Genomic DNA, 72,089 nt, shown 5'->3' on the forward strand with positions numbered 1-72,089 from the left:
CGTCCATTATCAGGAGTTTGCCTAACCGGGACGCCGTCCATAGGAGGCGGGTGAATATCCGGTTGGTATATCCTTCCGGATCGGGTGAGATTGTCGACCTCGGGCTCCTGAGGGGTGGTGTCAATGAGAGCATACCCGGGCCAAGTTTCAGTGAAGAGGTCCTGGCCCGAGACTTGAGATAGGTAAATATCTTCAGCATCATCGTTCCACACACCGCACACTTCCCTCTCGATTCGATCCATAGGGACCACAGCGAGTGGTGCACTTTGAGGTGTAATATACACCGTGGGGTCAAAATTCTCTGGTTGGTCGAGAGAGATGTGACAAGAGCCGAGTGGGCTCTTGTTGTTGTTGGGTTTGCCAACGTTAGGGAGAGGTATTACTTCATCCTCTATCATGTCCTGGATCGTATGTTTTAGAGTCCAGCAGTTTTCAGTGTCATGCCCATTTCCTTGATGGAATTTGCAGTAAGTACCTTCGACCCTATATTTGTTTTTGACAGGAGGGTCACGAGTGGGGCCTATAGGTCTCAACTTTCCTTGATTGGTTAGTCTTTCAAAGGCTTGTACCAAAGTTGACCCGAGTGGGGCAAACTTTCGGTCTCGAACCCATCTTACAGGGTTTCTTCGGGCGGGAGCCTCTTCTACAGCATGGACTTCTTGGGCTTGGGATGTGTTACCCCGATTATAGGTGTTGGTCTTATATGTGGGTTTGCTCTGTATGGTTTTGGCGAGGTCGTCCTCGATCTTTATTCCCATATCATAAACTCTTTTGAAAGTGTCGAGTCCCAGGTACCTAAGGTGTTGTCTGTAAGCCGGGTCCAGGTTGTCAATGAATTTTTGGACCAATTCTGTTTCGGGAGGTCTATTGATTAGCTGGGCCGCCTGGTCCCTCCATCTAGCAAAGTAGGTTGTGAAACCCTCATTTTTCTTTTGGAAGAGAACTTCCAGCTCGCGCATGGTGACTTGGAAATCCATGTTCGACGAGTATTGCTTGATGAAGACATTGACAAAGTCTTCCCAAGTGGGGAAGAGCTTAGGGTCCTGGTGATAGTACCATTTGAGCGGCACAAGTTCCAAGGACAAAGGAAAGACAGGTAAGTACATGGACTTGTCCACGCCTTTCAAGTTCATGGTATTCACAAAGCTCAGTAGATGATCACGGGGGTTGTCCGTGGCCTTGAACTTTGGTAAGTCAGATGAACTGAACTTTTCTGGTAATTTGCCAGGAAAAGGTTCAGGCTCGAGGGAGAAGTATTTGCTCCCCATGGTTTGCTGTAGGACCATTTTTTCAATCCTCTTCTCGTTTTTGAGGTCATTTTTGGCTTGCGCAGCCGCTAAGGCTTCGTTTTCCATTTTCAGTTGGCACATAAGTTGGGTCATTTGGACCATCTGGTCTCGCAAATCTTCGATGGACATGTTTGGAGGTGCGAATCGAGGTTGGGGAAGCGGAGATCCTTGAAATGAGGGACGACGGACGGAGCTTGGAGTTACTAAACCTGGTGTTGGTGATGTATCTTCGAGACGCACTAGCCGTTGATTCCCTGATCGGCACCAAGTGGCAGGACCAGTCCTAGGCATAAGATAAGCTAAAGTTTAGGTTCCCAAAGTTTCAAGCATTACTTAGTCTAGACTTCGACTCTCTAAATTGGTTTCTTTTTTTTTCGCTCTTTCTTCTGTCGGTACACTTTTTGGTTGTTTTTTTTATTTTGGTCATTCTTTGAATTTTTGAAACACTTGCCCGTGTGACATTCATAGTTGTCAGCATGTTCGGTTTCGATGCCGAGCATTGCCGTCGTAGGAGGCCCAACAACGACACAAAGAGTTATTAATTTTTCACGAGTCGCTTTTTGAAATCGAGTGCTTTTCTTACGCCCTCGTAGCAATTCTTTTGATGAACATTTTTTTTTGCGCTACGTATTTTCCTTTCGCTCGGGCACCGAGGCTGCTGTGCCTGACCAGAAGGCCAAGCAGCAACTTCAGCGCCCAGCTAGGGGCGTGAGAAATTCTGGCGCCCAGCCAGGGGCGTTGAAAATGCGTCCCTGGCTGGTTCTCGCTTTCTGTCTTCTATTTGTGCGACTTCGACTTGCGTTCTTGCCTAATAACGTCCTTTATGCGTAACAGCGTTTGTGGGATTCGTTACAGGCCATCCCGAGCGTCGCTTATTTTGTGGCGATCATTCGGGTTTGCGGAACACGTGTTTCGATATAACTCTTTGGTAAATTAGTCTATGAACGTTTGGGCAGTTTTAAAGGTCGTTGGTTTTCTAGGATAGTTTGTCACACACAATCACATATTTCGCTACACATAACTACATTACAAACATGGATTTGAAAATTAAATATGCCATGTAGTTTATGATAGGCTTCTATGGGTAGTTTATTTGTGCCTGGCTTGGTACCGCTTCTATCGTAGATCCAACACATGCCCCGGTCGAGGTAGTGTCTTCAACAGACGAATTTCGCTCAAGAGGCCAACCCGCAAGTGCAAGCCAAGGGGGCATGCAGGTGAGAGGGACCTAATGGGCGAGCGATTGGGTTCGGGATAGGTGTACTACCTGCACAAGTACCGAGTGGGAAACATGCGCGGCGTATGCACCTCCCTATTGGCGAAAAAAGGTATCCTTAGTCCCAACTCCCGAGGGAGCCGAGATTCGTTATGCGGTTCTGCCCGTTCACATTAATATGCTGATTTTCAGGTCGTCCCAACTTGATGGGGAAATAAACGCGGGGTAGGATCGTTTCACCCTTCGGCTATTTTGATTACCTACAAGCACGAGTATTTCCTTCACTATCCCCGGTGGAGTCGCCACTGTGAGGGGGTCGAAAAAGCACGAGGCTAATGCGTGACCTTGTCCCTCGTGGGTGTGACGATTCTTTTTATTCAATCAAGTGTAATTGGATTTCCTGTGAGTATACACCCAATTGACTAGTAATATAGGAGTCGCCATTCAGTTTTTAACGACAATGAGAAAAACTGACAAAACCCGGTTATCGTGACATAAAGGGAGTGCAATTATGTTTGACCACGACGGCCGTAGGTTCCCTTGTGATCCCTGGTGTGGGGATCTCTCAATATACACCCGCAAGGTAGAGATTGAGGGTTCGGGGGACTGTAACTACCGAGAGGAGTACTTCGCTCGTCGATAACTCCAGAGGCAGGATATCCTTACTAGCTCAGCATAAATAATTGAAGGGGCATGCGTTAACTATTAAACTAATCTGAGTTGATTTTAGTAATATGCAACATATAATACTAATTCGATCGTGATTATCTGATTTAAGTAGTATTAAGGGACCTAGCATGATAATCCGATTTCCCCAAAAATATTATATTTGTTAGGCGTGATAGAACAATCAGATTAGGTTAGTTTAACAGTTCATAAAAAGGGCGAGGAAAGCAGTTAAATCATCGAAAAGGGACACATTAAGACGCACCCTTGAGAGGTGCGTCACGGTTCTCAGAAAACTAACCACTTTGACTTTGCTATTTCTCCTTTTTATTTAACGAATCTCAATTATGGGACAGGATACGTTCTGTTCGATTTATGGATCGATTGCGACAGAACGCGTGAACAGTTTCGCAGCGAGAGGCTTAGGCTAAGGGTTGGAGTCAATACTCTGAATATAATTGTGTGTTGTTGTGTGTTCTTTCACGTCGAAACTAGGGGCTTATTTATAGGGAAGAGTTCGTGGAAAGATAGAATTGCAGAGTTCTAATCCACAAAGAATTAGGAAAAGAGACGTATCCAGGTATTTTCAGCGCCCAGGCCTGGGCGCCGAAGATTTCGGCGCCCAGAGCCAGGCGTTGAAAATAGGGTCTGGGCAGTTTTTTTTAGTCAGATTCGGATTCCTAAAATCCGTAGAGTTTGAGATTAATTCGAGTCTTTTAGCGCGTATCAATTTTATGACGGAATGCGTCTGGGCCCGTTACGAACTCTAGGCTCGTTAGGATTTTAATTAATACGTAACTCTTATTTCCGAATCCTATTAGGAATAGGATTCTCGCGGTTTTCTATCTCATTTAGGATTTATGTTGGAATGCAACACCGAATTCTGACAGGTTTCTATCCTTTATGATTTGCCACTTTTAGAAGCTACCTTTTACGGCAGTTACTATTTTTAGCAGGTTTCCATAAATAGCAGGTTTCGGGTGAAATGAAATTGGGAATCGAGATTCGTTTATTTTATAGGAGATGCGTTGTCAAGTGGAGTTTTTATGCTTTCATCATCGAACCTTTCCCTTGCGGGAATGGGGACAAAAGTAGGTGTCTACAACGGGCTTCTACATTTTCTTCCATAGAGAGCTTCATAAGGAGGCATTCCTATACTTGCATGGTAGCTATTATTATAGGAAAATTCTACTAAATCCAATTGCTCTTCCCATGAACCTTTGAAATCAATAGCACAAGCTCTAAGCATGTCTTCTAAGGTCTGAATGGTCCTCTCAGTCTGACCGTCTGTTGCTGGGTGAAATGCAGTACTATACTTCAATTGCGTTCCAAACGCCAAATGCACCTTCTCCCAAAAGTTCGAAAGAAATCTCGCATCTCTATCAGAAACAATGCTTTCAGGTACACCATGGTGCTTCACAATATTCTTTACATACGCAACTGCCATTTGCTCCATCGACCATGTATCTTTCATTGGAATAAACCTAGCAGTCTTGGTCAAACGATCTACTACGACCCAAATAGTGTTCTTTCCGGATTTAGTCAGAGGTAAGGCCGTCACAAAATCCATAGATATCGAATCCCACTTCCATTTTGGAACATCTAAAGGCTGAAGTAATCCCTTAGGTTTGCTTCTCTCAGCTTTTACCTTCTGGCATGTCATACATCTAGAGACAAATTCAGCGACTTCCCTCTTCATTCTAGGCCACCAGAAATGTTGCTTGAGATCCTTATAAAGCTTGTCGCCTCCGGGGTGTACCGAATAGGGCGTGAAGTGTCCTTCTTTCATCAACTGATTCTTTATTTCTTCACACTTCATTGGAACACACCACCGACCCTCATAGCGAATGCTACCATCATCATGCATCTTAAAAGGTCCTATTTTACCGTTCTCCATTTTAGATATCACCCTTTTTAGCTTGACATCACCAGGTTGACCACTCCTAATCTTCTCAAATATGGTAGGGGTAATAGTCATTGAATATAGTTTTGTTTCAGATTCCACCTCTCCATGCTCCTTAATCTCCAAGTTCAACCTCGAGAATTCCTCACACAACTTATCTGGGAGTACCCACATAGAATTGACTGAATGACTGGATTTCCTGCTCAAAGCATCCGCCACTACATTGGCTTTTCCCTCATGGTATTGGATCTCAAGATCGTAATCTTTGATAAGTTCTAGCCATCTCCTTTGCCTCATATTTAGCTCTTTCTATGTGAAAATATACTTAAGGCTCTTACGGTCTGTGAATATCTTGCAGGTTACTCCATACAAATAGTGTCTCCATATCTTGAGTGCGAAAACAACTGCAGCTAGCTCCAGGTCATGAGTAGGGTAGTTTTCCTCAAACGGTTTCAATTGTCTAGAAGCATAAGCCACAACTTTACCATTTTGCATAAGAACACACCCTAAACCTTTCTTTGAAGCATCACTATAAACATCAAATCCTTCATCTCCAGATGGCAACGTCAGTACCGGGGCTGTGGTTAACCTTGTTTTCAACTCTTTAAAAGATCCTTCACATTTATCATCCCATTGAAACTTCACAGTTTTCTTCATAAGGTTGGTAAGGGGTCTCGCAATCCTCGAAAAGTCTTTCACAAATCTACGGTAATAACCAGCTAAACCCAAAAAGCAACGAATCTCCGTCACATTTGTAGGTTTTGGCCAACTCATTAAAGCTTGAACCTTTGAGGGGTCTACGGAAACTCCTTCCTTTGAGATGATATGACCTAAGAAAGCTACCTCCTTTCTCCAAAAATCGCACTTAGACAATTTTGCATATAATCTTTTCTCTCTCAAGGTCTCTAAAATCACACGCAGGTGTAGTTTGTGATCTTCAGGGGTCTTAGAGTATATCAAGATATCATCAATGAACACTACTACAAATTGGTCAAGGTAGGGTCTAAAGACACGATTCATGAGGTCCATAAAAACGGCTGGAGCATTGGTTAACCCAAATGGCATAACTGTGAACTCATAATGGCCATACCTTGTTCTAAAAGCAGTCTTTGCCACGTCTTTTTCTGCAATTTTCAATTGATGGTACCCAGATCTCAAGTCAATCTTAGAGAAGGTTCCAGCACCCTTCAACTGGTCAAAAAGGTCATCTATACGAGGCAATGGATACTTGTTTTTTATCGTGACTTGATTTAGCTCCCTATAATCTATACATAACCTCAAGCTTCTATCCTTATTCTTCACGAAGAGCACAGGGGCTCCCCACGGTGACACGCTTGGCCTAATATATCCCTTATTCAACAAATCTTCTATCTGATCCTTCAATTCCATCATCTCAGCAGGGGCCATGCGATAAGGTGCTTTAGAAATTGGTGCAGTTCCTGGAATCAACTCTATGGTGAACTCAACCTCTCTATCCGAGGGCATATCTGGAATATCCTCAGGAAATACATCAGGAAACTCCTTAACAACAAGAATATCACTTAATTCACTATCTTCCCTCCCCAAATCTTGAATCTGACACGGGTAGGCTTCTTGTCCTTTTCTAAGGTACTTATGCATAGCTAAGGCTGATATGATCTTCACCCCAGGTTTGGTTACAATGCCCTGGTAGGATATTCTATTCCCATTTGGACCTTTCAGAATAACCTTTTGATCATGACACTCTATTCGAGCTCTATATTTTCCCAACCAATCCATTCCCAATATGACATCCAAATCATCCAGATTGAACTCTATAAGGTCTCCTGGTAGTATAGTCCCGCTAATGTTTATTGAAACATCCTTATAAACTTTTCTACATGACACTACCTCTCCAGTTGGAATAGAAATTTGAGCAGAAATATGAGAAGAAGGTTCCAGACCTAATTTCTTAACTAGGGCAGGTGATATGAATGAATGTGAAGCTCCAGAATCAAAAAGTACACATGCAGGAATATAGCTTATAAGAAAAGTACCAGTCACCACATTAGCCTCTCCATTAGCCTGAGCTTGGTTCATCACAAATATCCTCCCCTTGTTGCCACCATTCACATTCCCATTGCTGCTATTCGGGGTAGACAAGGTCTTGTTAGGGCCATTTTGAGCAGATTGGCTCCCTGAAGGGTTACCTTGATTGCTGTTATTCCTGAAATTTTTCTGCCTCCCTTGTTGTTGTTGACCCCCATTTTGCTTAGCATAGCACTCAAACTCACGATGTCCCATCTTCTTGCAACCAAAGCACTGCACAGCATTCCCCTTACAATCAACCCCTGGGTGGTCCTTACTACACTGCTTGCAATAGTAGTGTCTCTCATTTCTTTTTCCGTTCCCATTTCCATACTTCTGGTTCTGCCCTTGGTTTTGGGGTTTTCCTCCATTGTTTCCTCGATAATTGTTGTTATTTCCATGGTATCCTCTACCCGAACTCTGATCACCATTGTTGTACCTAGGCCTCTTATCCCCATAGCCTCCAGAATTTCCCCCATGCTGATTGTTGTTCCTCGAGTCTCCCTCCTTTCTTTTGCCCCTAGACTTGATTTCCTCCTCTAGTTTCTCAACTCTGTAGTGACTCGCTGCGCTAACATAAGCTTCTTGCAAGGTTCGGCATCCCAAAACAATCACAACCTTCTGGGTGTCAAAGTTCAAACCTCGAATGAATTTGTTGGCCTTAGCTCTCTCATCAGGGACCATAGTAGGTGCAAACCTAGCTAGCTCTAGGAACTTAGAATGATACTCTTGGACAGACATGTTTCTCTGCCTAAGGTCAGCAAACTCATCGAATTTTTGCATTTTCACATGTTTAAACTTTCCGAAAATATTAAAAGAGACTAACTAAAAACGGAAATAATAACATTTTTACTATAAAATATATTTTACCAAATTATAAAATATTGGGATATTACAATCTATCCCCCTTAAAAGAAGGTTCGTCCCGAAACTTAAAGTTATAAAAATACAGGGTATTACAATAATGCGGGTTATTACAAAAGCAAGCAGACGCGACGAGTGAGCGGGCTGCGCGCAGCGCGGCCTGGGCTTGCTACGTTGCGTGTGGCCTACTCGCGTGGTGCTGTACGATCAGTCGAGGGGCGATGCTGCCTCGTGCACTCGACGGGGCTTGGGCGCAAGCCCAAGTGCCTCGTCTTGTTACGATTGATGCGTTCTAATTTTCATTTTTAAATTTCAGTTCGGAAACGTTTTTTAATTAATTTTAAAATTCGTAATTTAAATTGTTTTCTCGGAATTTAATTTTGAATAATCTAATTATTATAAATTTTATTTATACTAATTATTTTACTAAAATTAAAACCTTGAATTAATTCAAATTCATTTTAATTCAACTGAAAATAAATTAAATAGAATCAATTATAAATTTATATGAGCTTTAAATTTTAATTAAATTTGTATGTTTCCGGTTAGACTAGAAATACATTTTTATGTTTAAAATTAGTAAAGCATGTGAATTTATTGGTTTAAGTGGGAGCATTTTAGTCATAAACTCTTGATTAGGTCTACATTCCTTTAAGGTTAAACAACTTGATTAGAATTAATAAGGACTGAATAATTGGTAGATTATTGGTGCCCTTGATTAATTGCTGCAAATATTTATGTGATGCATAACATGTTCTACTAACCAGCTATGTGGGCCATTCATGATAATGAATGGGTGAATGGTATATATTGTATATGTACTGTTTTGCAGGTCATTGAAAAGTGACTAGTATGGCCAAAATAGGATAGAAAATATGGTCTGCGTACCATCAATTTGAATGTAATATTGGTCTAAAGTACCAAATTTTATTGCTTTTAAATATGGTCTGCGTGTTAGGTTATGATACATATGACAATTCATAAATCATGCGGAAAAACCATAAAGCCAGGAAAGCATATTATTTACACATAATCATTTAGCATAGTTTAGATGCATACTCTTTGTTGCGTGCCTTCCCTAGCTGCGCCCGAACCGAACAAGAACAAGTCTTTAGGACTCCAAGCGTCGTCCCTCCGTAGATAGTCCATAGCACGTCCGGATCCGCCTTAAGCTTGACCAACTAGGATCGCCCTTAAGGTACTTAGAATTTTCGGCACTTATAGGCAATTGTGTGACTGAATTTATATTTCAAAAACTTACCCTTTGAATACTTCAATCGTCTGTATAAATTATGACCCTAGGCCCTTATTTATAGAGGTTTGGAAAGGAACTGGAATCCTAGTAGGATACGATTTAATTAAACTTAGAATCCTACAAGGACTCTATTTAATTAAATAATCCTAATAGGAATAGGAATTTAATCATACATCAAATCCTAATAGTTTTAGGAATTATGCATGGACACAAACACACACACGAGCATGACCCGCAAGCATGCAGGCCATGCCCGCGCACAGCCCACACGCCCACGAAGCCCATGCGAGCTACCGCAGCCCACGAGGCTGCCATGGCCTAAGCTGCGCGCTGGGCCTGCCTTGCGGTAGGCCTGCCGCAGCCTTGGGCTGTGTTGTGGCGCGCCATTGCTTGCTGGGCGATGGCCTGGCTTCGTGCTGGGCCTTCGTCCGGCAGGCCTCGTCCAATGCTTATTCGTACGATACGCTTCCGATAAAATTCCCGGTTTTCGGAATTCATTTCCGATACGAACAATATTTAATATTTCCGATTCCGGAATTAATTTCCGTTTCGAACAAATATTTAATATTTCCGTTTCCGGAATTATTTTCCGATTCCGATAATATTTCCGATTCTGACAATATTTCCGTTTCCGGCAATATTTCCGATTCCGGCAATATTTCCATTTCCGATAATATTTTCCGATACGTACCATGTTTCTGTTTCCGGTAACATCTACGACTTGGATAATATTTATATTTCCGATACGATCCATATTTCCGTTTCCGGCAATATCATCGTTTCCGGAGTATTCATTTCTTGCTTGTGACGATCTCAGCTCCCACTGAAACCAAGATCCGTCGATTCCGAATATCCATAGATAGAGTATTTAATGCCATTAAATACTTGATCCGTTTACGTACTATTTGTGTGACCCTACGGGTTCAGTCAAGAGTAAGCTGTGGATTAATATCATTAATTCCACTTGAACTGAAGAGGCCTCTAGCTAGGCATTCAGCTCACTTGATCTCACTGAATTATTAACTTGTCAATTAATACTGAACCGCATTTATTAGACTTAACATTGAATGCATACTTGGACCAAGGGCATTATTTCCTTCAGTCTCCCACTTGTCCTTAGGGACAAGTGTGCATTTCCTAATTCCTTTGTCGCTCGATGCTTGCTCTTGAACATAAGGTAAGAGTTGTCATCCTTATTATGTCTAGAGGTGTTCCTCGGTTTCAGAGTTCAACTGATCAAATAAACAGATAATCATAGCCTATGATTCATCCGAGCACGGCCATGCATTTCACAGTTTCTAGCTCTCCGAGTGGCCTTGTACAACTTTTAAGCATCTCATCCCGATTTATGGGAGGACAATCCCAATCTTGCGATCTTGAGATTAGACTTCGTTTGATAGGTGATTACCTGAGCGTTGCCTTTATAGCCTCCTTTTACGGTGCGACGGTTGGTCAACGTCAAAGCAACTAGTTCTCAAACAAGTAATCTCAAATCATTCAGGTATTGAGGATTTATTGTCTAATAATTTTAATGAAATTTACTTATGACAGATTTTCATCTCTTACAGTAAAGTTTCATAGGTCTTGTCCGATACTAGTCTTCCCAAAGTAAGTATCTATGCAAATGATTATGACATTGCCATGTCCACATAGTTCAAGAAACAGAACTACTAGTCATCTTGCATTCTAGTCGTCTAATGTTTTCTATGCGTCCAATTTTATAGAAAACTCCGACTAGGGACCATTTTCAACCTTTGACATTCAAGTTCACTTGATAGACATTTCTTAGTCACAGGACTGGTCCTGACAGTCTATCTTGAATATATATCGTCAAATTTGAAGGGACTCATCATTTAATACTAAACCAAGATTAAATGGAATATGAAAATACATTTCATATATGATAAATGTTCAACCCCAATGTTTTACAACCATGGGCCTCAAACCCATCTTTAAAACAGTTCATGGAATTCAAAGCTATGCTTGATTTCCAGTGCTACAACGTGAGTGTTGCTTCTCACTTGTTGCATAGGTTTAGTTATCACGCTTTGCCAATCTTAACATCCTTTTCATCGAATGTTCTTCGAGATATGATGATAAGAACTTTTGAGTATGTTTATTTTGTGATCTAGTCTTTCTTGCTACATTAGTGGTTCTACGCATTTTGCAATGAAGAACCATTAAGTCAACAGACATGTGATCTTCCCAAGTTCAATGAAGAACTCATATAAACAACTCTATTTTATTGCTTCTTAGGCAATAATTACTTTTACTTCAATTGTTTAGGTTGCTAGTGATGCTTTGTTTGGATTTGCTTATCCAAGCAGTTCACAGATATGTGGAAGACTTTCCAGCTGTATCTTAGAACATAGAAATTAATATTTTAATTTCCCACGCAACAACTTATGGTCTTCAATCCATGTTGCCATTTCAAAACACGATGCTCTTTAGCTCGTCCTTGTCAATGGTTAACTCCAAAGGGTCTTGCTTGATCCTTTGCCAGTGTTTATGCGTGTAGCATCAATATTTAGCATATCTTTATTTCCTTGAATCAAGAACTATCCCTATGTACCTTTTCAAGTACCATAAGTGTTCTTGATCTCAATCTAGTTGATCTTCACTTAGATCAATAGAGATTGGTATATGTTCGTCATGCCTAAAGTCATACGATACGTTTTTGGCGATCCTCATATTATATCATACATGATAAATTCTTTTGTATAATAATTCCCAATTGAATTCTATTCATGTAACTTTAGCTCATCTAGTTTCGGTAGATACTAAATCCAGCTAAATTCTTTGACATATAATATAGGTTAAGAATCTTACTCAGATTCTTTGATGTTTAACTTAGTAAATGCTTATACATAGTTCAAACATCCTTTACTTATATTTATTCATATGGGTCGAATATCTCCAATGGAGTCTTTCGTGTTTGATTTAGTAAATGTCATTACTTAATCCAAAACAATATCATAAGATCTTTGTAAATAGATCTTAATACCCAGTATGTACTAAGTTTCTCCTTGGTCCATCATTGATGAATAATTCCAAATCTAAGTCATTAGTATTTGAATGTTATTTCACAATAGAGAGATATGTGTGATACACATAGGACCAATTAAGTTTTACGTACTCCCACTAAACTTCTTATATATCTATAAGAATCACGTACATTTTATGAAACTAAAATGCTTATTAGCTTCACTAAAATACAGTTCCAATTCCCAATTGCTTGCTTAAATCTGTACTTAGATTTTATAAGCTAGCTTTCACTTTTCAAGCATTTATTTGGATCCACAAATCCTATGACATACCATGTACATAGTTTATTCCAACATTTTATTGAGGAATTATTTTGTCATCCAATTGCCATATGTACCAATATGCAATCATTGCTTGATTTATAGACTTGAGCATTACGATTATGCATGAGGTTTCAACACAATCCATGCCATGAATTTGCTTGTAACCTTTAGCAACTAATCTAGCTTTGTGTGTGAACACAATTCCATGTTTGATGGTTTTTATCCTTAAAACAAACTTGCAACCAATAGGTGTGAAACTATTCTTGCAAATCAACAAATTTTCAATTTTGTCATCAAAACATTGGTTATGTTTTATGGCCTTTAACCATCTAAAACATTTGAGTCTATATATGGCCTCTAACCATTTTAGGGAATCTGGGTTTCGTCATAGCTTTCTTACAGGTCACAAACTCATTAATCTTCATGATAATAGTTTGACTGTAAGTTGTAGGTTTCTTCACTATCTAATAGAAGAATGGCATAGTTTCGGTGACTTGAACTCTATGCCTACCTGGGTATGGAACATCAAACAATAGAATATCAATAGCCACTTGAAAGTCCTTTGAATATTCTGTTCTCCTTGAAGCACTTGTAAAGTCTTCTAAGAGATGTCTATTCTTTAAAAGCCATTTCTAAAGTCCTTAAAGAATACGTGTTCGGATTTTCTAAAGAACTTCGAAAAGCCTCCGGAATGTCCGTTTATGTTTGTTGTTCGCCTCGAAGACTTTCGAGGTCTATTTTCTCCCACTTGTCATTTTGGAAACGAATCTCCAAAAGGACATTATTTCGAGCAAACAAACATTATGTTCTCAAAAATTCGTGGTAGACACAATACCCTTGTGTCTCATTTGAATAAATCATAATGAAACATATATCTATACTTGGGCCTTAGTTTGTCGAATGACAAACACTAAGCTCCCACTGAGTTTTGCAACTTTCTAGATATATTTTATGAAAAGTTATTCTGAAATTACTTTTCAATAGCTTTGACGAATTTGGTTTAGTTTGGTGGTAGTTGAGCATTTTGTTTTAGAAATTATAGGAAAAGTCTTTATGATTCATCATTAATCGAATCAAGTACTAATTGACTTCGATTATTCCAACTAAGATATGCCATATCTTATGGACCTAGATTGTGAAATTACAACACACAATCATTGATGATCATATTTGGTCTCAAGTAATCATTAACATGATCTAACCTAGATCTTTATGATTTCTTGCCAAGTGGATTTTATACTTCTGAATCTTTGAACTAGCCAAACATATTCAACTTATATCACATTTGAGTAAATAAACCTATATTCACTCAAATCCATGTGAAATAATAAAGTCATAAAATCTTTCTTTAGCTTTGAACTCTATTGTCTAGGCGTTCTAACAATAGTTCATATCTTTTGTTACTTTCAACAAGTAAGACTAGTTGTCTTAAAATGATCTAGAAATCAATCAATTTTCAAAAGTCCATCAAAATAGAGCTTTTGAATGTTAACTTGTTGATATGGTCTAAGCAACAATGCCAAAGATTAGTGGAACTCAAATCAAGGGGTTGATTTGAACCTAGTAAAGTTCTTTAAAGAGTTGTTTGTTTTAATCAAGCATATTGACTCAACCTTTAATTGACCATTTCATTCAAATAAACAAACAAACATTGTTTTTGTTTTTCTTGAATGTGAGTCTTTCTGTGTTTGAAAACAGAAATTTAGGTATGTTGATTATGGAACAAAATAGCCATTAAGTTCCAGCCTTTGAAAGGACTTAAAACAAACTAGATGACCCTACAACTAATGTAGCATTGCCATGCTTCATTTCCCACTTGTAGGTCATTAGTGTAGCCTAGCTTCCATTGTTTGAGTTATTACCGAAGTAAGAACCTCAATCGGTATATGATACCAAGGAAGTTTGATTGCTAGGTCACTTTTCTTTAAACATAAACTTATAGGTAGAAACGGAATCGTAAACTCCTTTCATTTGTTCCTTGTTTTCCTATTTCTTGTACCCTTTCTTATAGTCTTAAGAATTGAATTCTTTAGTGTTGACTTTTATACTTTGTTAGACATGTCCAATGTCACCAACAAGGTTCTTTACCATTTTAATTTATGTTGAATATTTTGTTTCAACTAGATGATCTTACCAGAAGCTTCTAAAGTTCTCTAAACATCGATCTATTCGAATGTCTAGGGACTAGACTCATTCGAGAATTAAATGGAAAAAAGATTTTAGGTTGTTAACCATTGGTAAAGCTGAGCGTTTAAACTCAATGCTTTATGATCTCAAAACTACATTGTATTTTGAATTCACAAGCATCAATTGGTTTGCCATTCGATTTTGATATTCGAAAACAACCATAAAAGTCGCGAAAAGAAACGTACATTTTAAATTGCTCATTTTCTCTCATTTCCGTGAATCGCTCTTGGATTCACTACCAATCGAGGAAATTTAATGTTACCATTCTAAAAGGATTTACTGCAGTGCAAGATATTTAATTATAAACAATAATTAAAACATACATTGAAGCATGCAAAGTCTAAACATTTATCATGAGTAATAACTTGAAAAGCAATCATGCAATTTAAACAAGTTATTAGCATTTTATTCGAATTTATTGTTCCGGCAGGTGTGAATAAAATGATTCCAAGATCCTAAAACCATTGAAGAATTAAGCACAGTTTGTCGACTCAATTCTAAAACATTTTAGGTAAGCAAAAGTCTTTTGCTAATAGTCTAGAAACTACTCTTGGTTGATAGGTACGTCTAAGAACTTATTAGGTAAACCTATCGATTTTGCCACGACATAAAAGGACTCCTTACTTATATCGTTGAGTTTCACCAAAACTAACATGTACTCACAATTATTTGTGTACCTTGCCCCTTTAGGACCAATAAGTAACACCTCGCTGAGCGAAAACTATTACTAGATTGATGTAAAGGATATCCAAGCAAGTGTATATTTTGGCATGGCACCTTTTAACTCAATTTTTAAGTTTGGAACTTAAGGCTCTTACTATGTTGGTTAGATTTTAAGTGAACTAAAATCCTTAATCATGCAACATAATCAAGCTTTTGATCTCATGCATTTTAAGACATATTTAAAAGCAATAAATAACTTAAAACATGCATAAGATAAATGTGATCTAGTATGGCCCGACTTCATCTTGAAGCTTTAACTTCAAAGTCCGTCTTGAAAATCTCCGTGGGAGGCACCATTTTCTTCAAATAGAATAAGCTATAATTAAAACTAATTACAACTATTTGATGGTACGCAGACCATATTTGAATTGAAAAACAACTTTGGTACTTTAGACCAATTACATTCAAATTAATGGTACGCAGACCATATTTTCTATCCTATTTGGGTCATACTAGTCACTTCATAACCTGCAAAACAGTACATATACAATATATACCATTCACCCATTCATTATCATGAATGGCCCACATAGCTGGTTAGTAAAACACATTATGCATTACATAAACATTTGCAGCAATTAATCAAGGGCACCAATAATCTACAAATTATTCAGTCCTTATTAATTCTAATCAAGTTGTTTTAACCTTAAGAATTTGTAGACCTAATCAAGAGTATATGACCAAAAAAAGGGCTCCCACTTAAACTAATAAATTCATATGCTTTACTAATTTTAAACATAAAAATGTATTTCTAGTCTAACCGGAAACATACAAATTTAATTAAAATTTAAAGCTCATATAAATTTATAATTGAATCCAAAAGGTTTAATTTAATTTCAGTCGTATTTAAATTAATTCATGATTTTAATTTTAGTAAAATAATTAGAATAAATAAAATTTATTATAATTACAATATTCAAAATTAAAATCCAAGAAAATAAATTAAATTATTAATTTTAAAATTAATTAAAATTACGTAAACTGAAAATTTCAAATTAAAATTTCAAAACGATCTAATCGCAACGCAACAACTCCACGCATCGCACGCCCATGGGCCACACGCACACAGCCATCGCTGGCCATGTGCGCGCAGCCCATGCGCTGCCTCGCATCGCTGCTGCTCACCATCGCAAGGCATCACGCGAGCTGGTGCTCGCTGCGCGCGCCAGCACTCGACGCACGAGCATGCTGCCGCAGCCCATCGCTGGGCGCAGCGCTCGTCGCACGTCGCAACACGCACCCGCATGCCATCGCTGGGCGCAGCGCTCGTCGCATGCACAACAAGCACTCGCACGCCATTGCTGGGCGCAGCGCTCGTCGCACGCACAACAAGCACTTGCTGCGCGCGAGCGATCGATGCTTGGCGCAGCACTTGTGGCACGCGAGCTTACGCTCGCTGCGCGCGAGGCTCCGCACGCTTGCGCGAGGCAGTGCGCGCTGTGGCGCAGCTCGCTTGCTGCCCACACGCGACTGCTCGTGCCTTGCTCTCGCCCTCGCCCATTCGCCCATTGCACACAGCCCACGACACAAGGCAGGGTTGCTGCCTTGTGCTCGTGCACCATGGCCTTGCTCATTGCATTCGTACCGCATGGGTGACGAGCTCCCTTGCTCGTCGTCGCATGCCCGCACTATACAACACCCCTTAAGGGTAACACGTAGCGTCCATTGCTTTGTGCGTTCAAGTTATATCAGCGAGTCGCATAAAATTAAAAATTTATATTCAAAATTAATGACAAATTAATATATAATATTAATTTCATAATTTTAGGGCGAAAAATCGAAAATTTATTATTTAATTGATTTCCGATTAACATGGATTCAAGTCTAGGTCATAAAAATTTAAAATTTAACATAAATTTACAATTTTTATGGTGGTTTTTAATCATAGGTATCTAATTAAATAATAACTAATTATGAAAATCAAATTAATTCTAAATTATTCCAATTTTCAACAAATTAATCATAATTACAAATTAGATTGCATAATTAACAAGGCTAGGCATTCAAACTTGTTAAACATATACAGTAGGTCAATCAAAAATTCAAGATTTATCAACAAGAATCGCAAATATTTAATTTAACATCTTGAATTTACGAAATTTTGCATTCGAAAAACTAAAACCTCCAAAAAGTCATAGTTAGGCTTCGAATTTGAGAATTCTGGGTTCGGCCGAAAATTACTATTTTTGTCAAAATTTTAGAATGCTTTTTACATGCGGAATTGACACAAAAATCACTCGATTTGGATGAGTAACGAAGAAACTGCCGAAAAACTGCGTACGTATAATTAAATAAACGCAATTTGCAATTAATTAACAATTACGAAAATTAATCACCCCTTTTAATTCTTGCAAATTTGTAATATTTAACCATGTTCATGCAATTTAGATTATGAAAATAATAAGAGGCTCGTGATACCACTGTTAGGTTATGATACATATGACAATTCATAAATCATGCGGAAAAACCATAAAGCCAGGAAAGCATATTATTTACACATAATCATTTAGCATAGTTTAGATGCATACTCTTTGTTGCGTGCCTTCCCTAGCTGCGCCTGAACCGAACAAGAACAAGTCTTTAGGACTCCAAGCGTCGTCCCTCCGTAGATAGTCCACAGCACGTCCGGATCCGCCTTAAGCTTGACCAACTAGGATCGCCCTTAAGGTACTTAGAATTTTCGGCACTTATAGGCAATTGTGTGACTGAATTTATATTTCAAAAACTTACCCTTTGAATACTTCAATCGTCTGTATAAATTATGATCCTAGGCCCTTATTTATAGAGGTTTGGAAAGGGAACTGGAATCCTAGTAGGATACGATTTAATTAAACTTAGAATCCTACAAGGACTCTATTTAATTAAATAATCCTAATAGGAATAGGAATTTAATCATACATCAAATCCTAATAGTTTTAGGAATTATGCATGGACACAAACACACACACGAGCATGACCCGCAAGCATGCAGGCCATGCCCGCGCACTGCCCACACGCCCACGAAGCCCATGCGAGCTACCGCAGCCCACGAGGCTGCCATGGCCTAAGCTGCGCGCTGGGCCTGCCTTGCGGTAGGCCTGCCGCAGCCTTGGGCTGTGTTGTGGCGCGCCAATGCTTGCTGGGCGATGGCCTGGCTTCGTGTTGGGCCTTCGTCCGGCAGGCCTCGTCCGATGCTTATTCGTACGATACGCTTCCGATAAAATTCCCGGTTTTCGGAATTCATTTCCGATACGAACAATATTTAATATTTCCGATTCCGGAATTAATTTCCGTTTCGAACAAATATTTAATATTTCCGTTTTCGGAATTATTTTCCGATTCCGATAATATTTCCGATTCTGACAATATTTCCGTTTCCGGCAATATTTCCGATTCCGGCAATATTTCCATTTCCGATAATATTTTCCGATACGTACCATGTTTCTGTTTCCGGTAACATCTACGACTTGGATAATATTTATATTTCCGATACGATCCATATTTCCGTTTCCGGCAATATCATCGTTTCCGGAGTATTCATTTCTTGCTTGTGACGATCTCAGCTCCCACTGAAACCAAGATCCGTCGATTCCGAATATCCATAGATAGAGTATTTAATGCCATTAAATACTTGATCCGTTTACGTACTATTTGTGTGACCCTACGGGTTGAGACAAGAGTAAGCTGTGGATTAATATCATTAATTCCACTTGAACTGAAGCGGCCTCTAGCTAGGCATTCAGCTCACTTGATCTCACTGAATTATTAACTTGTCAATTAATACTGAACCGCATTTATTAGACTTAACATTGAATGCATACTTGGACCAAGGGCATTATTTTCTTCACTGCGTACCTTCAAATAGTTGTAATTAGTTTAATTATAGCTTATCCTGTTTGAAGAAAATGGCGCCTCCCATGGTGAAATTCAAGACGGAGTTTCCAATCCATTTTCAAGACGGACTTTGAAGTTGAAGCTTCAAGATGAAGTCGGGCCATACTAGATCACATTTATATCTTATGCATGTTTTAAGTTATTTATTGCTTTAAATATGTCTTAATTATGCATGAGATTGTGGCTTGATTATGTTGCATGATTAAGGATTTTAGTTCACTTAAAATCTAACCAACATAGTAAGAGCCTTAAGTTCCAAACTTAAAAATTGAGTTAAAAGGTGCCATGCCAAAATAACACTTGCTTGGATAAACCTTTACATCAATCTTAGTAATAGTTTTCCGTCATAGCGAGGTGTTCTTATTGATTCTAAAGGGGTAAGGTACACAAATAATTGTGAGTACATGTTAGTTTTAGTGAAACTCAACGATATAAGTAAGGAGTCCTTTTATGTCGTGGCAAATGCGATAGGTTTACCTAATAAGTTCTTAGACATACCTATCAACCAAGAGTAGTTTCTAGACTATTAGCAAAGGCTTTGCTTACCTAAAATATTCTAGAATTGAGTCTAAATACATATTGTGCTTAATTCTTCAATGATTTAAGGATCTTGGAATCATTTTATTCACACCTGCAGGAACAATAATTTCGAATAAAATGCCAATAACTTGTTTAAATTGCATGATTTCTTTTATTTTCAAGTTATTACTCATGATAAATGTTTAGACTTTGCATGCTTCATTGTATGTTTTAATTATTGTATAATTAAATATCTTGCACTGCAGTAAATCCTTTTAGAAAGGTAACAGTAAATTTCCTTGATTAGTAGTGGATCCAAGAACGATTCACGGAAATGAGAGAAAATGAGCAATTTAAATGTACGTTTCTTTTAGCGACTTTTATGGTTGTTTTCGAGTATCAAAGTCGAATGGCAAACCGATTGGTGCTTGTGAATTCAAAATACAATGTAGTTTTGAGATCATAAAGCATTGAGTTTAAACGCTCAGCTTTACCAATGGTTAACAACCTAATATCTTTGTCCATTTAATTCTCGAATAAGTCTAGTCCCTATACATTCGAATAGATCGATGCTTAGAAAACTTTAGAAGCTTCTGGTAAGATCATCTAGTTGAAAAAGAATATTCAACACAAATAAAATGGTAAGATCTTTGTTGGAGTGACATTGGACATGTCTAAACAAATTATAAAAGTCAACACTAGAGAATTCAATTCTTAAGGCTATTAGAAAGGGTACAAGAAATAGGAAAACAAGGAACAAAGGAAAGGAATTTACGATTCCGTTTCTACCTAAAAGTTTATGTTTAAAGAGAAGTGACCTAGCAATTAAACTTCCTTGGTATCATATACCGCTTAAGGTTCTTACTTCGGTAATAACTCAAATAATGGAAGCTAGGCTGCACTATTGACCTACAAGTGAAAAATGAAGCATGGCAATGCTACATTAGTTGTAGGGTCATCTAATTTATTTTAAGTCCTTTCAAAGGCTGGAACTTTATGGCTATTTTGTTCCATAATCAGCATACCTAAATTTCTGTTTTCAAACACAGAAAGACTCACATTCAAGAAAAACAAAAACAATGTTTGTTTGTTTATTTGAATGAAATGGTCAATTACGGGTTGAGTCAATATGCTTGATTAAAACAAACAACTCTTTAACAATAAGAACTTTACTAGGTTCAAATCAATCTCTTGTGAGTTCCACAAATCTTTGGCATTGTTGCTTAGACCATATCAACAAGTTAACATTCAAAAGCTCTATTTTGATGGAATTTTGAAAGTTGATTGATTTCTAGATCATTCAAGACGAGCTAGTCTTACTTATTGAAAGTAACAAAAGATATGAACTATTGTTAGAACGCCTAGACAATAGAGTTTAAAGCTAAAGAAAGATTTTATGACTTTATTATATCACCTGGATTTAAGTGAATATTGGTTTATTTACTCAAAGTGATATAAGTTTGAATCTGTTAGGCTAGTTCAAAGATTCAGAAGTATAAAATTCACTTGGCAAGAAATCATAAAGATCTAGGATAGATCATGTTGATGATTACTTGAGACCAAAGATGATCATCAATGATTGTGTGTTGTAATTTCACGATCGAGCTCCATAAGATAAGGCATATCTAAGTTGGAATGATCAAAGTCAATTAGTACTTGATTTGATCAATGATGAATCATAAAGACTTTTCCTATAATTTCTAAAACAAAATGCTCAACTACCACCAAACTAAACCAAATTCGTCAAAGCTATTGAAAAGTAATTTCAGAATATCTTTTCAATAATATATATCTAAAGAGTTGCTAAACTCAGTGGGAGCTTAGTGTTTGTTATTCGACAAACTAAGGCCCAAGTATAGATATATGTTTCATTGTGATTTATTCAAATGAGACACAAGGGTATTGTTTCTACCATGAATTTTGAGAACATAATGTTTGTTTGCTCGAAATAATGTCCTTTTGGAGATTCGTTTCCAAAATGACAAGTGGGAGAAAATAGACCTCGAAAGTCTTCGAGGCGAACAACAAAAATAAACGGACATTCCGGAGGCTTTTCGAAGTTCTTTAGAAAATCCGAACACTTATTCTTTAAGGACTTTAGAAGTGGCTTTAAAGAATAGACATCTCTTAGAAGACTTTACAAAGTGCTTCAAGGAGAACAAAATATTCAAAGGACTTTCAAAGTGTCTGTTGATATTCTATTTGTTTGATGTTCTTTACCCAAGTAGGCATAAAGTTCAGGTCAATGAAACTATGAGATTCATCTATTAGATAGTGAAGAAACCTACAACTTGTAGTCAAACTATTATCACGTAAATTAATGAGTTTGTGACTTGTAAGAAAGCTATGACGAAACCCAGATTCCCTAAAATGGTTAGAGGCCATATATAGACTCAAATGTTTTATATGGTTAAAGGCCATAAAACATAACCAATGTTTTGATGACAAAATTAAAAATTTGTTGATTTGCAAGAATAGGTTAACACCTATTGGTTGCAAATTGGTTTTAAGAATAAAAACCATCAAACATGGAATTGTGTTCACACACAAATCTAGATTAGTTGCTAAAAGGTTACAAGCAAATTCATGGCATGGATTGTGTTGAAACCTCATGCATAATCATAATGCTCAAGTCTATAAATCAAGCAATGATTGCATATTGGTACATATGGCAATTGGATGACAAAACGTATTCCTCAATCAAATGTTGGAAGAAACTATGTACATGGCATGTCATAGGATTTGTGGATCTAAATAAATGCTTGAAAAGGAAAGCTAGCTTATCAAATCTAAGTACAGATTTAAGCAAGCAATTGGGGATTGAAATTGTATTTTAGTGAAGCTAATAAGTATTTTAGTTTCATAAAATGTACATGATTCTTATAGATATATAAGAAGTTTAGTGGGAGTACGTAAAACTCAATTGGTCCTATGTGTATCAAACACATATCTCTCTATTGGGAAATAACATTCAAATGCTAATGACTTAGATTTGAAATTATTCATCAATGATGGACCAAGGCGAAACTTAGTACATGCTGGGTATCAAGATCTATTTACAAAGATCTTATAATGTTGTTTTAAGATTAAGTAATGGCATTTACTAAATCAAACACGAAAGACTCCACTGGAGATATTCGACCCATATGAATAAATCTAAGTAAAGGATGTTTGAACTATGTATAAGCATTTACTAAGTTGAACATCAAAGAATCTAATGAGATTCTTCACCTATATTATATGTCAAAGAATTTAGCTGGAATTAGTATCTACTGAAACTAGATGAGCTAAAGTTACATGAATAGAATTCAATTGGGAATTATTCTGCAAAAGAATTTATCATGTATGATATAATATGAAGATCGCCAAAAACGTATCGTATGGCTTTAGGCATGACGAACACATACCAATCTCTATTGGTCTAAGTAAAGATCAACTAGATTAGATCAAGAAAAACTTATGGTACTTGAAAAATTACATAAGATTAGTTCTTGATTCAAGGAAATAAAGATATGCTAAATATTGATGCTACACGCATAAACACTGGCAAAGGATCAAGAAAGATCCCTCTGGAGTTAACCATTGGCAAGGACGGGCTATAAAGCATCGTGTTTTGAAATGGCAACATGGATTGGAGACCATGAGTTGTTGCGTGGGAAATTAAACATTAATTTCTATGTTCTGAGATACAGATGGAAAGTCTTCCACATATCCGTGAACTACTTAGATAAGTAAATCCAAACAAAGCATCACTAGCAACCTAAACAGTTGAAGTAAAAGTAATTATTGCCTAAGAAGCAATAAAACAGGATTGTTTATGTTAAAGAGTTCTTCATTGAACTTGGGTAGATCACATGTCTGTTGACTTAATAGTTCTTCATTGCAAAATGCGTAGAACCACCATTTAAGTAAGAAAGACTAGATCACAAAATAAACATACTCAAAAGATCTTATCATCTATCTCGAAGAACATTCGATGAAAAGGATATTAAGATTGGCAAAGCATGATAACTAAACCTATGCAACAAGTGAGAAGCAACACTCACATTGTAGCACTGGAAATCAAGCATAGCTTTGAATTACATGAACTGTTTTAAAGATGGGTTTAAGGCCCATGGTTGTAAAACATTGGGGTTGAACATTTATCATATATGAAATGTATTTTCATATTCCATTTAATCTTGGTTTAGTATTAAATGATGAGTCCCTTCAATTTGACGAAATATTCAAGGTAGACTGTCAGGACCAGTCCTGTGACTAAGAAATGTCTATCAAGTGAACTTGAATGTCAAAAGTTGAAAATGGTCCCTGGTTGGAGTTTTCTATAAAGATGGGCGCATAGAAAACGTTAGACGACTAGAATGCAAGATTATGACTAGTAGTTTTTTTTCTTGAACTATGTGGACATGGCAATGTCGTAATCATTTGCATAGATACTTACTTTGGGAGACTAGTATCGGACAGACCTATGAAACTTTACTGTAAGGGATGAAAATCTGTCATAAGTAAATTTCATTAAAATTATTAGACACTAATCCTCAATACCTAAGTGATTTGAGATTACTTGTTTGAGAACTGCTTACTTTGACGTTGTCAACCGTCGCACCGTAAAAGGAGGCTATAAAGGCAACGCTCAGGTAATCACCTATCAAACGAAGTCTAATCTCAAGATCGCAAGATTGGGAATGTCCTCCCATAAATTGGGATGAGATGCTGAAAGTTGTACAAGGCCACTCGGAGAGCTAGAAACTGTAAAATGCATGGCCGTGCTCAGATGAATCATAGGCTATGATTATCTGTTTATTTGATCAGTTGAACTCTAAAACCGAGAAACACCTCTAAAAAAATAAGGATGACAACTCTTACCTTATGTTCAAGAGCAAGCATCAAGCGACAAAGGAATTAAGAAATGCACACTTGTCCCTAAGGACAAGTGGGAGACTGAAGGAAATAATGCCCTTGGTCCAAGTATGCATTTAATGATAAGTCTAATAAATGTGGTTCAGTATTAATTATACAAGTTAATAATTCAGTGAGATCAAGTGAACTGAATGCCTAGCTAGAGGCCGCTTCAGTTCAAGTGGATTAATGATATTAATCCACAGCTTACTCTTGACTGAACCCGTAGGGTCACACAAATAGTACGTAAACGGATCAAGTATTTAATGGCATTAAATACTCTATCTAATCAATATTCGGAATCGACGGATCTTGGTTTCAGTGGGAGCTGAGATCGTCAAAGGCAAGTAAATGAATACTCCGGAAACGATGATATTGCCGGAAACGGAAATATGGATCGTATCGGAAATATAAATATTATTTAAGTCGTAGATGTTGCCGGAAACGGAAACATGGTACATATCGGAAAATATTATCGGATATGGAAATATTGCCGGAATCGGAAATATTGCCGGAAACGGAAATATTGTCAGAATCGGAAATATTATCGGAATCGGAAAATAATTCCGGAAACGGAAATATTAAATATTTGTTAGAGACGGAAATTAATTCCGGAATCGGAAATGTTAAATATTGTTCGTATCGGAAATGAATTCCGGAATCGGGAAATTAATCGGAAAGCGCGTCGTAGAATTAGCATCGGACGAGCTTGCTAGACGAAGGCCCAGCACGAAGCCAGGCCCACGTCCAGCAAGGGAAACGAGCGCCACAACACACCAGCCCAAGGCTGCGCCAGGCCCACCGCAAGGCGGGCCCAGCACGCGCCCAAGGCTGCGGCAGCGTGTGGGCTTCGTGGCAGTGGGCTGCGAGTGCTCGTGGGCTGCGCGCGCGCGCATGGCGCCCCTCGTGGGCTGCTGTGCGTGCGTGTGTGTTTGTGTTCACATACGAAACCTAAAGCGTGTAGGATTCGAATGATGATTAAATTCCTAATCCTAAAAGATAAATTAATTAAATAAAGAGTGCTACGAGGATTCTAATTTAATTAATTCGTATCCTAGTAGGATTCGATTACTTATTCCATGGCATATAAATATGAGTTCAGGGCTCAAAATTTATAACGAGTTTCAAGTGTTCAAAGGTAAGAATTTGAGCAAAAATTCAGCCAAACACTTAGCCCATATTAGTCGAGTATTATTAGTACCTTAAGGGCGATTCTAGTTGGTCAATCTTAAGGCGGATCCGGACGTGCTGTGGACTTTCTACGGAGGGACGACACTTGGAATCCTAAAGACTTGTTCTTGCTCGGTTCGAACGCAGCAAGGGAGGGCACGCTACAAAGTGTATGCATCTAAATTATGCTAATTGTTATGTGGCAATTAATTTGGAATCCTGGCATTTATGGTTATTTCCGCATGATTTATATTCGTTTATATGTATCATAACCTAACAAATACCTTTAATTTTGGATAAGAAAAAATTATAAAAAGTTGATATTTAAAAAATATTTATTGAGACGAATCTAACAAAATCCCACATGACTATGTTTTTACTTTAAGTATAAACCACAAAAACAAGTCAAAGGAGGTTGTGTGAATAGTGTCCAAAACCCTATTGTGTCATATAAATAAGAATGGAGGAAGTATTTTTTATTTGTTGGACTAATCAGATATGTAAACATATTGCAAATTATCTCAAAGTTATTAAAAATGTTAGTTTTTTTTTTCGTTTTTATTTATATATATTTACTTTACACTAATGACATGACGATCCTATGTGGCACTCTAAAATCTCTCAAAAACTACCCTTTATATATATTAGATGAGTACGTTCGAGATTTATTAATTACGACATAGATTTAAGCGATAAATATCTTACTTATATAAGTATGTTATATAAAATAAAATGGTCAAATAATAATTTTCAAATATCTGTACGTGGACCTAATTTAGTACTTCGTATTTATCTAATACGGAGTACATTGATTTTATTGGTGTCTGTTCGGATCACGCGGACTCTTTTCATTAGGGTGTTCAAATTTTGAATACGGTTCGGATTCGGGGCCGGGTCAATTCATAGTTTTTTTCCGGGACTGACAATTGATACACTTGTCGAACCTTTTTAAGGAGATGAAAATGGCGGAATCAATATATGCGCAACACTGAATTGGAAATTCAAACTCAGTGACTCAGTGAAACAGACAGAGAAGTTCAACGCTTCCGATTCCTGTCATCGTCATTAAACGTCTATCTCAACGGCCAGGTTAAGCATTTTAAAACCCTAATTTGACATCTACGTTTGCTAATTGGCCTGCAATTAATATTTCAAAGTTCATCTTTTTTTATTAATTGATCTAATCATATGATGATTTTGCGTCTAGGGTTTTAGGTTTTGGCGATATTGAAAATATCCTAAATGCTTGAACATGTTTGCAATTCTAGCACTATATTTCATCACTTGACTAGAATTCATCATCTTTTTTATGTAATTCCAATTCATATGACAAATCTGAAGCCTCGATTTCTGGGAATCATTTAACCCATATCTTCTCGTTTCATTCTCTCTCCTCGCCTAATTACCAATTAAATGGGTGATTTTTAGTTTATGCTTTTGATTCTTCACGAAACCCTAGTTTTTTGTTATTACACTATTTTATCGTCGAATTTGCACCTATTATTTGGTTTGAGGTAACTCGTTGATAGTTGATTGCTTTTTGAATTGGGAAATTTTAGGTTTACGGTTTTATTGCTTTCTGGTTCTATAAGATTGTAACTTTCATTTACAATTACACCAGCTGTAATTGACAGTGTGAATTTGTGAATTGGAATTTATCAATTGAATTGTAGTTTTAGTGTGATATGAGTTGCATGATGTTGTAAATAGACAATGCAAACCCTTCCCTGGAGCCCCTCATCGACGGGTTTTGGTGATTTAGGAAAAGAAAAAATGTTTATGACAGACTTTAACTCTTAAATACTCTGTAGTTGATGAAAATTTGTAACTTTGTCAGCTAGGATGCTTACATTTGTGAAGAAGCTTAAGTTGATTCTTTGGAGGTAGCAACTTTAGATTAAATTAGCGTTATATGGGGATAGAGTTCACCAAAATTTCTGATTCTTTTGGAAGGAAACAATGACTATCATATAGAAGTGGACTATTTAGCCTAATGCAAAATTGGTTTTAGGTTAGAACCTCCTTGAGCTTGTGTATGGTCAACTGTCCTCTTAAGTTAGGGTGTTTATAGACCTATTGAAGAGTTTAGATACGCGTTGTCGGAAATTTAATACTTTGTTTACTGTTAAGGTTTCTGCACATTTTCTGTAGTGATACCAAAACAACTTATGTTCTTTAAGATGGTTGCAAATTTAGCACTAGTGCAAAAATCAAAGGTTTATGTTATTCACTACTACCCCCTCCGTTTCAAAGTAATTGGGGAAGTTTACCTTTTCACGCTTGCCAATGTAAACTTTTGGACATTAATATCTCTAAATTTGTAATCGTAAAATTTATAAAAAGTTGATATTTCAGAAGTACATATCGAGACGAATCAAACAAAACCTCACACGACTATATTTTTCCTTACCCATAAATCACAAATGATAGTCAAATTGAAAATTGTGAATAGTGTCAAAAGTCAAAGTGTCCCTATTATTTCGAAACGGAGGGAGTATATTGTAACTAATTCCAACCAGCGAGAGTGAATTGGAGTATGTTTTTTATTCAAGCAGAATATCTGTTTCTGGGCGAGTAGTAAAGCCTTGATCACATGGAAGAAGAGGTGTCTGATTCTACACTTCCATGGAGTTGGGTTATTGAGGCCTTAGCAAAGTCCCGGCTTGTGGATGCAAGTCTTCTATATGGTGAGAACTGAGACTTTCTTGCTCTGTAAAGTTCTGCTCCCCCCACCCCCCCTCTGCATTCAACTTTGTAAATCCTTTTAGAGGCATGAGGAAATCGTATTTTGGTGTTTTCAGAGTTGGTTTCAAAGGCGCCGCCCTTATTGGAGGATTCGGGGAGAAAAGCGAGGGAAGCTGCTGCGTTGAGGTGTTTGGAGGGGCTTTGTGGTTCTCCAAATGCTTCCGGTGATTATCATCTAGTGCCTGAATGGTCGAAAATTTGGTTTGATCCAGCAGAAAGTTGTGAAGCTGTCCTTCAACGCATTTGGAGTGAGGTGACTAGCCGTGTCTTGTGATTGAATAGTTTTCCCTTTTTCCTTGGTTGATTAGATATTAAAAAGTTGACAGTGTTTTGGAGGAAAGCAACAAAATTAGGGTGATCATTCTCTTGGTTGGTTGCTAACTGACTCTTATCTTCATACAGACTTCAGGTTCTAAGGGGGCGTTGGATGAGTTGAAATGCGTTATTCAGTCTTTTGTAAAGCACAAAAAAGCAAGTTCGCCGAGATCTACTTTGGGAGTGGTACACAATTTCACAGTTTTTTTTCCTTGTATGATTTTGTGGGAAGTGAATTTATTGTTTTTTATTTTATTGTGATATTGGAATAAGCAGTTGAAGGATATGCTTGTAAACGATACACATCCACTTTTTGCGTCGCTGAAGGAAGTCAGTGGAGTCTCTGTTGGAGATCAATGTGTGTTAAATATTCCCTTCGATGGTGGTGATCCAACATCCCCTCCATTAAGGAGTGATGAAGATGATCACGGCGATAAAACTATGCTAGCAGAAGAAAATGGGTGTTCCCCGAGATCTGGTATTGAAGATCAGCTAGGACAAGCCTATTTTACGAATGGAAATTCACCTACCTTTAGAGGTGGTATAAGTAGTTGCCATACAGATAATCATGTGGAAAAGGTTGAGGATGCCTCTCATGACGTGGACAATCAATGCCTCCCTCGAAAGAAGCTTAAATTGGACAAGGAGTATGGCATGCAGTCTAAGCATCACCATTCAGTTCCTGTTGGTAGCAATCTAATGTGTAACAGTGCAGAAGATGGACAATATCATGAAGTCATAAAAGAATATGGAATACATGATAGGGAAGCATATGGCAAAGATGTAGATGAGCAGTCTAGAACTTATGTGGAAAATCAAGATCATCAACAAATTTCACCTAATAATGATGACCACTGCCGCGAAGAGATTGATCTTTCCAAGAAAAACGCTTTCTTAAGTTCTCAACTTGTGTGTACTAGAGACTCCCATGGAATGACAGAGACAGAGCTAAATCGTTGTGCGAAGTGCAATAAAGGTGGACAATTGTTATCTTGCAGTGCTAGTAGCTGCCCCTTGATGTTTCATAAGAGCTGTTTAGGTTGCTCATTCAGCTTTGATGATCAAGGAAACTTCTGCTGTCCGTTTTGTGCATATTCCTATGCAGCTTCTGAGTATGTTAGAGCCAAAGAAAAGGTTTCTGTAGCAAGGAAAGAGCTCTCGCTATTTATTGGTGGGAGGACTGGTGATCAGCCAGAATATGATGGTGATACATCATCGGGGGACGATGTCAACCAAGCCAAGCAAAATAATATTGATAATACAGCTGAAGTGAAGAAAGGTGCTAATGTTGTAAGTGAAGTTGCTAAGCCTCATCAGAGGAGTTTGAAAGGTAAACAGTTGAATATTTCACACTCATCTGCCTACTTGAATAATGGATTTGTAATGGCTACACACCAACAGCTTTCTTTAAAAGACAGACAGGGTGCTGAAATAATTATCGAACTTTCAAGAGACCCATCTTTAATCTGGAAACAGGGACAGGATGATCATGATTGTGACGGTGGCAAGTTTTCTGGTGATAATAATGAGCTAAAAAATCGTGGAGAAAATACTAGGTGTAAAATTACTGAGCTTTCAGAAAATGCTTCCTCTGATTCAATCAGTGACTCAGATGGATCACCACAAGATAAGAGGAATCATGTTACCAGTTCCTTGCCTTTCCCTAGACCAATAAGGTGAGAAGCAACTACATAATTCTTTCTGTTGCAGCTGCTAGCAATTCTCAAATCCTTTCACAGATGTGTCAGTGTTTGCTGTTGTAAATCTTGTAATAATACTTAATTGCTCTCTGCTTTTATTTGGCGCTCTTAAACTCAATTGTTTGTGACTTATCTGGTTAGAGAACAAGTTGTCGACAACTTCAAAGTGCCTACTTCATCATTCATAGCGACTTTTTAATTGTGACCTAACTCAAATAATTATTTTTTGGTTGAGGGTTAAGGTGTTTCATTTGAAAACTGTCTCTTAATTGTAGTTCTCATTGGATTGTCAGTATTGTTTTCTTGTAGTGAACTTCTTCAAAGTGCTTTCTGCGTTTCCATGTCGGTCTACTTAGTTGTATAGAAAATGGTTGGGTGTCCCTAGGATACTATCGTATGACCGAGTCTTGCTTTATTATTGTTTTATCCATGAATGATGCCTTCTGAAACATCTTGTGCTCTCTTGCTAGCTGTTTGTTTTAATTTTTGTACTGCAGTCTTGATTGGTTATTGCCTTACTGGTAGTGTTGCATACATTCTGGTCTCTCTAAATCATACTGATGATAGATTCTCCAACCACACTGGGTAGTGGTGGACTGGTGGTAGTGTTGTGTGGGAAGTGTAGAGAATGACCTACATAGTCTCTTGAATTCTTAGTGTTTAGTATTTGTATTTTCCTGTAATATTGTTCTTTCTTCTTGCAGCTGTTTTTTATTTATCCTTTTTAGTTTGGTTAGATAGTTGGATTTGGGGTAATTTGAGAGAAGGCCTATGTAGATTTTGGTATTGATTGACATTATGTATGTAACTTGCAGCCTTATTGTTGTTTGAGCAGCCAGCAGCTTATCTTTCTGTCCCTAGATGTTGTCCGTGGCTTAATATTTACTGAACATATGATAAACTTGCAGAGCAATTCCAGGAACTCCACCAGGTCGACGAAACAAGGTTCGTTGGACGGCAGAGGAAGAAGCAATGTTGAAGGTATTCGGATACCCATATCAGTATAACTTCCTATTTTTTTTGGTTTCATTTTTAAGCATGTGATGTTATATCTTGCTATGTTTGATGTAACATTTCCACACTTCATTATTGCTTTCCATAATGTACTCATTAAAAATGTTAGTTATCTTATGGAAGAAATTAAGTTTAAGTGTTTAACTTAATAACAGTTAAACTACTGTGATAATATTTCTTCTACGAACCAAGCTTCCAAATTTTGACAGAAGCAGTAAAAGCACCCTTGAGTAGAAACAACTGTTAATCTTCATCTTTCGTCAATTTGATGATCAGTTATATTTGTGCAGAAAGGAGTAGAAATGTACGATATAGGGAATGGTCGAGCCATCCCGTGGAAAAATATATTGGAATACGGACGTCCTGTGTTTCGGAAGGGTCGAACAGCTGTAGACCTCAAGGATAAATGGAGGAATCTCGCTCGGGATACAAACCCTAAAGTACAGTGAAGTTGTATCTTCTCTGATCTAATTATGTAGATAGCTCTTTTTTGTAGCAATGCTTTTAGGCCTTTCTGGTAAGAGTTTCTTTTGTAACCTCTTTTGGGCGGTAGATATCCAGTATTTTCCTTTGTAGACGGGGGGGTTGCCTTTTTTGTATGAACCAAGACCTTTTGTAGGATTGGCGCAGTTATTGTAACATAAAAATGACATTTGAATCTCTTACCCTGAAGTTGAAAGTAATTATGCAATTATCTCATTTGTAAACTAAGGTTTCCATGACATAAATAAAGTTGTTGTATTACAGTAGTACTTGGACAGGTCTATGAAATGTTGCAAAGGCTGGCAAATGTTAAGCCAGTCCTTGTAAGATTCGGACTGAAATTGGTTCAAAAGCTATGAATTCCCTTTTGGGAGTGCGATATCTCAGGAGCGAAGTGTAAGGCGTAATTGTAAGTTTTCTTCTAGTCTCAAGTCTCAAGTCTCCAAGGACAAATGAGGCTCTTTAAAACTTTTGAAGAAAACTGGTAATAAATGGATCAAGAGTGACGCGGTGGTGTGCAGCAGGAGGCTTGTGAATGGAGTCCTCCATTCTAAACCACTTGTGCATGGATTAATAATACTGACTAGTAACTCAGTAAATTTTAGAAATTGGGTCCCACATTTTAACCTTTTGACCATGGTATTGACCTATTGCCTATTGGAAGAGAGAGAGAGAAAGAGAGAGAAAGAGAGAGAAAGAGCACAAGAGAGGACATGGCCAACATGGGATAATGGTGAGTAGCTAAGAAATGGGAATCAGGGAATAAGGGGGCAATTTGGTAGGAAAACATGTGAATTTCAACTCGTGAAAGTTAAAATTATTTCGACCTAGTTAATTTTATTTGTATCACTTGATGCGAATCCTATGAATTACTCACCATTTTTATTTATATTTGTATTTTTTTGTGAATATATTCTTCTTCGATTGTTATTCTTATGTTATTGCGAGAAGTAAAGTTTTCAGATATTAGACGTTAGTATGGATTATAAACGAACTCAAATCTTACTTGTAATCAAAACATATGACTCGTTCTGGCTCAAAATGAAATTGATAGATTCATATCAAAATTTATTCCGACTAGTATAATTTTACTAGATGAAGTGTCTACAAAGTAAGCTAAATGACAAATTTATCGAATGTGACCTGATCCAACAACACTCGAAATTATAATTGAACCAAAAGACTCATAACTGAAAATGACCAAAATTAAATTTGATTTGCACAATCGATAGACTGTTACATCCTTAACTTATAGTACTCCGTATTAGTCTTATATTTCTAACTTTGAAGTTAACGATTCATTAAAACACAAACAAATTGAGATACAAATGAATTACACAAGTTAAAAATAAGATCCAAATTGCAAAATAGTAAACTTAATATTTTATATCGGAATAAACTGAATTCAGTAGTACTGTGTGGATAAAATAAAAAGACTATTGTTATTTTATTTTATTTATGAAAAATGGGCATATTTAACAGTTTCATGTATTTTTAACACTTTAGTCGAAAATCAACTTCTTTCTCGTTTTCCAAATAAAATATGACACCACGTAAATTATGAATTTTCAATTCTAGAGTGTAGAGTGTGTATCACTCAAGAAAATTCATCTTGTACAGTAAGATTTGGGTAAAAAAAGAATGATCCCATTCCCATGGGATAAAAAGTAGAAATAGGATATCGATCTCTAAGTAACGGTCACATGGGCTTTGGACTGAAATTATCGAAACGTGAAAGCATTTAAAAGTCGATACTTTTTCAATCTCTACTTATACCCGCGCCTTTTTTTGACGCTCATCATTCACACCAAACACATCACATAACTCTTCTCACTCTATCAAACTCACACTGAAAGAATCCAAGAATGGATAACTCGAAGAAATCGACATTGTCGAAACCATGGAAGAAAGGCCCTGCTCGAGGCAAAGGAGGTCCTCAAAACGCTACTTGCACGTATAGAGGAGTAAGACAAAGAACATGGGGTAAATGGGTTGCTGAAATCAGAGAGCCTAAGAAAAGAAGTAGACTTTGGTTAGGTTCTTTTTCTACTGCTGAAGAAGCTGCTTTAGCTTATGATGAGGCGGCAAGGCGGCTTTATGGTCCGGATGCTTATCTTAATCTTCCTCATTTACGCTGCAGTTTTAATCCATTGAATAAATCACAAAGGTTTAGGTGGTTTCCTTCTAAGAATTTTATCTCTATGTTCCCTGCTTCAAGTGGGTCATCTACACCGTCGTTGCTCAATGTTAATGTGCAACCTAGTCTTCATGTTATTCATCAGAGACTCCAAGAGTTCAAAAATAAGTCTGAACCCAAGGTTGTCAAGAGTGATAAAAGGGTGCTTGTTGAACAAGTTAGTAGTAATGAGCACATAAACTGGGAGAAACCTCAGATTGATTTGAACGAGTTTTTAGAACAGATGGGAGTTTTAAAGGAAGGTGAAACAACTTACACTAATGACAAAGTTGATGCAGTTAACAACCATGATGAGACTGCCAAAGAGATATTCATAGAGGAAATGAATTCTGAGTGGAATGAATTAGTAGAAATTTTAAGAGAGGATCATCAACAAGCTGAATCAAGCAGAAGCTTTGGAGATTATACTATGGATGAGCTAATTACTTTGCCACCTACTATTTGGGACTTTTAATTTTTCAACCCCTTTTATTTTGTTTTGCAATGCTACTTAATTGATCTGATCGATGTTCCATTAGAGTTTTTCTAGTTATATACTACCTAGATTTTTATGTCCTCCAATACGGAGTATATATTTTGTATGAGTTACAAATAGTAGTGAATTAATTCGCCTCTTTTGGAAATAAAAGGCATACTCATCAACATTCTTACTATGTGATCTACTCAGTTCATTTGTTTCTGGAGTTGGAAATTTTCATACACTTTTAGAAGCCATAAGTGGCTTTCGCAAATTAATACTTTCTATATAAATTCGATCCGAAGTGGTGTTTAGTGTTTATGTATCAAATGAGATCGGGTTGCCTGATTGTGCATGGCCCTTACCGTTGTTGCGAGATACTATTTTGCTGTTATTTACACTGACAGCAAAGAATTGCAGCAAGCAGTAGCTAAATTAGCCTGGCTTCTTCAGCTCTGGTTATTCAGGTATTTCTACAATTCCTGCTATGTTTTTGTTTCCTGACAATGTGCAGTGAAAGAAAGTAACAGCTTTATGCGTTGCCAGCTTTAAATCATTGCTTAAGAATTGAGAATCTGCAAAATTTGTAATAATACCTTCAAGATTCACATGACAGACGCAAATACAATTGCCGGATATCAAGTCTCTTTCAAATCCAAAATTGTAACATGAAAAACTCAACAAGTCAGCCAAAGTAAAACCGAGCAGCTAACATGTGATGATCAAGGGTATAGAGCTCGCCCCTCAAATTCTAGACCGTTATTTTGTGTTTTCCCCTTTCTGGAGCAAACAGAAAAGCCAGCAGATCTCACAGGCTTTGAAATGAATGTATGCTCTTCCCATCCTCGATCTCCATTAAAAGTGCATATAATACTTCTCACGCAGTAAATATTTTCACGTTCCCTTTCAGTTTATTCGTTTCCATATTCTGAAGCACTCAGATATTCACCATGCTCCTCAAAATATTCAATCAATCGCTTCAAAAATTGGTCACTGCTCACAGTTTCTGTGTCACAAATCAAACAACATTGCCTCCTCGCACGAGTCACAGCCACATTCATTCTCCTGCGGTCTTTCAGAAAGCCAACCTGAACAATTAACATGCAAATTCAGATATCGGTATCTAAACAATGTTTTAATTAGACCCATTCGAAGAAAATATACAAACGGAACATGGAATATACCTCTTTCTTTGAGTTCGATCTGACCATTGAAATAATAATAGCTTCTTTCTCCCGACCTTGGAAACCATCAACTGTTGATATTTCTACATCCTTCAACTTATTATCGTTACTCCTCAACATCCTCAATGCCACAACCTGTCACAAAGTATGCATAAGTGTGAATTAGGAAATTAGGAGTACTGGTTAGTTAATGAGATTATTTTAAAGGAAGAAGCTACTTAAAGTCAATTGGCATACCTGTGCATTGTAAGGTGTAATTATTCCAATATTAGAAGCCTGGACTCCACTTTCAACGAGTCTTTTGGCATGAGCTATTGCAACCTCTGCTTCACCCTCATTAAGTGTGCTGTCTTCTTCATCTTTCTTTTCTTCCATATCACAACTGAAAAGCACAAGACATATTACAAGAAAAAACTGAAAAAAACTAGCATGATAGGCTGGCCGTCGATATAAATTGTTGTTCAACACAGAGATGGCTAGAAGAATTTTCATGGGGAGGGACTACTAATCTACGGAGTATTATTTGGCACAACTTCTGGTGGGGAACTTGGTATGAAATCATTCTTTTGTCTTTTAATTCCTGTCCAATTAGTATAAAATTTAACAGCATGATCGATTATTACATCTCTATTTGACAAATAGTTAACAAATGCTGAAGGGAGCATTCTGTTAAAAAGCAAACAAAATTTGTACCCTGCAGTGTCAATGAGCAGAACTGTGGCTTCAGTTGTAGGTGTTTTCTTCACACCTTCCACGTCATAAAGCATATGTGCAGCAACACATGAATGTGCTTCTACCTGGAACAATAATCGTTTCAAACAATAAGGAAATATAATCAATATTTTCCAATGCATGGAAGTAGTTCAAATAATTTGCTAAACAATTTTGTGATCAGTAGATTAGCACCTTACTGTCATACAGCTCTTTAGATGACCAATCCATAATAAGTTTGTGCATGCGATATTGAACAGTGAGCATTGACATAATGTCATCTCCATACAAGTCAGCAAGACGCTCAAATAAGGTTCTTCCTAACCCTTTCTTTTCAGCTTCAACACTCTGGATAGTAGGTGGAAGTTGAAGATGATCTCCAGCAAGAATACATCTTGAACCCTGAAATGGAATTTTGAAATGAATTCTTCGAATTTGTCAGCAAAACACTAAACCATAAATTAACAGGGAAAAAAGGATAAGTATGAGACTGACATAGATTCTTGGTGATGAACATTTCGACTTTAGAAAGTTATCTTTGACGAATAACAAGGCAGTCTCAGTATTCAGTAAAATAGTCTCGGAGCTCCAAATAAACTTCCATGGTCATGGCATCACGGTGATTCAAATTCCAAATAACAAACTGTTTCCGTGTCTGTTAAATTTAAAGTTTCAACAAACTTATTTCCCCTGTCCCAAAAATAGTTTCTGATTGCTATTTTGGGATGTAAAAAAGTTAAACCCATGTCAAGAACTTTTTATGAAATGAAAAACTATGCACCCTATCTTCAACATTTGGTCATTTGGAGTAATAGATGCTTTTTACATGGTCATACCGCATACATGTAAAGTAAGGAAAAAGCGAGCTGGTCATGCAACAATCTTTATTCTTTAGTATTGGTGCCAAAAGTTGATGGATGTTGTATTTAGGGAAACAGGAATTATACTAGCCACAAATCCTAGGCGTCAAATCCTCCAATCTGTTGTCAACTCTACACTCATTATTAAGAGGCTAAGAGCACACATCAATTGACACACACACTTCTATTTTAAGGGTTAAACAAAAGATCACATAGCGCAGAGGGAGACAGTGAGACAATTGCATGTTCTTTTCTTTCTTTCTTTCTCTTTTTTTTTGTGTGGTTGAACTCCCTTTTGATTTCCAAGAAGGGCATCAAAGGTGTTGATCCATTAGTTCATATTAGTCGCATCTTTTTACAAGAAGCAGAAACATGTACCAAACTGCCAGAAGCACGGAATTCTAAATGAGGTATCTAACGGTAATATAAGCAGCATCACTACCATCACTGCCTTGAAAAGTTACCTTCAAAAGAGCTATCCAGCATGCAATTTCAAGCGCCTGTGCAGCTTCATCAATAATCACCAGATCGAATGTAGTTCTGTCCAGCTTTTTAGTCAATGCTCCAGTTAAAGTCGTCAATATGACATCTGCATTTTTCAAAACATCAGTCACCGCTAGCTGTTGTCGTTTACGCTCTTCCTTGGAAAGAGAACGAAGCTCCTTCATAATTTCCCTCTTGGTATTTTTGTCTTTAGCCTTCAGCAGTTTCGCATTTAGGGCCTGAATTTAACATCCACTTATCCAGTAATTAGAAAAGATATTGGCGTGTCTATATAAATAAAAGTAGTGAAACTTTCAACAAAAAGATCAAACAATTTTCCTAAAGATTACCTTTATTTCTTTGCGGATGTCATTTGCTAAAGAATTGTTGTCGCCACGTAACACCTAAATACATGCAAATAACCTCTGAGAGTCTGAGCACAAAGGTGGAGGAAGGAAATCAAAAGTATCATCATTCTGAAAAAACAAACTAAAATTGCCACAAGATGGATGTTGCCACCAGAAGAAAGACAGAGACATCAATGTGAGTTCAAATTACAAAGTAGATAATAATTTCTGAAGAGAATAAATAGTAAATGCTCATATATATTGTCTTCCTATGCCAGATTAACGACAATACCATTCCTAAATAGTATTTTATGATTGGCTATTCCAAGATGCCCTACTTAGATTGGTTGACTGCTGATGGGGAAAGTGCGAGAGGCATCCAAGGCTCCAAGCCGTCCAACTATTTTATATTTATTTTTATAAGGGTCTTCTAGTATAATTATGTCAAATCCTTGATTATGTAGTTCTTACAAAAAGAGGGAGGCAGGGACTCCCCGGTGAGCACTGTTCAGAAAAAATCAATTTTGAATATTGTTTAATTTCATATTTATTCATAAAGGGAAGGGGGGCTCTAAGATATCTGATTGAAATTGGTAGTAGGAAGGGGGTTAGGAGTGAAAGCCCCCTTTTTCTTCTGGGATACTAACGTCAGAGTAGGTGAAATGTTGATGTTCACTATGGAATAGCAGTTACTGCTAAGTTCAGAAAACAGGAGTTTAAACTCTCTAAAGAATTATGTCATTATGGAATAGTGCCTAAACAAGATCTCTAGCCTAACATCCTTCATAAAATGGGAAGGATAAAGGAGTCATTTTTATGTATATGTCATGTTTTCAAAGAAAAACATTAGAGGGAAAGAAGTAAACAGTTCATCGAAACATCTCCTTTCTGAATTTCTGAGTGTTCTTTTTTTACCAATAGGAAACATTAATATGCCAAAGAACAGAAGATACTAGCATAGGATGACCACCTGTGCATCTAAGGCACTATCCAATACTTGAGGCAGTAAACGTGCAGGATGACCCACTCTCACAAGCTTGACCCTAATGAAAGAAATGAAAATAATAAGTTATTAATAAGTGACACAAAGTTGACAGATAAAACACAAATCTAAACTCTCAAGACTCCGTTCTGTAATTTTAGGTAAAATGATTAAAAATAAAAGTTCTAGCTCCCTGTTCATCAAATATTCACATACAATAAAAGCGAAAATATAATAACCAGTCTGATCACGATATCACCAACAACCGATTTCCATCCTCACAGACTCACAGTTCACCAGTCATCTAGTCTACCCTTTCCTTCATGCCATACTCCGAAGCATCAGTGATACACTTGAAGTTTACCTGTGAGGAACCAGACGTTCAACAATATTGTCCACAGCAATATTTGATGCGGCACATGCAAGTATTTTTGATCCACGTTTTACTTCCTGTAAGATAATCTCCACAACGGTAGTTGTCTTCCCAGTACCAGGAGGTCCATGCAGCAAAAATACATTGTTGGATGACAAGGCTTTAGAAATTGCACCTTTCTTCACAGGAAAAGACAGCCAGGTCCAGCTCAGTTAGAAATGAGTTACCAAACAAACTCTTGTAAGAGGTGGTGGCATGAATATGCGAATCAACCCCAAGCAAGCCTAGTTCTTGTTTTTATTATAAGAAAAATATCATATTAACCAGCGGAAAGAAGAAGTGAAAACATAGAGGACAAGTTGTCCTTTAATCAGAATTCAGAATTACTATTAACCCAAATTCTTTGAACCTCCCAAATGGAGTAACTTTTCAAAGCTCCAGCTACCTTAGTCCATATTATTTTGTCCCATAACCTAGTTCTTAGTTCTTGGTTTCAATAGTTTTCTTCCAAAGTTGATATAAATTCAAAATTGAAAGGCGGAAAATGCATGAGCTGAAAGCTGTAAACTTAAGTAGAGCATTAAAACCTATCAAGAACATCGTTTATATTATCCATAATGGACTTATGGTTATCAATTTCCAATGTTTGCCTTGTGAGTTATGAGGTGATACAATCTCAATAAAAGATAGCACAGTAGCAAAAATTTGGGAAAGGTACTGGAAGCATGCAGCAAATCGTCTTGGCAAGAGCTGGAATAGAGAGGGGAAGGAAAGAACAGTTGGCCGGGTTGAAAGAAATTTGCATCCACAGAAGCAAGTACTGAGGGCGGGGTAATGGGGGGGAGGGGGAATAAGAAACATTTAAGCATCTACCATCTAACTAAGTTTGTGTCAGAAGCATTGCAGCAAGACCACAAGAAGCACCACGTTGAATTAAGAGGACCAGAACAGTATAGTGGAGCAGAACATATAAATTTGCTGCCAAATGAACGAGAGAAGCATGGGAAAGAATTACCTGAGAGTGATCCAGATTCTTGTTAAATGGAGAGAAACTAACATCTTTCTTTGACATTGCAGGGGAGTTCTCTCCAAATAGTACAGGAACTAGGTCAGAAGCAGGACCTTTCTGCACACCTTTACTCAGCTCTACCAGGGTATCCTTCATCCTACGATACGTTACCTAGCAAGAAAAGTGCATCACGTCACTCCATTACCACAGGCCGAATGAAGTAATACTTCAAGTTTTTTGAAGTAACACTTTAATTTTAGATACAAGAGTAAATTAAAGCAATTGAATACAAGTATCAAATTACCTAGTGTCTTAACAGACAAAATTTTCATTAACTAAAGGAACTAGAAAGAAAGTCCATTGTTTGCTGTAAATATACTACCTTATTTGAAAACACGTGTATGTATTCAATTAACCAAGACATCTATTTGAAGCCTTTATAAGAAGCAGCTTACAACCTGAATATCTATTCGAATAACCCAACTTATGGAATAAAAAACAGAGATTTATGGACAAGATGAGATATTCCATTCAGAAAGTACTACGGAAAACAGAGGTGTGGGAGAAGATGCGGTAAATTGCCATCATCCAATATAAATAACACCAAATATTAAATTCAAAGATCACATGACAATTCCCCCCCCAAAACATATTGAATAGAAAATTTTCCAAATATACAACATTCCTTAACTACGCAAGAAAAACCAACAATTGCACATAGTAAGTAGCTACGGGTCCATGATCTTTACGCTCAAATTTTATGCATCCAAAGAGAACCTTGGAACAACAAAAGAAAGAAACTCTCCTGATTTCCTGCTTGACTCATGTACCCGTCAATAAGCGAGAGGAACTGTCGTAGTGTCCTGCATCACATAATTGACGGGTGAAGGGCACAGAAAATAGCACACATAGTATGGGACAACAGTCATCAGGAGAACATTTGATGCATCTTCTACTCGAGTTAGCCAAAAGACCGCTAAAAAGGCTAACCTGTATGAACAATTCATGCTCAAATAACAGACACATGCTTAACATGAAGAGAAAATTACACACCAATTCGGCAATTCTTATAAGAATACCTACCTCATTTGCCACTTTCTCAAGTCGCAGTGAATTATTGAGGCCCTCCTCTGGAATATCATCAAATGCAACAGTGATAGATGAATCCTGGCCATTAAAATAAGCAAATTTGACTTAAGTTTTGTACAAGGTATATCTCAGACTCTCTAGTCGCTAAAGCCAAATACAGAGAGTCAATAAACAATGTATCTACGTGATAAATACCTTCAAACGATAAACCACACCTTGTCCTAGGGAAGGAGAACCAGCATCCGCTTTGTTCAGCTTTAAAACCACAACATCATGCGGCCCAAACTGCATCAGCGAAGAAAAAGCAAGTACCATGAGCTCATTATGATATGGAAACAAACTAATAATAGAACAGTAACGTTCTTGGAAGCAAGAGAGGAGAGAACAGGACTAGAGTATGTGAGTGAACAATTCTTATCATGTGACATCCATTGTTCTTGAAATCTAGTTCATTTCCCCAGCTCAATTTAAAACTTTCAACAGAGTAGCGTAAAACCGCGAACATTTAGCTAGAGGGAGCCAATACATGATTGAAAATGCTACGCATATACCAATTAAAATTGTATTTCCTAATAGGATCTGAAATGCTATATATAGGCCACAAATTTGTAAAGTCCAGCACAATATTTGTCTAAATAACTCCAAAAGAAAAAGTATAGCAATCACCTTGTGAGGGGGAAGAACTTCTCCTTTTGTGGACTGAAATTCAAGAAGACTCTTTCCCATCAACCCTGCCTATCATGGATGAAAAGGCACCAAGTTTTCAACAAAAATCCATCGCAACGCTTTCAACAAATCAAGGGAAATTAATAGAGCATTGCTCATTTAGTTCTTGAAAGACTGGGGCACTAACATGGCAATTATGAGGAATATGCAAAAGAAAATATTTCATTAAGTCCCTTCAATACTCTCGACCATCTTCCTCAAAGGACCGGCTAAGAGGGATTAAATGCATATAGCTTAAAATGTTTGTTTCTTTTAGACCCTTCATTGCAAATACAATTGATTGACCTATTTACTCAACAATGATAAGAATCCAAAGATTAATTAGCTATATATTTATAATTAAACAACAGAGAATGAGTACTAATAATACAAACCCACTACATAGCTTAGTTTTGATCAGGAAATCATATAAAAGCAAAGGTTTGCCTTCCCTACTTCCCTTTGCTTTCATTAGTCTAAGAGAACAACGAGCTCTAAAAATATACTCCCTCCGTTCCTTTTTTAATCGTCGCTTCAACTAACTTTCTCCGTTCCTGTTTAATTGTCGCTTTTGGATTATTGATATAACTTTCACTTTGCTTTGCACATTGTTATTATGATATTGTATTGAAATTATATAAAAAATGCAAAGGACAATGTGAAGTTAGATATTTCCAAGAGAAATTTATGAGAAATAGTATTTCTAAGATCATCCTAATTACTGATTGTAGTTAAATAGAAGTTTTATTTTGGAACAAGGGGATATCCACTTTATAAATGATTGTGGTTTTGCAAAAGGCACAAATAAAAAGGAAAAAAGGGAGTATCACCATAACTATTTCTATATGAAACATGGCTATAATGCATAAACACACTATTAGTTCGCCGGCATTATTAAAAACATTGAGGAAGCCATGATTTTGACTAAATACAACTTGTATTATACTAAGACCGAATCAATTGATCAGCACCCTTAAAATTATAACTACAAACATTTTTACCATCCAATTAAACTTGAAAAAAGACGGATTACCTGGACATCAGCACACTTCAAATTAAGAATAATGGAACCCCTTTTTTGAGCAGTGTCTACGCTCCTTGACGAACTAGACGTGATAGAAGCAGATATCTCAGCCTCCTACACAAAACCCAATTTACAAATAAACATACATGATTTCATTCTCCAAAAATAATGAAATCGATCGCATAACATAAATTCACAAGAATTTTTAATAACAATCAACTCAAAATTTTGAAAAAAATTAAATTGCCCAACAAAAATTTGTAAGAAAATTGCGGGAAAAAAATATAGGACCTTTTCGATGTCGATTAAAGGAGCCATGGTAGATACGAATTGTTCGCGAGAAATGGGAGAAGATTTCTTGGTTGTTCCTCCATTCATGGCTGCAGCTCGTGGTTTCTGCTTCAAGTTTTGGGGTTTGGGAGGAGAGAGAAGCAGTTGCAGCTCTTGTGCCCCTCTTGTTCTCTCCGATTCTGTTTGTTGTTGGAAATATGGGAAGAACACAAAAAATGACATTTTATATAGTTCAAAACTTGCGAGAAATGACTTTAATATAAATTTTTTTTGTAAAATAAGATCTTACAGTTAAAATTATTTGTTATAGACAACCTGTATGGGGCTAACACTTGATAGATCCCGGTTAGGAACCACCAAAAACCCAAACTTGGCCGATTTATCAAGAAACACGATTAACTAGGTTTGACTTGATTTTTGACAATCCAACCTACAAGGGGAGCCAACGTCTAGGTTTACACTAATGACGTTAATCGGTTTGAACATTGTAAAATCGAGATTCAAACATGCAAAATGCGTAAAAATGTCTCTACGGATTAGAACGTTGAATTTCGATGGAGTCGCCACCAAACAAATTTGAGGGTCCGGTTTGGAAAGACCATGACTCGAGATAATGAATAGGACTTGAAACCGATTAGAAATTCGGGTAAGGGAACGAGACATTTATTTAGAAAGATTATCAATTTTGGTTTATTCAATACAAAGATCGTTTTCGTGTAAGAAAATCTTAATCATGACACTATGTTTAGGTGGATTTGACATGCATTTTAGAACATCAAGTTTGCTAATTTGTATTTGATCATTTCGCTTTAAGTCAAATTAAAGGAACTTAAGCCGGTTGTCCAATAATTATCTTTGTTAAGCGTGATTGGAACTTTGTACATTGTTGATTTAGCATGTTAGGTGATGAAAGGAATAACAAGTAAAACAAGGCCTCACAATAGTAATAAGGGTGCGAATAATGTAAAGATTATACACCACCTAGAATGGACTAGGTGTAACCAAATTGAATGAATGGTAAAGGTGCAAAATTAAAACGTGCAATATTGAAATAAGCAAGGTTAACATAAATAATTGAAATTGTAATAATAGAAATTGAAGGTGTGATGTTGGAAATCCAAACGAGAAACACTTGTTCAAGTATGACCCAGTTTCCCATGGATTCAACTTTGAAAGAATCTAACTTTAAAATTAGGTTGCTCATTAAAAAGTATCATTGATTTTGAACTTGAATATTGAAATTAGAACTTGAATATAAAACTTGAATATTGAACTATAATATTAAAATTAGAAGACTTGATACTTAAAGACTAGAACTTTCATGCTAAAAGATCTCATCTTTAATATGCTCCAAGACTTGAACTTGTTCTGAATTAAAGAGAGTTTGCTCTCATTTAAACATCATTTAACTTTGAATATTGAAATTGAATGTTGAAAATGAAACTTGTTCATGAGTTCTAGTTTGAAGAAGGAATTTCACTTCTTCAAACATCCTTGAACATATATTAAGTTAGGGTTTTGTGAAACTTATATGATGATTGTTGTAAAGAGTATTTTCAAGAGTGAAAACCTCATTTACTTATCATTATTTTGGAAAACAAACATTAAAGATTGAAACATAGAACTTGAAATGGAGTATGGAAGATCATCTAAGGGGGATTCAAGCATTAAATACCTTAAAGATTACTCCTTTTGTACAAATCCTAGTTTAAGTTAGTTATGAACTCACAAAAACATCATGGGACTATTGAAAAGCTTGAAGATTAGAGCATAGAAAATAGAAATATTAGAGATTAGGGCCTCGGATTACCTTGTTTTTTATAGGATGATGCTTCCAAGATGTTGCCCGCTTTGATGTTTAGAACATGAAGATTTTAGACGATTTGTATTTTTACGAGAGAATTGTATAGTGGAGAATTATTTTTGCATTACGGTGTTATATGTTTTTGCTGATTTTCTCCCTCCTCATTTGTGTAAAAAGGAGGGGAGGGGTTTATATAGGAAAAGAGGTCGGATACTGCCAGCATGGCCTACGCTAAGCGCAATGCCCCTGCGGCGCCAGGCGCCATGCCTGCTGTCAGAAAGGACGTTGACGGTTGTCCTTTAGGTGCGTTGATGACCCTAAAGGATAACCATCCTTTCTTGTTTGTCTTTGGATTGGGGACCAAAGAAGGTATCTTCTTAATTTTCGTATGCGAAAGCGACATTTTTGCGCCATTTTCGGGATTGCTGATTTGTATTGATTTTGCTCGATTTTGCGGGTCGACGCTCGGATGCTCGATTTTATGGTTCGACGCCCGATTTAGGATTACTCAATGGAATTTTGATTGGAAACGTGCCTCTGAGAATGATCGTGACATCCATTTCTAGATATTGTGTTTGGATTTTGAATTTGTATTTTTGAATTGAATTTTGTACCAAGTTCTGGGACGGGAACAGACTTGGAAGTTGGGTTTTGGATAATGGGACTTGGAATAAGTTCCTTGTATCTTAGAAATTGGGGCCTCCGCTGGGAGTTGCACCAACCTGAAGATAGGCTAATGGTTTCGTCATCGGCCTTAAGGGAGACACAAATTAGGTGTCTACAGAAGCCCCCACTTTGACTGAGCTTTCAGCTAGGAAAGCGCAAGTCAAAGTTTTCGAAGGGGACGGAGAATGGTCAACATGTTCTGCAATCAAGACCATTCTTTGTACGTTGGTACCTGCATAAAACAAGCGTTAGGGAAAAAAAAAGAACGGTCGAGTTTGCCTCTGGACCGTCTTGATGACTCTGGTCATGTGCGGTTTGAATATTTCCGAACCTTGCTTGGAACGGAGCTTAGCATCGAAAATTTTGAATGCTTTCGATTTTTGAATACCATGGGTTGAGTCCGTTGGGTGCTTGAATTTACTTGAAATTCCGCTCGGGATTTGCTCGGCTTAACCACTGGGGATTAAATTAAATATCCACTAGGGAATATTTTTTTTCTTTTGAAGACTTGACATTTTTCTTGACCTTTCCGGAGCTTGGATCCGTTATGAGTGTTTTGCTTGAATCCGTATCTTATTCGGAGTTTGGATGCAAAAGATATTCATCTGTTTTTGCTGCCGAAACAGGCGAACACCCATATTTGCAGAAAGATGCTTCGATTTGATGTTTGATTCTTGGTGCAGAAACCATAGAAATAAAGCACGTATAATCAGTATGGAAGACCGCACGGATGGAATCTCTCCCATGTGAATGACAGCAGCAGCGGCGCTAGGCGCCAAGGCTGCCTATATATACTCCTTCGGGAGTTTGGCCGAGAGCTCACAATTGTATTTTGCTCTCAAATTTTCGGTTGCTTTGCTCTTATGTTCTTGCTATTTTCTCTTGCTTCCTCTACACTAGTGCATGTAAGTATTTCAAGTTTTGCTTTGGAAATTACCTTAGGAGCATGTGTAGGATGAATTTCTTGTACTTGATTTTGCATTGATTTTTGCTTGTATAAGGCTTAGAAATGTTGCTCCCTTGGCTACATATGATAAGAGGCTCTTGATTTTGTATGTAGATTTGCAAAATGTTGAACTTCTGACCACTTTTGAGAGGGGGTCACTCATACCTACGGGATTGGTGTGTTTGAAAATGTTGATAGTGTGCTTGTATCTTGAAATGTTGGAATGTTGATGGTAGTAGGTGCTAGGCCTGCAAATTGTTTGGTAGCCATCTTGAATTTGAACTATTGGAACTTGTAGAGTGCTTAGATGCCCGGCTTGGCATAACCTTGTTTGGTTAGAGGTTGTAAAAAAAAATTGAATTTTGCATGTGGGGTCCTAGGTGGCTCTTTCTCGAATATAGACCTTGAGGGGTCTCGCTGAGAAATGATAGGCATGGATAGCCTAGGAATTGATGTAGACTTGATAAACTGCTTAGGCATGGATAGCTTAGGCGTTGGTGTAGACTTGAAAAACTGCTTAGGCTTGGATAGTTTAGGCGTTGGTGTAGACTTGAACAAATGCTTAGGCATGGATAGCCTAGGCGTTTGTGTAGATTTTGAGTACTCTTTGAATAGGGATCCCTGGTCTTGAGGCGGACTTGGGCAAACCGAGTGTCACATCACTAAGGATATGTTGAAGTGCTTTGGATAAACTTAGGATAGTCTTTTATATGAACCCTCCTTCTGTTGGGGATGCCGGGGTTTGAAATTGCGTGAGCTAGTACATGATAGCCCCTGGATTGATTTTGGATGTTGACCTTGTATCTTGAACATTTAGCATGCCTCTTCGTCGTACATGGAGGAAGATTGCTGAGAGCTCGACCCACCGAGCTACTGAGGAGGATGCCTCTAATGCAAAGGTAGAGGAGCTAGAGGAGGTCGACATTGAGGGGTCTGACTCTTGTAAGAAGACCCGTTTCAACAACCAGGGATGGAGACAAGAGGACTTGGTCTTTAACCGACCACACCACTTGTCTTACCGCTCATGGGCGTGGTATGCCCTTGTATTTTGCTTTTTCTTTCAGACCATGCTTGTCCATGCTAACTTGTTTTTGTTTGATATAGACCGAGACTATGCCTCTTCGCGTGTTCTAGTCCCGGAGTGAGCTGATGAGGGCCTTCAACTATCTTTGGAGGCATGATGATACACGAGCTTTGTGGGAGCACTCGGGCTTCACCATATTTTGGGCGGCGATCCAAGGGTTTGATGGGGACACTAAAATCAAGGCGAGAACGCATGCTATCATGGAATGGTGGTGGGACATCACATGCTCATTTAAAATGCGCTGGGGGGGAGATCACGATCACTCCCTTTGAGTCTACCATGATCACTAGACTTCCTTTTTTATGAGAGGGAAGTTCGGCCTGATGGCGACTTGAAGTGGGGCAGTGCTAATGCTTTTTCTTTGCTTGGTTCCATCATGGGGCATTTTCTGCACGGGAGTAGCCATTGTACGGTGAATTGTATATTTCCCGGTGTGGAGCTGGCGGGAACTACAATAGAGAAGAGAGTTCGCTTGTTCTTACTTGTACTGGTCTGCCAGATGCTTATTCCCGGAAGGAGTAGTCGTGTGTTGGCACGCTACTTGGAGTCTTTGAAGGACCTTGGATATGTCTTGAGGTATAGTTGGGATAGCTTGGCATACAATTATCTTTTGTATGAGATGAAGTATATATCGAGGACTGCTTTTAGAGACCTAGTTGGTATGGCTTCTCTGTGGAGGGTGCTGGAGGTATTTACGACTCCTTTTGAATTTTTGTATTTTTTAATTGTACTTGATCCATTGGGTTGACATGTTCCCTGTTCTTGACAGATTTGGGCGTATGAGCATTTCCCTGCTCGCCCTTATGTTGCGGCCTACCCGTTTGCTGCTTCGTGGACTGGAGCGGCGCGCACAAGCACAACCTTGCATCTGGTCCGCAAGGCTTTACGGATCACAGTCATTGTGGAGGTATGATTTTACTGTGAGAAGTCCTTAACTTCTTGTTGTTTTTTTGTACATTGACTGAGCTTGTTTTCTTTTTGTAGGTTGTGTTCCGCCCTTTTGATGGGGTGCCGGTGCCAGATTCAGTAGTTTAGGCCCGTTTCTTGTCTGAGCGAAGGGTGTGGATCCTTAGGTGTAGGGGTTTACAGTTAAATACATAACATGATAGCGGAATAACCCCAAAGACAGGAAGCATGTATAACGTACATATTAAGCATTACATACATTTGTAGCATGTTTTCCCTTAGTTCAACGAACACGAACTCCAAATGTCGTTCCTCTATTTGGTTCACCGACACTTTCAGATCCGTCTTGAGATTGATGGCTTAGATCTCCTTCAAGATATTTTTCTTTTTGAGAAGAACACTCTAATGGAGGCACATAGAGAATTCGGGTTCTCTAGGTGTTTAGGTTAGAATCAATATTATTAGGTTAGGGAAAACATGTAGGGGAATACAGTTAAACATAATAACATGTGCGGAAACAATCCCCAAAGCCAGGAAGCATGTATAAAGCACAAATTAAGCATACTTACGTTTGAAGCGCGTTTTCCACACATTGTCAACGAACACGAACTTAGAACTCCACTTGTCGTTCCTCTACTTGGTTCACCGACACGACCAGATCCGTCTTGATTATCGTAGCTTAGACAATCGATCAAGATAGTTTGCTTTTGGGAAAAACTTACTTTGGAGGCACTGAGAGAATTAGGGTTCTCTGTGACTCTAGGGTTTTGAGTATGAATGAATTGTTATGTTGGAAAAAGGGTTAGAAGGTTATTAACATAACCTTACTAACCGACCAAGCCACAAAGGGCAAGGCCGACCAGCAAGCCCGCGCACACGAGCACAGCGAGCTGGGCCATGGGCCGCACTGTTGTTGCTGTGTCATTGCTTCGGCCCGCGCACACACACGCGCAGCTCGCTCGGCCATGGGCCAGCGCTGCCGTGTTGTTGCGGCCTTGCTTGCGTGCCCAACGCCCATGGGCCTTGAGTGCTTCGCGCACTCGGCTTGTGGGTTGTTCCTCGTAGTCGCGACTTAATATCGTTCCGGATATTATTTATCGTTTCGTATACGACGAATCACCGTCGTACGATACGATTTATTCGTTTCGCCTAGCTTACGAATATTCGCGATACGATATACGATTCCGATGAAAGGTCGTATCGTATAATATGTTTTCCAACTAATTCCCGAAAAGCTATTAAATGAATTTTCGATTCATTTAATCCGGTGATCTGTTACGTGTCATTGGTGTGACCTTGTAGGTTCAGTCAAGAGTAAGTTGTGAGTTTAATATTCATTAGAACTCACTGATCGGAAGCATTGCTCCAGCTAGCTGTTCCGATCACTTGATCTCACTGAATTAATTGTTCGCAATTAATCTGAACCTTGGTATTAGACTTAATGCACCTTGGGTGAAGGACATATTTCCTTCAATCTCCCACTTGTCATTCAGACAAGTGTGCATTCACATTCCTTTGTCACTTAGTGTTACTTACTGAACATAAGGTAAGATCCAAGCCATCCTTATTAGGTCCAGAATTGTTTCTCGGATTACAGAGTTCAACTGTTAAACTTTTGCAGAAGGTTAAGCCTTAACCATTCTGAGCACGGCCATGCATTTTACAGTATCTAACTGTCCGAGAGGCCTTGTTACACAACAACACCATATCCTATCAAAGATAGGAGGACAATCCATTCTTGCAATCTATGAACACTCACTTTGATTCATAGTGCGCCCAATAACTGCTTTTATAGCCTCCTTTTATGGTGCGACGTTTAGCTAGTATCAAAGCGAACTAATTCTCAAACGAGCAGACATAATCGCTCATGTTCTGAGGAACGGTTTCTAATCACCATTAATGAGAACTACCTATGACATGACTTTAATATCTTAAAGTGTTCTCATGGTCAATCCGATACAAGATCCAATAAGTATCTATGCAAAAGATTCTAACATCCAGTCACTCTAGTTCAAGAAACAGAACTAAGTAATCTACTTGCAATCTAATCTTCATTAGTCATAGGTCGTCCACCTTTCAATGACCTGGATTAGGGATCCTTTGTGACTTCAATATTCAAGTTCACTTATGGGTGTTTCTTTGTCGAAGAATCCATCTTGACATCCCATTTGAATGATTTGAATCACATGAACTTATCATTTAATACTAAACCAAAATTAAATGAATATGAAATAATAAATTTCATAAATATGAAATGGTTAAACCAATTGTTTTAAACATAGATCTTACAGATGTTCTAAAACAATACTTAGAAAATCAAAGCCATTCTCCAACATGCTTGATTCCCATGGTTGCTACATGTGCGTTGTGTTTCACTTGTGGCAACGGTTTAGTCAATGGATCCGCGACGTTGTCGTCAGTTCCAACCTTGCAAATCTCGATTTCTTTTCTTTCAACGATCTCTCGAAGTATATGAAATCTCCGCAGTACGTGCTTGGACTTCTGGTGGCTCCTAGGCTCCTTTGCCTGGGCAATGGCGCCGCTATTGTCGCAATACAAAGCCACTGGTCCTTTAATGGAGGGGACAACCCCAAGTTCTTCGATGAACTTCCGAATCCAAACAGCTTTCTTTGCTGCTTCTGAGGCAGCAATGTACTTGGCTTCAGTTGTAGAATCCGCAATAGTGCTTTGCTTAGCACTTTTCCAGCTTACTGCTCCGCCGTTGAGGCAGAACACAAACCCAGACTGTGATCTGAAATCATCTATGTCGGTTTGAAAGCTTGCGTCCGTATAGCCCTTAACAATCAACTCATATGTATCACCATAAACCAGAAACTGATCCTTAGTCCTTTTCAGGTACTTTAGGATATTCTTGGCAGCAATCCAATGTGCCTCACCTGGTTCTGACTGGTACCTGCTCGTTGCACTGAGTGCGAACGAAACATTCGGCCTTATACAAATCATAGCATACATGATGGATCTAATAGCCGAAGCGTATGGAATTCCACTCATCTTTCTACGCTCATCAGATGTTTTGGGACACTGATTCTTGCTTAGATATGTGCCATGTGACATCGGTAGATGGCCTCTCTTGGCTTCCATCATATTGAACCTAGCTAGCACTTTGTCAATGTAAGTGCTTTGTCTTAGTCCAATCATCCTCTTAGATCTATCCCTATAGATCTTGATGCCCAATATATACTGTGCCTCTCCTAAGTCCTTCATTGAGAATCACTTTCTAAGCCAAATCTTTACAGACTCCAACATAGGAATGTCGTTTCCAATAAGCAGTATGTCATCAACATACAAGACTAGGAATGCAATTTTACTCCCACTGACCTTCTTGTATACACAAGACTCGTCCTGATTCTTGATGAAGCCAAACTTATTGATTGCTTCATCAAATCGTTTATTCAAACTCCTTGATGCCTGCTTTAGTCCGTAGATGGACTTCTTAAGCTTGCATACCTTTCCTTGGTTCTTTTGATCGACAAAACCCTCCGGCTGTGTCATAAACACAATCTCTTCAAGAACACCATTCAGGAAGGCAGTTTTGACATCCATTTGCCATATTTCATAGTCATGAAAAGCGGCAATCGCAAGGATTATCCGAATAGACTTAAGCACCGCGACTGGAGAAAAGGTTTCATCGTAGTCAACACCGTGAACTTGCCTGTAACCTTTTGCTACCAATCTAGCCTTGTATATGTATACAATTCCATCTTTGTCTTTCTTCAACTTGAAGACCCATTTGCATCCGATAGGTGTAAACCCATCCGACAAATCAACCAAATCCCAGACTTGATTTTCAGACATGGAGTCTATTTCAGATTGCATGGCCTCTAACCATTTGGTGGAGCTTGGGATCTTCATAGCTTGCTTGTAAGTCATAGGTTCATCACTTTCCAATATGAGAACGTCTAAGTTTTCAGTCAAGAGGACGCCTGTCCATCTGTCCGGCTGAAAAATAGTTCTACTTGACTTACGAGGGGCAACAACGTTTTGAGGAACTACTCCCACTAGCTCTTCTAAAGACCTTGGAGGTTCATCAACCTGAACTGCTTCTAAAGATTTCTGAGTTCGTCGTTCGTCTCGAATCTCTTCGAGGTCTATTATTCTCCCACTTGTCAATTTGGAAATATGATTTCTTTCCAAAAAGACACCGTCACGAGCAACGAAAACCTTGTTGTCTGACTTGTTGTAGAAATAATACCCCATTGTTTCTTTTGGATACCCAACTGTGAGGGGGTCGAAAAAGCACGAGGCTAATGCGTGACCTCGTCCCTCGTGGGCGTGATGTTGTCAGATCAAGTGTAATTGGATCTCCTGTGAGTTTACACCCAATCGACTAGTAATATAGGAGTCGCCATTCAGTTTTTAACGACAATGAGAAAAACTGACAAAACCCGGTTATCGTGACATAAAGGGAGTGCCATTATGTTCGACCACGACGGCCATAGGTTCCCTTGTGATCCCTGGTGTGGGGATCGCTCAACGTACACCCGCAGGGCAGAGATTGAGAGTTCGAGGGACTGTAACTACCGAGAGGAGTGCCCATCGATAATACTCCAAAGGCAGGTTATCCTTACTAGCTCAGCATAAATAATTGAAGGGACATGCGTTAAACTATTAAACTATTCTGAATTGATTTTAGCAATATGCAACACATAATACTAAATCGATCGTGATTATCTTATTTAGATTGATTTAAGGTACCTAGCATGATAATTCAATTGTCCAGGGTATTATCTTATTAGGCGTGATAGATCAATCAAATTAATAGTTTGACAATTTTATAAAAGGGTGATGAAAGCGATTAAATCATATGAGGGACACATTACAACGCACCCTTGAGAGGTGCGTTGTGGTTCTCAGAAAACTAACCACTTGGCTTTGCTATTTCTCCTTTTATTTAATGAATCTCGGGTTTCCAAGCAATGTTCCAGTATTTAGGCTGAATTCATCAATCTACAAGGGGCAGGATGCGTTCTGTTCGACTTTTGGGTCGATTGCGACAGAACGCTGGATCAATTTCGCAGCGTGAGGCTTAGGCTTAAGGCTAGAGTCAATACTCAGGTTATGGAATTATGTGTTATTTTCACGTCGGTTTTAGGCTGTATTTATAGGAAAAGAGTGTGTGGAAAGATAGATTTTAAGATACGAATCCAAAAAGAATCCGGAGATAAAACGGCCCCAGGCACTTTCAGCGCCCAGGGCTGGGCGCCGAAATCACCGAAGATTTCGGCGCCCAGATCCAGGCGTTGAAAATGGGATCTGGGCCGAGTTCTTTGTCAGATTTGGACTCTTAGAACACGGAGCTTTTGAGATTTATCCGAGTCTTTTAGTGCGTATTAACTTATGACGGAATGCGTCTGGGACCGTTACGAACTCTAGGTTCGTTAGGAATTTAATTAATACGTAACTCTTATTTTCGAATTATACCAGGAATGCAAATTCTATCTCTTTTAGGATTTATGTTGGAGTGCAACACCTAATTCTGACAGGTTTCTATCTTTTATGACTTTGCCACTTTTAACAACTACCTTTTACGGCAGTTACAATTCTTAGCAGGTTTCTATAAATAGCAGCTTTTGGCTAAAATGAAAGGGTGATTGAGATTCGTTATTTTATAGGAGATGCGTTGCCAAGTGGAGATTTATGTTCTCATCATCGAACCTTCCCTTTCGGGAATGGGGACAAAAGTAGGTGTCTACACCAACAAAGAAACATTTGTCAGATTTTGGTTTTAGCTTGTCCGAAATTAATCACTTGACATATGCTTTGCAACCCCAAATCTCCAGAAAAGACAACTTTGGAAGTTTCCCAGTCCATAATTCGTATGGAGTCTTTTCAACAGCTTTTGACGGAGCATGATTCAGTGTGAGTGCTGCAGTTTGCAACGCATGTCCCCAGAACTGTAAAGGAAGTTTGGCCTGACCCATCATTGACCTGACCATATCGAGTAAGGTCCTGTTTCTCCGTTCCGACACTCCATTCCATTGAGGTGTTCCTAGAGCAGTCAATTCAGAAAGAATACCGCATTCTTTTAGATGGTCATCAAACTCGTGGCTAAGATATTCACCTCCTCGATCCGATCTTAGAGCTTTGATTTTCTTGCCATGTTGATTCTCTACTTCATTTTGAAATTCTCGGAATTTGTCAAACGATTCAGGCTTGTGCTTCATTAAGTAAATATAGTCATATCTACTGAAGTCGTCCGTAAACGTTATGAAATAGCTGAACTCACCTCTAGCTTTCGTACTCATAGGTCCACATACGTCCGTATGTATTAGCCCTAGTAGTTCGCTTGCTCTTTCTCCCACCTTTGAGAAAGGTTGCTTTGTCATTTTGCTAAGTAAACAAGATTCGCATTGATCAATCTTCTCTAAGTCGAATGATTCTAGAATTCCTTTCCGTTGAAGTAATTCCATGCGCTTTGTGTTTATATGGCCTAATCGACAATGCCACAGAAATGTGAGATCCCAATCACCAGTTTTAGCCTTTTTGGTATTTATGTTATAAATGTGTTTGCTCGTATCTAGCACATATAGACCATTTTCTTGTTGTGCTGAACCATAAAATATTCCATTCAAAGAAAAAGAACAACTATTGTCTTTAAATTGAAAACTAAAACCTTTAGAATCCAAACTTGAAACGGAAATAATGTTTCTGGTGATACTAGGAACATAGTAACAGTTTTCTAGTTCCAGAACAAAACCACTAGGCAAAGAAATAAATAAGATCCTACGGCTAATGCAGCAATCCGTGCTCCATTTCCCACGCGTAGATCCATCTTGCCTTTATCAAGTTTTCTTCTTCTCCTTAGTTCCTGCGAATTGGAACATAAGTGTGATCCCAAGAAGTAGAATTAGCAAGATTACAATGTATAACATGTATACCTGAAGGAGAAGCAACGTTTTCGTCCTTCTTTTCTTCCTTTAGTTTGGGGCAATCTCGCTTGTAATAACCAACTTCATTACAATTGAAGCATTGCGATGTAGATGGAGAACGATCCTTCTTCATCTTCTTCTTGGATGGCGCCACTTGCCTTCCTGAAGTAGATGGAGATGCGCCCTTGCTTTGGATCTTCCCCGAAACCTTTTTCTTGATTTTCTTACTCTTTACTTTTAGCGATGCTTGCTTATCACTTACAAATTCCAATTCATACTGATGAAGCAAGTATATTAGTTCACTAAGAGTGTTTTCCCTTTTCTTGGAAAAATAGAGTAGTTTGAATTTCTTATATCCAGGGTGAAGAGAATTCAAAAGTATTCCCGCAGCTGCAGAATCTGGGAATGGATCACCAAGTAACTCAAGCCGATTGAGAAGCCCAACCATTTTCTTTGTATGAGTTCTGATTGGCGTCCGCTCTATCATTCAAGATCAATGACCCTTTCCCTTGCTTTTTGTCTTTCGACGTCAAAGCAACAACCCAGTGGAGCATTAAGCTTTAGATCCTCAAATGAATTTACCAATTCAAAAACATTTTGGTCGACATGTTGACCACCATGTTGGAATCTACCACGACATATATCCCTAAGATGCCTTAGGAGTGCCCATGGCTCGTAGGCAACGAACCTTGCACTCCAATCCTTGGGGATAGAGCCAAGAATAAGATCCATCACTAGCGACATGTGGTTCGCCCACGCACAGTGCTTTTTTGGAGTCATATCCTTTGAGTAATAGTTGGGGATGGGATGGTCAACTACATATTCAATGTTGTTCCACCTGAGGACTTGCAGAAGCTTCCTCTCCCAATCAAGAAAGTTTGATAGGTTCAATTTTACATCCAGAATTTCGGTTACTTTGAGTTGTGTTTTGATTGCGGCCATTTGATTACTACAATCGAAAAGAATTTGCAATAAATAACCATTTATAAACTTTAATAACTTTGAAATAAAAGCTAGCATGCAATCATTGAAGCTATTAAACATCTCATTCATGCAAAAAAGCAAAACATGCTCCAAAATGAATGAAACGATTCCAAGACCCTAAAAGTCATAAATCCTTAAGCAGCTTTAGCATGTCTTAAGTAGTTTAAGATTTTAGGTAAGCAAAACCTATTGCTAGTAATCTCCAAATTACTCTTGGTTAATAAATTAATACCATAATTTATCCCACTGCCACAACATAATGCCATTGTTGTTTGAGTTGAAACCACAATCAACGTGCTCCTTTAGGACGCCTTACCACCTAACTCAACTAAAATAGCACCTCTCTTTAGCGTAAACCTACTACCTTAGATCCTTAGATTTTTGTAAGTGCTTGATTTGGAAGGCAATTTTAAACTCAATATTACTTTGGACCTAGTTTTTTCTATGTTGGTTCGATTATTTAGTGAACTTAATCTAATCGAGTCATATGAAACAACCTATTCATGCAAAGCATACATACATTCATACATTCACGCATAATATATATACACATATATATATATATATATATATATATATATATATATATATATATATATATATATATATATATATATATATATATATATATATATATATATATATATATATATATATATATATATATATATATATATATATATATATATATCAAAGTGCATAAATAAATGGTGATCTAGTATGGCCCAAAAATCTTGTTTTGAAGCATCCAATCTTCATCACCTCCTTGTTATCTTGGCATCGTCTTGAATCTTCGTTCAAATGGTAACTTAAAGTTCTAAACTTAGAAATACTTGAAAATAGTAAAATTACATCAAAATTTCCATGGTACGCATACCATATTTAAAACTTTACATTCAAAGATAGAACGGTACGCAGACCGTATTTAACTATCCTAAATGGCCATACTAGTCACTTGGAGTACCTACATTACATAAAATATACATTCTATGCATTCACCCATTCGTATGCTAAAACGAATGGCCCATATAATTATGCAAGTATTTACGTGAATTAATTAAAATTCACTTTCACATAAACGCGTCATAAAAGATTAATCAATTTCCAAATTATTAATCCTTAGACTTTATTCTAATTGAAATTGAATTTAATTAAAATAATGCAACCTACGAAAATAATTAAAATTAATTATTTCATTTTAATTTCATTTAGTGGCTCCCACTCAAACCAATAATTATTCCGGATAATTAATTATGAAATATTAAATTAAAACTCCCGGCCCGGCCCAAGAAAATAAAATATTAATTTTTTTTTTTGGCAATTAATAATTGTATTAATAACCAAAGCCTTGAGCAAAACACCCAAGGGAACAGGGAAACCAGACCACCAAAACTACTCTACACAAAATCAAATGTGTAGTATCCTATTCCTAAGTTCCTCAGAACCTCTACAACAAACTTTAAACAAAATTTCCCTAACAATATTGTCTATGCTCTTAGTAGGCCTTTTAAAAATTACAGCATTTCTAGCAAGCCACTGTGAGGGGGTCGAAAAAGCGCGAGGCTAATGCGTGACCTTGTCCCTCGTGGGTGTGACGATTCTTTTATTCAATTAAGTGTAATTGGATTTCCTGTGAGTATACACCCAATTGACTAGTAATATAGGAGTCGCCATTCAGTTTTTAACGACAATGAGAAAAACTGACAAAACCCGGTTATCGTGACATAAAGGGAGTGCAATTATGTTTGACCACGACGGCCGTAGGTTCCCTTGTGATCCCTGGTGTGGGGATCTCTCAATATACACCCGCAAGGTAGAGATTGAGGGTTCGGGGGACTGTAACTACCAAAGGAGTACTTCGCTCGTCGATAACTCCAGAGGCAGGATATCCTTACTAGCTCAGCATAAATAATTGAAAGGACATGCGTTAACTATTAAACTAATCTGAGTTGATTTTAGCAATATGCAACATATAATACTAATTCGATTGTGATTATCTGATTTAAGTAGTATTAAGGGACCTAGCATGATAATCCGATTTCCCAAAAAATATTATATTTGTTAGGCGCGATAGAACAATCAGATTAGGTTAGTTTAACAGTTCATAAAAAGGGCGAGGAAAGCAGTTAAATCATCGAAAATTGACACATTACGACGCACCCTTGAGAGGTGCGTCACGGTTCTCAGAAAACTAACCACTTTGACTTTGCTATTTCTCCTTTTTATTTAACGAATCTCAATTATGGGACAGGATACGTTCTGTTCGATTTATGGATCGATTGCGACGGAACGCGTGAACAGTTTCGCAGCGAGAGGCTTAGGCTAAGGGTTAGAGTCAATACTCAGAATATAATTGTGTGTTGTTGTGTGTTCTTTCACGTTGAAATTAGGGGCCTATTTATAGGGAAGAGTTCGTGGAAAGATAGAATTGCAGAGTTTTAATCCACAAAGAATTAGGAAAAAACACGTACCCAGGTATTTTCAGCGCCCAGGCCTGGGCGCCGAAGATTTCGGCGCCCAGAGCCAGGCGTTGAAAATAGGGTCTGGGCTGTTTTCTTTAGTCAGATTCGGATTCCTGAAATCCGTAGAGTTTGAGATTAAATCGAGTCTTTTAGCGCGTATCAATTTTATGACGGAATGCGTCTGGGCCCGTTACGAACTCTAGGTTCGTTAGGATTTTAATTAATACGTAACTCCTATTTCCGAATCCTATTAGGAATAGGATTTTCGCGGTTTTCTATCTCATTTAGGATTTATGTTGGAATGCAACACCTAATTCTGACAGGTTTCTATCTTTTATGATTTGCCACTTTTAGAAGCTACCTTTTACGGGAGTTACTATTTTTAGCAGGTTTCCATAAATAGCAGGTTTCGGGTGAAATGAAATGGGGAATCGAGATTCGTTTATTTTATAGGAGACGCGTTGTCACGTGGAGTTTTTATGCTTTCATCATCGAACCTTTCCCTTGCGGGAACGGGGACAAAAGTAGGTGTCTACAATTATGTTTGACCACGACGGCCGTAGGTTCCCTTGTGATCCCTGGTGTGGGGATCTATCAATATACACCCGCAAGGTAGAGATTGAGGGTTCGGGGGACTGTAACTACCGAGAGGAGTACTTCGCTCGTCGATAACTCCAGTGGCAGGATATCCTTACTAGCTCAGCATAAATAATTGAAGGGACATGCGTTAACTATTAAACTAATCTGAGTTGATTTTAGCAATATGCAACATATAATACTAATTCGATCGTGATTATCTGATTTAAGTAGTATTAAGGGACCTAGCATGATAATCCGTCCTAAAAAATATTATATTTGTTAGGCGCGATAGAACAATCAGATTAGGTTAGTTTAACAGTTCATAAAAAGGGCGAGGAAAGTAGTTAAATCATCGAAAAGGGACACATTACGACGCACCCTTGAGAGGTGCTGTTAGGCTATGATACATATGACACTACATAGATCATGCGGAAACAACCATTAACCCAGGACAACATATTATTTACACATAATCATATAGCATAATTTAGATGCATACTCTTTGTTGCGTGCCCTCCCTAGCTGCGCCCGAACCGAACAAGAACAAGTCTTTTAGGACTCCAAGTGTCGTCCCTCCGTAGATAGTCCACAGCACGTCCGGATCCGCCTTAAGATTGACCAACTAGAATCGCCCTTAAGGTACTAGAAAATTTCGGCACTTTTGAGCAAGATGTGTGTTTGATTTTCTCTCAAAAAACTCACTTTTGAATACTTTGAAACTTGTGTATAAATTATGACCCCTAGGCCTTTATTTATAGAGTTATGGAAAAGGAATCGTAATCCTAGTAGGATACGAATTAATTGAAATTAGAATCCTACATGAATTCTATTTAATTAATTTATCCAATTAGGAATAGTAATTTAATCATACACTGACTCTTGCAGATTCAGGAATCACGCATGAGCACAAACTCACACACACACGGCAGCCACAAGGGCTGCCCATGCGCGTGCGAGCAGCAGCCCACGCAGCACGGCCCACGCATCCGTGGCCCTTGGCGCGCGCTGGGCTTGTGGCGTGCGTGCTTGCTGGGCGATGGCCCGGCTTCGTGCTGGGCCTTCGTCCGGCAGGCCTCGTCCGATGCTAATTCGTACGATACGCTTCCGATTAAATTTCCATTTCCGGAATCTGTTTCCGATACGAACAATATTTAATATTTCCGATTCCGGAATTAATTTCCGTTTCGAACAAATATTTAATATTTCCGTTTCCGGAATTATTTTCCGATTCCGGTAATATTTCCGATTCTGACAATATTTCCGTTTCCGGCAATATTTCCGATTCTGGTAATATTTCCATTTCCAATAATATTTTCCGATACGTACCATGTTTCCGTTTCCGGCAACATCTACGACTTGGATAATATTCATATTTCCGACACGATCCATATTTCCGTTTCCGGCAATATCATCGTTTCCGGAGTATTCATTTCTTGCCTGTGACGATCTTAGCTCCCACTGAAACCAAGATCCGTCGGTTCCGAATATTCATAGATGGAGTATTTAATGCCATTAAATACTTGATCCGTTTACGTACTATTTGTGTGACCCTACGGGTTCAGTCAAGAGTAAGCTGTGGATTAATATCATTAATTCCACTTGAACTGAAGCGGCCTCTAGCTAGGCATTCAGCTCACTTGATCTCACTGAATTATTAACTTGTTAATTAATACTGAACCGCATTTATTAGACTTAACATAGAATGCATACTTGGACCAAGGGCATTATTTCCTTCAGTCTCCCACTTGTCCTTAGGGACAAGTGTGCATTTCCTAATTCCTTTGTCGCTCGATGCTTGCTCTTGAACATAAGGTAAGAGTTGTCATCCTTATTATGTCCAGAGGTGTTCCTCGGTTTCAGAGTTCAACTGATCAAATAAACAGATAATCATAGCCTATGATTCATCCGAGCACGGCCATGCATTTTACAGTTTCTAGCTCTCCGAGTGGCCTTGTACAACTTTTAAGCATCTCATCCCGATTTATGGGAGGACAATCCCAATCTTGCGATCTTGAGATTAGACTTCGTTTTATAGGTGATTACCTGAGCGTTGCCTTTATAGCCTCCTTTTACGGTGCGACGGTTGGTCAACGTCAAAGCAACCAGTTCTCAAACAAGTAATCTCAAATTACTCAGGTATTGAGGATTTAGTGTCTAATAATTTAATGAAATTTACTTATGACAGACTTTCATCTCTTACAGTAAAGTTTCATAGGTCTTGTCCGATACTAGTCTTCCCAAAGTAAGTATCTATGCAAATGATTATGACATTGCCATGTCCACATAGTTCAAGAAACAGAACTACTAGTCATCTTGCATTCTAATCGTCTAACGTTTTCTATGCGTCCAATTTTATAGAAAACTCCGATTAGGGACCATTTTCAACCTTTGACATTCAAGTTCACTTGATAGACATTTCTTAGTCACAGGACTGGTCCTGACAGTCTATCTTGAATATTTCGTCAAATTTGAAGGGACTCATCATTTAATACTAAACCAAGATTAAATGGAATATGAAAATACATTTCATATATGATAAATGTTCAACCCCAATGTTTTACAACCATGGGCCTCAAACCCATTTTCTAAAACAATTCATGGAATTCAAAGCTATGCTTGATTTCCAGTGCTACAACGTGAGTGTTGCTTCTCACTTGTTGCATAGGTTTAGTTATCATGCTTTGCCAATCTTAACATCCTTTTCATCGAATGTTCTTTGAGATATGATGATAAGATCTTTTCGAGTTTGTTTATTATGTGATCTAGTCTTTCTTACTACATTAGTGGTTCTACGCATTTTGCAATGAAGAACCATTAAGTTAGCAGACGTTTTTCTTGCTTCAAGAGTGGTTCCACGCATTTTTCAATGAAGAACCATCAAGCCAGCAGATAGGTGATCTACCCAAGTTCAGTGAAGAACTTTAAACAACCCTGTTTTATTGCTTCTTAGGCAATAATTACTTTTACTTCAACTGCATAGGTTGCTAGTGATGCTTTGTTTGGATTTACCTATCCAAGCAGTTCATAGATATGTGGAAGACTCTCCAACTATATCTTAGAACATAGAAATTAATATTTTAATTTCCCACGCAACAACTCATGGTCTCCAATCCATGTTGCCATTTCAAAACACGATGCTCTATAGCTCGTCCTTATCAATGGTTAACTCCAAAGGGTCTTGCTTGATCCTTTGCCAGTGTTTATGCGTGTAGCATCAATATTTAGCGTATCTTTATTTCCTTGAATCAAGAACTATTCCTATGTACCTTTTCAAGTACCATAAGTATTCTTGGTCTCAATCTAGTTGATCTTCACTTAGATCAATAGAGATTGGTATATGTTCGTCATGCCTTAAAGTCATACGATACGTTTTTGGCGATCCTCATATTATATCATACATGATAAATTCTTTTGCAGAATAATTCCCAATTGAATTCTATTCATGTAACTTTAGCTCATTCAATTTTAGTAGATACTGAATCCAGCTAAATTCTTTGACATATAATATAGGTTAAGAATCTCATTTAGACTCTTTGATGTTTAACTTAGTAAATGCTTATACATAGTTCAAACATTCTTTACTTAGATTTATTCACATGGGTCGAATATCTCCAATGGAGACTTTCGTGTTTGATTTAGTAAATGCCATTACTTAATCTAAAACAATATCATAAGATCTTTGTGAATAGATCTTAATACCCAGTATGTACTAAGTTTCGCCTTGGTCCGTCATTGATGAATAATCTCAAATCTAAGTATTTAGCATTTGAATGTTATTTCACAATAGAGAGATATGTGTGTGATACACATAGGACCAAATAAGTTTATATGTACTCCCACTAAACTTCTTATATATCTATAAGAATCATGTACATTTTATGAAACTAAAATACTTATTAGCTTCACTAAAATACATTTCTAATTCCCAATTGCTTGCTTAAATCTGTACTTTAGATTTCATAAGCTAGCTTTCTTTTTCAAGCATTTATTTGGATCCACAAATTCTATGACATACCATGTACATATTGTATTCCATCATTTGATTGAGGAATACGTTTTGTCATCCAATTGCCATATGTACCAATATGCAATCATTGCTTGAATTATAGACTTAAGCATTACGATTTTGCATGAGGTTTCAACACAATCCATGCCATGAATTTGCTTGTAACCTTTAGCAACTAATCTAGCTTTGTGTGTGAACACAATTCCATGTTTGATGGTTTTTATCCTTAAAACAAACTTGCAACCAATAGGTGTGAAACTATTCTTGCAAATCAACAAAATTTCAATTTTGTCATCAAAACATTGAGTATGTTTTATGGCCTCTAACCATTTAAAACATTTGAGTCTATATATGGCCTCTAACCATTTTAGGGAATTTGGGTTTCGTCATAGCTTTCTTACAAGTCACAAACTCATTAATCTATATGATAATAGTTTGACTGCAAGTTGTAGGTTTCTTCACTATTTAATAGAAGAATCTCATAGTTTCATTGACCTGATCTCTATGTTTCTTCACTATCTAATAGAAGAATCTCATAGTTTCAGTGACTTGAATTCTATGCCTACTTGGGTATAGAACATCAAACAATAGAATATCAATAGCCACTTGAAAGTCCTTTGAATATTCTGTTCTCCTTGAAGCACTTGTAAAGTCTTCTAAGAGATGTCTATTCTTTAAAGCCACTTCTAAAGTCCTTAAAGAATAAGTTCGGATTTTCTGAAGCACTTCGAAAAGCCTCCGGAATGTCCGTTTATGTTTGTTGTTCGTCTCGAAGACTTTCGAGGTCTATTTTCTCCCACTTGTCATTTTGGAAACGAATCTCTAAAAGGACATTATTTCGAGCAAACAAACATTATGTTCTCAAAAATTCGTGGTAGAAACAATACCCTTGTGTCTCATTTGAATAAATCACAATGAAACATATATCTATACTTGGGCCTTAGTTTGTCGAATGACAAACACTAAGCTCCCACTGAGTTTTGCAACTCTCTAGATATATTTTATGAAAAGTTATTCTGAAATTACTTTTCAATAGCTTTGACGAATTTGGTTTAGTTTGGTGGTAGTTGAGCATTTTGTTTTAGAAATTATAGGAAAAGTCTTTATGATTCATCATTGATCGAATCAAGTACTAATCGACTTCGATCATTCCAACTTAGATATGCCATATCTTATGGACCTAGATTGTGAAATTACAACACACAATCATTGATGATCATATTTGGTCTCAAGTAATCATCAACATGATCTAACCTAGATCTTTATGATTTCTTGCCAAGTGGATTTTATACTTCTGAATCTTTGAACTAGCCAAACAGATTCAACTTATATCACATTTGAGTAAATAAACCTATATTCACTCAAATCCATGTGAAATAATAAAGTCATAAAACCTTTCTTTAGCTTTGAACTCTATCGTCTAGGCGTTCTAACAATAGTTCATATTCTTTGTTACTTTCAACAAGTAAGACTTGCTTGTCTTAAGTTGATCTAGAAACCAACCAACTTTCAAAAAGTCCATCAAAATAGAGTTTGTGAATGTTAACTTGTTGATATGGTCTAAGCAACAATGCCAAAGATGAATGGAACTCAAATCAAGGGTTTGATTTGAACCTAGTAAAGTTCTTTAAAGAGTTGTTTGTTTTAATCAAGCATATTAACTCAACCTGTAATTGACCATTTCATTCAAATAAACAAACAAACAAGCATTGTTTTTGTTCTTCTGAATGTGAGTCTTTCTGTGTTTGAAGCAGAAATTTAGGTATGCTGATTATGGAACAAAATAGCCATTAAGTTCCAGCCTTTGAAAGGACTTAAAACAAACTAGATGACCCTACAACTAATGTAGCATTGCCATGCTTCATTTCCCACTTGTAGGTCATTAGTGTATCCTAGCTTCCATTGTTTGAGTTATTACCGAAGTAAGAACCTCAAGCGGTATATGATACCAAGGAAGTTTGATTGCTAGGTCACTTCTCTTTAAACATAAACTTATAGGTAGAAACGGAATCGTAAATTCCTTTCATTTGTTCCTTGTTTTCCTATTTCTTGTACCCTTTCTTATAGTCTTAAGAATTGAATTCTTTAGTGTTGACTTTTATACTTTGTTAGACATGTCCAATGTCACCAACAAGGTTCTTTACCATTTTAATTTATGTTGAATATTTGTTTCAACTAGATGATCTTACCAGAAGCTTCTAAAGTTCTCTAAGTATCGATCTATTCGAATGTCTAGGGACTAGACTCATTCGAGAATTAAATGGACAAAGATATTAGGTTGTTAACCATTGGTAAAGCTGAGCGTTTAAGCTCAATGCTTTATGATCTCAAAACTACAGTGTATTTTGAATTCACAAGCACCAATTGGTTTGCCATTCGATTTTGATATTCGAAAACAACCATAAAAGTCGATATAAGAAACGTACATTTTAAATTGCTCACTTTCTCTCTTTTCCGTGAATCGTTCTTGGATTCACTACCAATCGAGGAAATTTACTGTTACCTTTCTAAAAGGATTTATTGCAGTGCAAGATATTTAATTATAAACAATAATTAAAACATACATTGAAGCATGCAAAGTCTAAACATTTATCATGAATAATAACTTGAAATTAAAGCAACCATGCAATTCAAACAAGTTATTAGCATTTTATTCGAATTTATTGTTCCGGCAGGTGTGAATAAAATGATTCCAAGATCCTAAAATCATTGAAGAACTAAGCACAGTTTGTCGACTTAATCCTAGAACATCTTAGGTAAGCAAAAGCCTTTTGCTAATAGTCTAGAAACTATTCTTGGTTGATAGGTACGTCTAAGAACTTGTTAGGTAAACCTATCGATTTTGCCACGACATAAAAGGACTCCTTACTTATATCGTTGAGTTTCACCAAAACTAACATGTACTCACAATTATTTGTGTACCTTGCCCCTTTAGGACCAATAAGTAACACCTCGCTGAGCGAAAACTATTACTAGATTGATGTAAAGGATATCCAAGCAAGTGTATATTTTGGCATGGCACCTTTTAACTCAATTTTTTAAGTTTGGAACTTAAGGCTCTTACTATGTTGGTTAGATTTTAAGTGAACTAAAATCCTTAATCATGCAACATAATCAAGCTTTTGATCTCATGCATTTTAAGACATATTTAAAACAATAAATAACTTAAAACATGCATAAGATATTTGTGATCTAGTATGGCCCGACTTCATCTTGAAGCTTTGACTTCAAAGTCCGTCTTGAAAATCTCCGTGGGAGGCACCATTTTCTTCAAATAGGATAAGCTATAACTAATTACAACTATTTGATGGTTCGCAGACCATATTTGAATTGAAAAATAACTTTGGTACTTTAGACCAATTACATTCAAATTAATGGTACGCAGACCATATTTTCTATCCTATTTGGGCCATACTAGTCACTTCATAACCTGCAAAATAGTACATATACAATATATACCATTCACCCATTCATTATCATGAATGGCCCACATAGCTGGTTAGTAAAACACATTATGCATCACGTAAACATTTGCAGCAATTAATCAAGGGCACCAATAATCTACCAATTATTCAGTCCTTATTAATTCTAATCGAGTTGTTTTAACCTTAAGGATTTGTAGACCTAATCAAGAGTTTATGACTAAAAAGCGCTCCCACTTAAACCAATAAATTCATATGCTTTACCAATTTTAAACATAAAAATGTATTTCTAGTCTAACCGGAAACATACAAATTTAATTAAAATTTAAAGCTCATATCAATTTATAATTGAATCCAAAAATTTAATTTAATTTCAGTCGTATTTAAATTAATTCATGATTTTAATTTTAGTAAAATAATTAGAATAAATAACATTTATTATAATTATAATATTCAAAATTAAAATCCAAGAAAATAATTCAAATTATTAATTTTAAAATTAATTAAAATTACGTGAACTGAAATTTTCAAATTAAACATTCAAAACGATCTAATCGTAACGCAAACACCCTACGCGTTGCACGCCCATGGACCGTACGCACACAGCCATTGCTGGCTATGTGCGCGCAGCTCATGCGCTCGTCGCATAGCTGCTGCTGTCCTATCGCAAGCCTCCGCACAGCGCCCCATCGCACGCGAGCTATCGCTCGCAGTGCGCGCGCGCGAGATCGCTCGCTGGGCGCGCTGGCTCGCTCGCTGTGCGCGCGAGCCATCGCTCGCTGGGGCGCGACATCGCTCGCTGGGCGGGCGACATCGCGCGCTGCGCGCGCGAGCCATCGCTCGCTGGGGCGCGACATCGCTCGCTGGGCGAGCGACATCGCGCGCTGCGCGCGCGAGCAGTGCTGGGCGCGGCGCTCGTGGCACGCGAGCTTGCGCTCGCTGCGCGCGAGGCTGCGCGCACTTGTGCGAGGCAGCGCGCGTTGTGGCGCAGCTCGCTTGCTGCCCACACGCGACTGCCTTGGCTCGCCCTTCGCCCACGCCCATTCGTTCATTGCTCGTGGCACACGACACAAGGCAGGGCTGCTGCCTTGTGCTCGTGCACTACGCCCTTGCTCATTGCATTCGTGCCGCACGGGCGACGAGCTCCCTTGCTCGTCGTCGCATGCCCGCATTATACAACACCCCTTAAGGGTAACACGAAGCGTCCATTGCTTCGTGCGTGCAAGTTATTTGAACGAATCGCATAAAAATTTAAAATTTATATTTAAAATTAATGACAAATTAATAAATATTATTAATTTCATAATTTTAGGGCGAAAAAATCGAAAATTTATTATCCAATTGATTTCCGATTGATATGGATTCAAGTCTAGGTCATAAAAATTTAAAATTTATCGTAAATTTACAATTTTTATGGTGGTTTTTAATCATAGGTTTCTAATTAAATTACAATTAATTATGAAAATCAAATTAATTCTAAATTATTATAATTTTCAACAAATTAATCATAATTACAAATTAGATTGCATAATTAACAAGACTAGGCATTCAAACTTGTTAAACATATGCAGTAGGTCAATCAAAAATTCAAGATTTATCAACAGGAATCGCAAATATTTAATTTAACATCTTAAATTTACGAAATTTTGCATTCGAAAAACTAAAACCTTCGAAAAGTCATAGCTAGGCTTCGAATTTGAGAATTCTGGGTTCGGCAGAAAAATACTATTTTTGTCAAAATTTTAGAATGCCTTTTACATGCGGAATTGACACAAAAATCACTCAATTCGGATGAGTAATGAAGAAACTGCCGAAAAACTGCGTACATATATTTAAATAAACGCAATTTGCAATTAATTAACAATTACGAAAATTAATCACCCCTTTTAATTCTTGCAAATTTGTAATATTTAACCATGTTCATGCAATTTAGATTATGAAAATAATAAGGGGCTCGTGATACCACTGTTAGGCTATGATACATATGACACTACATAGATCATGCGGAAACAACCATTAACCCAGGACAACATATTATTTACACATAATCATATAGCATAATTTAGATGCATACTCTTTGTTGCGTGCCCTCCCTAGCTGCGCCCGAACCGAACAAGAACAAGTCTTTTAGGACTCCAAGTGTCGTCCCTCCGTAGATAGTCCACAGCACGTCCGGATCCGCCTTAAGATTGACCAACTAGAATCGCCCTTAAGGTACTAGAAAATTTCGGCACTTTTGAGCAAGATGTGTGTTTGATTTTCTCTCAAAAAACTCACTTTTGAATACTTTGAAACTTGTGTATAAATTATGACCCCTAGGCCTTTATTTATAGAGTTATGGAAAAGGAATCGTAATCCTAGTAGGATACGAATTAATTGAAATTAGAATCCTACATGAATTCTATTTAATTAATTTATCCAATTAGGAATAGTAATTTAATCATACACTGACTCTTGCAGATTCAGGAATCACGCATGAGCACAAACTCACACACACACGGCAGCCACAAGGGCTGCCCATGCGCGTGCGAGCAGCAGCCCACGCAGCACGGCCCACGCATCCGTGGCCCTTGGCGCGCGCTGGGCTTGTGGCGTGCGTGCTTGCTGGGCGATGGCCCGGCTTCGTGCTGGGCCTTCGTCCGGCAGGCCTCGTCCGATGCTAATTCGTACGATACGCTTCCGATTAAATTTCCATTTCCGGAATCTGTTTCCGATACGAACAATATTTAATATTTCCGATTCCGGAATTAATTTCCGTTTCGAACAAATATTTAATATTTCCGTTTCCGGAATTATTTTCCGATTCCGGTAATATTTCCGATTCTGACAATATTTCCGTTTCCGGCAATATTTCCGATTCTGGTAATATTTCCATTTCCAATAATATTTTCCGATACGTACCATGTTTCCGTTTCCGGCAACATCTACGACTTGGATAATATTCATATTTCCGACACGATCCATATTTCCGTTTCCGGCAATATCATCGTTTCCGGAGTATTCATTTCTTGCCTGTGACGATCTTAGCTCCCACTGAAACCAAGATCCGTCGGTTCCGAATATTCATAGATGGAGTATTTAATGCCATTAAATACTTGATCCGTTTACGTACTATTTGTGTGACCCTACGGGTTCAGTCAAGAGTAAGCTGTGGATTAATATCATTAATTCCACTTGAACTGAAGCGGCCTCTAGCTAGGCATTCAGCTCACTTGATCTCACTGAATTATTAACTTGTTAATTAATACTGAACCGCATTTATTAGACTTAACATAGAATGCATACTTGGACCAAGGGCATTATTTCCTTCAGGTGCGTCACGGTTCTCAGAAAACTAACCACTTTGACTTTGCTATTTCTCCTTTTTATTTAACGAATCTCAATTATGGGGCAGGATACGTTCTGTTCGATTTATGGATCGATTGCAACAGAACGCGTGAACAGTTTCGCAGCGAGGGGCTTAGGCTAAGGGTTAGAGTCAATACTCAGAATATAATTGTGTGTTGTTGTGTGTTCTTTCACGTCGAAATTAGGGGCCTATTTATAGGGAAGAGTTCGTGGAAAGATAGAATTGCAGAGTTCTAATCCACAAAGAATTAGGAAAAAACACGTACCCAGGTATTTTCAGCGCCCAGGCCTGGGCGCCGAAGATTTCGGCGCCCAGAGCCAGGCGTTGAAAATAGGGTCTGGGCTGTTTTCTTTAGTCAGATTCGGATTCCTGAAATCCGTAGAGTTTGAGATTAATTCGAGTCTGTTAGCGCGTATCAATTTTATGACGGAATGCGTCTGGGCCCGTTACGAACTCTAGGTTCGTTAGGATTTTAATTAATACGTAACTCCTATTTCCGAATCCTATTAGGAATAGGATTCTCGTGGTTTTCTATCTCATTTAGGATTTATGTTGGAATGCAACACCTAATTCTGACAGGTTTCTATCTTTTATGATTTGCCACTTTTAGAAGCTACCTTTTACGGGAGTTACTATTTTTAGCAGGTTTCCATAAATAGCAGGTTTCGGGTGAAATGAAATGGGGAATCGAGATTCGTTTATTTTATAGGAGACGCGTTGTCACGTGGAGTTTTTATGCTTTCATCATCGAACCTTTCCCTTGCGGGAACGGGGACAAAAGTAGGTGTCTACAGCCACACACTATAGATGGCTTCAGTGAAGCACATAACATACAACTGATCAGCAACACCAACTTTTCTGCTCCTCTTCATAGCTTGCTGCAACTCAGAAGCAAAACCAGTGGCTCTTCTATGAATACCAATCTGCAACAACATTTTAGACCAGACTGCAGAAGAAAACTTGCACTCAAAAAACAGATGTTCAACTGTTTCTTTCCCATCTGTGCACAGCACACATTGATCAGAACACTGAATCCCCCAAGCTTGAAGTCTATCAGTAGTATAAAGCCTATTAAGGATAGCCAACCAAGTAATAAACAAGCTT

General features: G+C 37.8%; 3 protein-coding genes across 4 annotated transcripts; 2 read left to right on the forward strand and 1 right to left on the reverse strand.

Moving 5' to 3' along the window:
- The first annotated feature begins 26,776 nt into the window (after window positions 1–26,776).
- Window positions 26,777–32,444, forward strand: LOC110787001 (uncharacterized). Its single transcript, XM_021991586.2, has 7 exons — window positions 26,777–27,007; window positions 28,474–28,605; window positions 28,720–28,916; window positions 29,066–29,164; window positions 29,255–30,654; window positions 31,587–31,659; window positions 31,983–32,444. The coding sequence occupies exons 2-7, from the start codon at window positions 28,512–28,514 to the stop codon at window positions 32,139–32,141; spliced, it is 2,022 nt and encodes a 673-aa protein (XP_021847278.1). The 5' UTR covers window positions 26,777–27,007; window positions 28,474–28,511; the 3' UTR covers window positions 32,142–32,444.
- A 1,524-nt stretch (window positions 32,445–33,968) lies between these two features.
- LOC110787000 (dehydration-responsive element-binding protein 2F) lies at window positions 33,969–34,840 on the forward strand. Its single transcript, XM_021991585.2, has one exon. It carries the CDS (start codon window positions 34,041–34,043, stop codon window positions 34,824–34,826), a length of 786 nt encoding a protein of 261 aa, XP_021847277.1. The 5' UTR covers window positions 33,969–34,040; the 3' UTR covers window positions 34,827–34,840.
- An 18-nt stretch (window positions 34,841–34,858) lies between these two features.
- Window positions 34,859–44,124, reverse strand: LOC110786999 (uncharacterized). 2 transcript variants are annotated; one of them, XR_008930331.1, is made up of 16 exons: window positions 43,888–44,124; window positions 43,606–43,710; window positions 42,534–42,602; window positions 42,063–42,152; window positions 41,862–41,945; window positions 40,785–40,949; window positions 39,761–39,948; window positions 39,385–39,457; window positions 38,418–38,471; window positions 38,049–38,306; window positions 36,920–37,126; window positions 36,707–36,810; window positions 36,251–36,395; window positions 36,014–36,148; window positions 35,426–35,917; window positions 34,859–35,329 (listed from the first exon to the last, which is right to left on the reverse strand). XR_008930331.1 is itself a non-coding variant. In XM_021991584.2 (15 exons), exons 1-15 carry the CDS (start codon window positions 44,107–44,109, stop codon window positions 35,741–35,743), a joined length of 2,076 nt encoding a protein of 691 aa, XP_021847276.2. In that variant the 5' UTR covers window positions 44,110–44,124; the 3' UTR covers window positions 35,425–35,740. The 2 variants fall into 2 exon arrangements, 1 of the variants encoding a protein (XP_021847276.2); XM_021991584.2 differs by lacking the exon at window positions 34,859–35,329 and having other exon boundaries at window positions 35,425–35,917.
- Between the last annotated feature and the right edge of the window lie 27,965 nt (window positions 44,125–72,089).

This window comes from Spinacia oleracea, chromosome 3 (genome assembly GCF_020520425.1).
Source record: "Spinacia oleracea cultivar Varoflay chromosome 3, BTI_SOV_V1, whole genome shotgun sequence".
Classification (NCBI taxonomy): Eukaryota; Viridiplantae; Streptophyta; class Magnoliopsida; order Caryophyllales; family Amaranthaceae; genus Spinacia; species Spinacia oleracea.

Coding starts and splice junctions, on each gene's coding strand:
- LOC110787001 (XM_021991586.2), top strand. CDS start 28,512: ATGGAAGAAGAGGTGTCTGATTCTACACTTCCATGGAGTTGGGTTATT. Junction 28,606..28,719: donor GGATGCAAGTCTTCTATATG/GTGAGAACTGAG, acceptor TGGTGTTTTCAG/AGTTGGTTTCAAAGGCGCCG. Junction 30,655..31,586: donor CCTTTCCCTAGACCAATAAG/GTGAGAAGCAAC, acceptor ATAAACTTGCAG/AGCAATTCCAGGAACTCCAC.
- LOC110786999 (XM_021991584.2), bottom strand. CDS start 44,109: ATGTCATTTTTTGTGTTCTTCCCATATTTCCAACAACAAACAGAATCG. Junction 42,153..42,533: donor AAGTTCTTCCCCCTCACAAG/GTGATTGCTATA, acceptor TCGCTGATGCAG/TTTGGGCCGCATGATGTTGT. Junction 36,811..36,919: donor AAGAGCTGTATGACAGTAAG/GTGCTAATCTAC, acceptor TTATTGTTCCAG/GTAGAAGCACATTCATGTGT.
- LOC110787000 (XM_021991585.2), top strand. CDS start 34,041: ATGGATAACTCGAAGAAATCGACATTGTCGAAACCATGGAAGAAAGGC.